The sequence below is a fragment of the Cajanus cajan genome, chromosome 10 (genome assembly GCF_000230855.2).
Source record: "Cajanus cajan strain Asha chromosome 10, NIPB_CcT2T_4, whole genome shotgun sequence".
Classification (NCBI taxonomy): domain Eukaryota; kingdom Viridiplantae; phylum Streptophyta; class Magnoliopsida; order Fabales; family Fabaceae; genus Cajanus; species Cajanus cajan.
In genome coordinates, this window is record NC_138526.1 from 20,288,105 (window position 1) to 20,360,193 (window position 72,089).

The 72,089-nt window shown below is 37.4% G+C and overlaps 2 protein-coding genes across 3 annotated transcripts in view; both read right to left on the reverse strand.

Moving 5' to 3' along the window:
- Positions 1 to 35,949: 35,949 nt before the first annotated feature.
- On the reverse strand, positions 35,950 to 41,039 carry LOC109807951 (cinnamoyl-CoA reductase CAD2). The gene is made up of 6 exons (XM_020370710.3): positions 40,846 to 41,039; positions 40,568 to 40,737; positions 39,950 to 40,141; positions 37,877 to 38,039; positions 37,137 to 37,323; positions 35,950 to 36,416 (listed from the first exon to the last, which is right to left on the reverse strand). The coding sequence occupies exons 1-6, from the start codon at positions 40,964 to 40,966 to the stop codon at positions 36,272 to 36,274; spliced, it is 978 nt and encodes a 325-aa protein (XP_020226299.1). The 5' UTR covers positions 40,967 to 41,039; the 3' UTR covers positions 35,950 to 36,271.
- Positions 41,040 to 71,021: 29,982 nt separating this feature from the next.
- Positions 71,022 to 72,089, reverse strand: part of LOC109809284 (Plasma-membrane choline transporter family protein) — a 3,206-nt gene continuing 2,138 nt past the window's right edge. The window contains exons 4-5 of one of the 2 annotated variants that reach the window (XM_020372540.3): positions 71,954 to 72,089; positions 71,022 to 71,516 (exon numbers count right to left, since the gene is read on the reverse strand). The exon at positions 71,954 to 72,089 is cut by the window's right edge and continues 98 nt beyond it. In XM_020372540.3, the coding sequence (XP_020228129.2) occupies positions 71,340 to 71,516; positions 71,954 to 72,089 (313 nt within the window). In that variant the 3' untranslated portion in view covers positions 71,022 to 71,339. Of the gene's footprint in view, positions 71,517 to 71,953 lie in introns of those variants that run through there. The other variant, XM_083065384.1, reaches the window with a different exon arrangement.

Below are 72,089 nucleotides of genomic sequence, written 5' to 3' on the forward strand. Positions count from 1 at the left end.
AGGAATGTTGTATGTTTAAAGAAACGCAATGTATGCTCAAACAATTTCACATAAACAATGCACAAACAATTCACTCATCCACGAACAGTCACGAGCGAATCACGAGGTAGGGGTCTCCTGCAGAAAAGTGCATATTCAAGGAGGATCTAACTGTTCTCACTTGGTCAAAGGCCCCCAAGGTGCCCCCATTATAGGGACCCAATTCCTCTCGTCGTAGGCCGATGGAAAGCTCCAACGCACCGTCGGACTCAAGTTCATGGTTATCACCTTGAGTGATGTTTTCCGACAACGGTCTCATAGGCTCCTATAAACCCATCAACCGGCCGTACTAACATCCACTCCCTATGGATTACCACTCATGCCCCCGGGTATAGAGGGAACTGTTGTGTGCAAAGGTTTGTGTGCAATTTGTATTTCAAACAATTGCGGAAATTAAACAAACAACAGTTATTTAAAGCCAAATATATAAAGCATGTTATCATACAAGCAAGGGGTAATGAAGTAATTTTTACTATTATTTGTTAAAAACAATCTGTCACTAAATGGGACTGACTCTCGAAGCTTCCCCAGTGGAGTCGCCATCTGTCGCCACCTGCCCGAAACGGGCTTTCGGCATTCGCGAAGGATGGTTGGACTCGTTTATTTGTTTAAAAATGTGGATTGCTAGAATGACTTATTCTCAAACTGAGACCTCGTCAAACGAGCAATTTTATTAAAATGTCTCACCAATCCATATTAATCCCAAGCGGGACCCTCCATGGATTAGTGGTTTTCGTAAAAGGAGGGTTCGTGGAGTCGCCACCAATGTTTTACTCAAAACATTGGAAAAAGGGATAAGGCAATTGATTTTATAAATCAACTTTGGCCATTACAACCAGAGTTGGGTAAGGGAGTCGGTTACGCGTGGGGAAGGTGTTAGCACCCCACAGCGCCCCTTTCGGGTTCCCTATGACAGATTATTTTATAAAATAACAGTGTAAAATTACTAAATTACCCCTATTTATTCTAAGCAATTATAAATTAACTATCTACATGATGACAGTTTAAATATGCACACAGAAAGCAGTAAGAGGAAGGATTTAAGAAGAAACCTCTTGAAGCGTGCTTTTATATATTGAGTAAAACTGGGAAGCTTTTTGGCGTTCCCTCGCTCTACAAGCTCGCTCGCTCCTTCCTAAAAACTTTTGACTATGGAAATCCGGAGGATTTCTCTTCGACTAGGTTCGAATCTCCAAGCTAAGTGCTCGGAATTCCAGAACTTCGTCGGATCGACTCCCAGAGAGATTTCTAGGGCAGAACACTGCTCAAAAACCCCAGAATACTCAAGGAGGGAGTCAAAACTGAGTGTGAAAGTGTGGAATGACGTCCAATTGACGTCATATTTATAGGGAATAGGCGCAATACGGCCTACAGGGGCAATACGGCCGTATTGAAATTTTTGAACTTCAATACGGTCGTATTGAAGTTCAATACGGTCGTATTGAAATTCAGAAATTTCAATACGCCCGTATTGAGTTCGCTGCGGTTGTATTGAAGTGTCAATACGGTCGTATTAACTTCAGTACGACCGTATTGAAGTGTCAATACGGTCGTATTGACTTCAGTACGGCCGTATTGAAGTTTCAGAAACTTCAATACGCCGTATTGAGTTTCGCTGCGGCCGTATTGAAGCTTCAATACGGCCGTATTAAGTTCAGTACGGCCGTATTGGGCTTTTTCCCTCCACTTCCTTATTTTTGAGCTATTCTAAGACCTCTAAACCTACAGAGAACCCTCCTAGGGCCTTCGAGGAGTCCTTCTGGCTGATTATCCTTCAGTCTTCGAGAGTCTTCAAGCTTTATTTCCGACCCGGACAATTTTAGGGGTCTACAATTGTGGGTGACAAGCTGGTGACTGTACAAGCTGAAGACGACATACTCATCAGCAAGCCATCCACCATACCTTATGTGGATGCAGTGGAGGAAGCTCTAGAAACCGCCTTCCAAGCATTGGAGATTGCCAATGTTGAAACGTTTCCCCGAGAAATGAAGAAGGTAGCTCATATGCTCACAAAGAACGGATACTTGCCAAGACAAGAATTAGGCAAGGACTCCCAAGGAATCCCGGAGCTACCCATTATCAAGGACAATCCGGGGAAACAAGGGTTAAGATACAACCCTAACAAAGATCAAAGGACGAAGAGGAACCAAGATCCTTCTCGACGTTCTTTAAGCCAGATCTTTAGGAAGGCCGGTTCACAATCGTCAAGGCCGGTTGTCGTCATCAAGTGTCCTTTTCCTTCTAATAGGGATGTGTAAATTCAGTGACTATTAGAGATCACTCCTCGGGGACAGCCCGACCCCCGAGCCTCGATAGGGCACATGTTTCCACTATGATTATAATAAAATCATTCTTCATTATTTCTTATTGCTTCTTTTCTTGCTCGCAATAAAATTCTAGACCACATTATTTTAACCCTGTTTGAATAAGCATAAATGAGGTTAAAATCATCTTGATAACAATAAACCCGCATCATTTTTATGTGGAAATGTGCATGACAGCTTGGAGCACCTTTTCTTGGCATCAATAAGTGCCATCATGGATAAAAGAAATCCTAAAGATAATAAGCTCGGCAGGAAACCCAAAAAGGGGACTGCACAAAAATAAAAAAAGACCCGCTAGGAATCCCACAAAAGGGTGACCTAGGCAAAAGTTAGGGTTACAAAATGAAGACAAAAACCCGCTAGGAATCCCATGAAAAGGGTGACCTAGGCAAAAGTTAGGGTTACAAAATGAATACAAAAGCCCGCTAAGACATCACAAAAGGGTGTTTTAGGCAAAAGTTAGGGCCGTCAAAAAAAAGAAAAAAACAAAATAAATCCATGATGGTACCATCAATTGAATTCAACAAGGGGCTCAAGAAAAGCTATCCAAGTTGTCAAAGCACAATCATTAATAACAAAGATGTGCTTAACCTCATAAGTGTTTAATCGAACAAACCTAAACATTTAAGCCTACCATTGGCCAGCCATTCTTACAAAATCCATTTTTCAAAAAATAAAATAATCCCCTCTAAAACACAAACTTTTGAAAAATATACCCTTTCCTTCTTTTCTCTCTTGTCCCAACGATTTTTGGATAATCTAGTGGAAACATGGAGATATAGTGGTCAATAGGAGGGTTGACACATCTTCTAAAGAAAGGGAAGGATCATTTGGTTGATGACACCAAATCTCAATATAATACGCATCATTCCTCGGTTATAGAAGTCGGCAGCACACAGTCCGTCTGGAGGAATGGCAAAAATCCAAATAGAAAAATGCATCGGTTAATTCTTTTGAAAAATGAATCAAATAGAATTAGGTGCATCATACTGCATACATGCATACAGATGATAGGTGTACTGGAAGATCACTTATTCTCTGTTTATTGAAAAAAAACAAAAAAAACAAAAAAAAACAAAAAAAAAAAAACAAAAAAAAAAAATATATATATATATATATATAAACTTCAGAAAAACAATACGCCCGTATCATGTTCAGTATGCCCGTACCAAAATTAGGGTTATGAACAAATTTTCAATTCAATACGGGCATACTGAAATGAATAACGGCCGTATTGGCAATAACAGAAATCCTCCCTCACATCAATGACAAAATTCCTCCAAGAAGAAGAGGATAGGGGGAGCCATTCATTTTTTCCAAAAATAAAATAATTAAACTTGCATTTTGTGCATCGCGCACATTAATTGCACATTCAAAGACCTCGTCATGAGGCAATTGCATAAAATAGAAAAAAAATAGAAAAAATTGCTTGTGTATGACAGCAGCAAACAAAATGCAAAGATTCAGAAAATCAACAGCGTCATACAGAATAACTGAGCCTGGAGAGGCTTGCCGAAAGAATACTCTCAGAATAACTGAGCCTAGAGAGGCTTGCCGAAAGAATACTCTCAGAATAACTGAGCCTGGAGAGGCTTGCCGAAAGAATACTCTCAGAATAACTGAGCCTGGAGAGGCTTGCCGAAACAATACTCTCTGTCGCCACCGGCCCAAACGGGCCTCGGCGGTCGCGAAGACGGTCGAGCTCGCTTTTATTTTAGTTTTGAAAGTGTATTGGATTATTAGAACGACTTGTTCTCAAACTGAGACCTTGTCGATCTTATCCAATTTATTTATTAAAATGTCTCACCAATCCATATTAATCCCAAGCGGGACCCTCCATGGATTAGTGGTTTTCGTAAAAGGAGGGTTCGTGGAGTCGCCACCAATGTTTTACTCAAAACATTGGAAAAAGGGATAAGGCAATTGATTTTATAAATCAACTTTGGCCATTACAACCAGAGTTGGGTAAGGGAGTCGGTTACGCGTGGGGAAGGTGTTAGCACCCCACAGCGCCCCTTTCGGGTTCCCTATGACAGATTATTTTCTAAAATAACAACGTAAAATTACTAAATTACCCCTATTTATTATAAGCGATTATAAATTAACTATCTACATGATGACAGTTTAAATATGCACACAGAAAGCAGTAAAAGGAAGGATTTAAGAAGAAACCTCTTGAAGCGTGCTTTTATATATTGAGTAAAACTGGGAAGCTTTTTGGCGTTCCCTCGCTCTACAAGCTCGCTTGCTCCTTCCTAAAACTTTTAACTATGGAAATCCGGAGGATTTCCCTTCGACTAGGTTCGATCCTCAAGCAAAATGGCTCGGGGCTCAAGAACTTTGTCGGATCAACTCTCCGAGTGATTTCTAGGGCAGAACACTGCTCAAAAACCCCAGAATACTCAAGGAGAGGGTTGAAACTATCTGAAAAAGTGTGGAATGACGTCCAATTGACGTCATATTTATAGGGAATAGGCGCAATACGGCCTACAGAAGCAATACGGCCGTATTGAATTTTTTGAACTTCAATACGGCCGTATTGAGTTCAATACGGCCGTATTGAAATTCAGAAATTTCAATACGGCCGTATTAAGTTCAATACGGCTGTATTGAAGCTTCAATACGGCCGTATTGATTTCAGTACGGCCGTATTGAAGTTTCAGAAACTTCAATACGCCGTATTGAGTTCACGGCGGCCGTATTGAAGCTTCAATACGGCCGTATTAAGTTCAGTACGGCCGTATTGGGCTTCATTCCCTCCACTTCCTTATTTTGAGCTATTCTAAGACCTCTAGACCTACAGAGAACCCTCCTAGGGCCTTCCAGGAGTCCTTCTGGCTGATCTTCCTTCAGTCTTCGAGAGTCTTCAAGCTTTATTTCCGACCCGGACAATTTTAGGGGTCTACAGCTGCCCCCCCTTTACTTAGTCGGACGGCCTTTTGGTGTACCGGCTGACAAGTAAAGGAGTTGACCCAATTGTCCGGGTGATGCGCCGACCTTCTGACTTGTAGCGTCTTTCGGTGGAAAATTGTCGAGTAGCCTCTCCAGGTTTTACTTTGCTTGCTGCCCAAGCTGGAAGCTGTGAGTACCGCCTCTCCAGGCTTAGCTTCACTCTTTGTTCGAGCCGGAAGTTAAGTACCCTTGTGACAACGGTAGCAGTGTGAGTTTCGCCTCTCCAGGCTTAGTCTCGCTCTTTGTTCGAGCCGGAAACTAAGCACCTTTGTGACGACGGTGAGCAGTGAGAGTTTCGCCTCTCCAGGCTTAGTCTTGCTCTTTGTTCGAGCCGGAAACTAAGCACCTTTGTGACGACGGTGAGCAGTGTGAGTTTCGCCTCTCCAGGCTTTGCTTTGCTTGCTGCCCAAGCTGGAAGCTGTGAGTACCGCCTCTCCAGGCTTAGCTTCACTCTTTGTTCGAGCCGGAAGCTAAGTACCCTTGTGACAACGGTAAGCAGTGAGTACCCCCTTTCCAGAGATAGCTTCGCTCATTGCTCGAGCCGGAAGCTGCATACCTCCGTGTTTGTGACGACGGGGGTAGCGTGAATATCTCCTTTCCAGGGATTTGTGATGATTTTGTCTCCACAGTCCACGATGCTGCTTCGACGGTTGTTTTTTGATTTTGTGCCACTGAGGGCTAGATAACGCAGGGATCCGTCTAGGGGATGTGCAGTCATTCACAGGTTCCTGTTCCCCAACTTGCATTGCATTGTTGGTACCCTTGGGGAATTTCTGACTCCTTGGGGTATAGACACAGATGCTCTTTCTCTCTGAGTTGAGCGATGCCTTATGTTTGGCTGACGTCCTTTTGACGTTGGTGGAGTATCCCGGTTATCCTTATTCGGGTAACTCTTTTTAACTCTTGGATTTTGTTGCCTCTGTGTAGGCTGTTATCCGCCAGGGGATTTTGTCATTGGTTGTGATTGGCCTCTTCTGTTAGGCAGATCATCTTGATATTCAATGATAGGCTGAGAGCCGGATTCCGCTTGGGGAATGATTATTGATCTTTTCGATTTTTTTCTCTTTTTTGAAAGAGTGCCTCTGAATAGGCGAATTATCTTGATGTTTGATGATTGGCTGAATGCCGAATTCCTCTTGGGGAATGGTTATTGATCTTTTTGATTTTTTCTCTTTTTGAAGGGGTGCCTCTTGAGTAGGCGACTGGGGATTTGAAGTTCAGTGTTCGGCTGAGTGCCAAATTCCGCTTGGGGAATGGTTATTGATGTTTTTTTGATTTTTCTCCTTTTGTAGGGATGCCTCTGAGTAGGCGACTGGGGAATGTGGGATCTTATGTATCCCAGAGTATTATTTAGGAAGCCTCTGCAGGCTTAGCCTCACTCAGCGCTTGAGTCAGAGAGCTATCTTCCACTGAGGAAGTTTTAAGTCCTTTGACTAGATATACTGCTTGGGTGATCGTGCTTCCATTGGGGATTGCGTCGGTTTTGCTTTGATAGCTCTTGTTGGGGATTCGTTCCATGAGCTTGAGTTGAGGTTTTCTCTGGGGAGTATTATTTCTGCGAGCCTCTCCAGGCTCATTTACTCTGTACAGTTGGGGGATGAGGAGTATTTTGGTAAGCCTCTCCAGGCACAGTTATTCTGTACAAATTGTTTGTTGGATTTTCTGTATCCTTGCCTTTTACTTGCTGCTGTCATACACAAGCAATTTTCTATTTTTCTATTTTATGTGGTTGCCTCATGATAAGGTCTTTGAATGTACAACTAATGTGTGTGTGATGCACAAATGCAATACAATTTTTATTTTTGTTCATTTATTTAGAAAAGTGAGTGGCTCTCTCTATCCTCTTCTTCTTGGAGGACTTTCTGTCATTGACGCGAGGGAGTATTTTTGTGAGCCTTTATGCAGGAGATTATGGATTTTACAGGAACCCCTCCAATTTTCTTTTATTGACCGATTATTAATGGAATTTCGTACAATTTTATGAAAAACCAATTCAGAGGCATAATCACATGGTCGAGAAAGAAAAGAAACAAATGGATATTTTATTGATATTCACAAGTTTTTTTTTTTTTTTTTACAGAAAGGTTTACAAAGGGAATTTCTGAAGAATGGCTGGCCGAGGTGGGCTATACATTTTTGGCTTAAACAATTATATCTGTGATTGCTGCTCTTCCCGTTTCCCTAGTTGTTTCGGGTGAGATGCCTGAGCCAGGAGTGTAGATGCTGCAAGACGCTTGCTTCTAGAAGATTATCACTTGAACCGCCTTTCGGTTTTCGGTTCAAGTGATCGTTGCTTGCTTTACTTTTTGCATCTTATTCTTTTGCCCCTAATTTTTGCCTAGGACATGTCCTAGCGGGGATAATTTTGCCTTTGTTTTGCCTAGTACCCTTGTACTGGCAGGCTTTTTGTTTTGCCCTAACTTTTGCCTAGGATGCCCTTTTTGGGTTTTCATCCTAACGGGCTGATGCAAGCAACGTCTTCAAGCATAATACTTCTTTACCACGTCAGCGTTGACTGGGTATCGAAGTTCTTCTCCGTCCATGTCTGTGAGAATCAATGCTCCCCCGGAGAAGGCTCGCTTTACCACGTATGGTCCTTCGTAATTTGGGGCCCACTTTCCGATTTTGTCCTTTTGAGCTGGTAGCAATTTCTTCATCACCAGCTCTCCCTCATGGTAGATTCGAGGATGGACTTTCTTGTCAAAAGCCTTTTTGATCTTCCTTTGGTAGGCTTGACCATGGCATATGGCGTTCAGTCGTTTTTCTTCGATAAGGTTCAATTGGTCGTGTCGACTTTGAACCCATTCTGCCTCGGAAAGTTTTGCTTCCATGATTACTCTCAGAGACGGTATCTCGACTTCAACCGGCAGAACTGCCTCCATTCCATAAACAAGGGAGAATGGAGTAGCTCCTGTGGATGTACGTACTGAAGTCCTATAACCATGGAGAGCGAAGGGTAGCATCTCATGCCAGTCTTTGAATGAGACAACCATCTTTTGTACTATCTTCTTGATATTCTTATTGGCTGCCTCGACCGCCCCATTCATCTTTGGTCGATATGGGGAAGAGTTATGGTGCTGAATTTTGAACTCTTTGCACAGTTCTTCCACCATCTTATTATTCAAATTGGATCCATTATCAGTGATGATTTTGTCGGGAATACCGTATCTGCATATGATATTATTTCTGATGAAGGATGTTACCACCTTTCGGGTCACATGAGCATACGATGCCGCTTCTACCCATTTGGTGAAATAGTCAATGGCCACAAGGATGAACCTATGTCCATTGGATGCCTTTGGCTCGATGGGTCCAATAACATCCATGCCCCACATTACGAATGGCCATGGTGAAGCCAACACATTGAGTGGCGTTGGTGGGACATGAATGTTGTCGGCGTATGCTTGACACTTGTGGCATTTCCGGACGTATTGGTAACAATCCTTTTCAATGGTCGACCAATAATATCCTGCTCTGAGGATTTTCTTAGCCATTGCAGGCCCGGGGATATGGGTACCGAAAACCCCCTCATGTATTTCTTTGATTACATTTTGAGCTTCGACTTGGTCTATGCACCTCAACAAGACCGAGTCATAATTCTTTTTGTAGAGGGTTTCTCCAATCAACAGAAATCCCATGGCCCTTCTTCGGATATGCTTTTTATCATTATCGCTAGCCATATCAGGATATTCCCCTTTTGACAGATATTGTTTGATGTCATGGAACCATGGATGATCGTCAACAGCTTCATCTATCAGTAGGCAGAACGCTTGCTTATCGTGCCGCCGGATATTGATGATGGGCATTTCATGCTCCTTATCCAAGGCGAACATCGATGATAGTGTAGCAAGGGCGTCAGCGAACTGATTTTCCTCCCTTGGGATATATTCAAAGACGACATTTTGAAAGAATTGTATCAGGTCTTTGATATGTTCAACATATGGTATCAGCTTAGGATTTCGGACTTCCCATTCACCTCGCAGTTGGTGGATGACTAAAGCCGAATCTCCGAATACTTTGAGCTTTAGGATACCATTGTTGATTGCTGCTTGGATTCCTAACGCGCAAGCCTCGTATTCGGCCATGTTATTTGTACAGTCGAAGTTGAGTCTTGCCGTTAAGGGGATATGCTTTCCTTGTGGGGAGATTAATACTATTCCAATCCCCTGTCCAAGCATGTTGGAGGCTCCATCAAAATACATGGTCCACGCATCATCTTTTGGTTCTTCATGTTGTATACTCATTATATGCTCATCGGGGAAATCATCCTGAAGGGATTGGTAATCATTGGTCGGCCCGTGTGCTAGGTAATCAGCTAGGGTACTACCCTTGATGGCTTTTTGTGTGACATGTATGATGTCGAATTCTGATAATTGTACTTGCCATCGGGCGATCTTCCCAGTGATTATTGGCTTGTCGAACACATACTTAATTGGATCCATTTTGGAAACCAACCAAGTAGTATGCCTTATCATATACTGCCTGAGCCTTTGTGTTGCCCACGCTAACGCACAGCAAGTCTTTTCTAATGGCGTGTAGCGGGTTTCATAATCTAGAAATTTCTTGCTCAAGTAGTAGATGGCTCGTTCTTTCTTTCCAGTTTCGTCCTGTTGCCCTAGCACGGCTCCCATGGACTCATCAAGCACTGTTAGATAGAGGATTAATGGCCTTCCTTCGACAGGTGGCACCAATACTGGTGGATTGGCCAAGCACTGTTTGACCTTGTCAAAAGCTCGTTGACAATTCTCATCCCAAGTTTCGGAATGATTCTTGCGCAATAGCTTAAATATCGGCTTGCACGTGTCAGTCAACTGTGCGATGAACCTTGCAATGTAGTTCACCCTGCCGAGGAATCCTCTAATTTCTTTCTCAGTTTTAGGAGGAGGCATTTCCATTATTGCCTTTACTTTATCGGGGTCCACCTCTATGCCTTTTTCACTGACGATGAACCCGAGAAGCTTACCTGACCGAACTCCGAAAGTACACTTAGCCGGGTTTAGCTTAAGCTGATACTTACGAAGCCGATTGAATAATTTTCTCAAATATTGGATGTGGTCCATCTCGTCTTTTGACTTCGCGATCATGTCATCCACGTATACTTCAATTTCTTTGTGGATCATATCGTGGAATAGCGTCACCATCGCTCGTTGGTAGGTGGCACCCGCATTTTTAAGTCCAAAAGGCATCACCCTGTAGCAGAAAGTTCCCCAGGGTGTAATGAAAGAAGTTTTCTCGCGGTCTTCTATATTCATCTTGATTTGATTATACCCCGAGTATCCATCCATAAAGGAATAGAGTGTGTTTGTGGCGGTGTGATCCACGAGTGTATCGATGTGGGGCAAGGGAAAATCGTCCTTTGGACTGGCACGATTCAAATCCCTATAATCAACACACACTCTAACCTTCCCATTCTTTTTGACGACTGGCACAATGTTAGCCAGCCATTCGGGATACTGGGATACAACCAAGAATCCCGCGTCCAATTGTTTTTCTACCTCCTCCTTAATCTTTAAGGACCATTCGGGCTTGATTCGTCGAAGCTTTTGCTTAATGGGTCGAAACCCCTCTTTTAAGGGCAACTTGTGTTCGACAATGTTGGAGTCCAAACCGGGCATATCATGGTACGACCCTGCAAATACGTCCTTGTATTCCCTCAATAATTGAATCAATTGTGTTTTTATTCCATCACTGATACGGGTTCCAATGTTGACCTCTTTCAATTCTCGATCCTGCCCCAAATTCACGGTCTCCAATTCTTCTTGATTCGGTTGGAGTAGACGAGCTTCTTGATCTAGCAGTCTTTGCAGATCCGGAGAGATGGTCTCCTCATCACTGTCCAACTCAACCCATTCACCCTCGGCTTTCGGATCCCGGTCAGAGCGAGCAATCACAGACATAATTATTTATTGGTTCTGTTTAGGTTTAGAGTTTATTAATATTAATGAGAGAGAGAGAATAGAACAAAATGAGAGAATAATGTGTGAAAAAAATGCCTCTTTATTGATATATGAGTGTAAAACTGTACAAAACCCTTTATTTACATGAAAAGGTCCTCATGATCTCGGGTACTGATCATGAGTCCCTAAAAGAAAAAATATGGAGGGGCCCTATCATGGCTTGCCCTTCTCTCTACTCCTGCTGCGGTAGAGGATTCTTGCTCACGTCGGGCGCCGTCGAATCGAAAGTGACCCACCCAGCATCGATAAGGTCTTGGACCTTATACTTGAGAGCTCTGCAGTTCTCCGTTGAATGTCCCGGTGCCCCCGAATGGTATAGACATTTGTCTTGTGGATTGTACCAATCGGGGTAAGGTGGATTCACTTTCTTTGGTGGAATGTAAGCTATAAGACGCGCCTCTACTAGCTTCGGCAGGAGATCGCTATAAGTGGTCGGAAGTTTGTCAAACTTCTTCACAGAGTTGTATTGCGATTTGCCTGACTTCGAAGTGGAAGAAGATGGAGAAATGGTTACAGCGTTGACTCCTCCTTCTTTCTTCTTCCCGAAGGCCTTCTTAGCTTCATATGGTTGGGAAGGCTTAGCCAGCTTCCCACTTTTAAGTCCTTGTTCCACCCTTTCTCCAATGGTGATGATGTCCGAGAAGAGTGTCGTTGTGTTCCCTATCATTTTATCGTAATAGGGACCAGTCAACGAGTTGATGAATAAGGACACCGTCTCCTTATCCGACAGCGGGGGCTCTATCTGTGCCGCCAACTCCCTCCAACGTTGGGCGTACGCCTTGAAGGATTCATCATTCTTTTTACTCAAGGCTTGAAGATCTGACCTATCGGGTGTTAGGTCGATGTTGTATTTATAGCGCTTGAGAAAGGCGTCGGCCAACTGCCTCCACGTATGTACTAGATTTCCATCTAGCTGCATATACCAGTTGAGTGCAGTTTCAGCTAAGCTCTCTTGAAAGTAGTGGATCAAGAGCTTTTCATTTGTGGCATATGCAGCCATCTTGCGACAGTACATGGTGAGATGACTTTTGGGGCAAGTCGATCCCACATACTTTGGGAAATCCGGCACTTTAAATTTAGGAGGGAATTGAATGTCCCTCACTAAGCACATGTCGGCGGCATCTTTGATGTCAAAATCATGCCCCTCCATAGCTCTTAGCCGATCCTCGAGGGCGTGGAATTGTTCCTTTGATACTTCGGGCTCTTTAATCATAATTCCAGCCCCAAGGTGTACGGCGTGTGGAGGATCTTTTTCATGCTCTTCCTCCTCTCCCTCATGATGGGACCCATGATCACTGTGATGAGATTCATGGATGTTGTGATGACGCATGAGTTCCATCATTTGCGCCATTTGGTCTTTAAGTTGTGAAAGCTCGGTTGTGAGCTTTTTGTTTTGCTCCTCCAATGCTTCCATTTTCTTGATCTTCTTTGCGCGTGTGAGGACAGAGAGATGACCAGCCACTTTCTAAAAATGAATATTTAATCTAATTAATTTATGGAATGAATACGCTCTTGACATGAGCTTGATAACCCTCCATTTTTAAGGCGCCGCCTTTTTAAAATAGAGTGTTACCACCCTCCTTGACTTATGATCTCTCCTCAACGGAGAATCTCGATAATTATGGGTCACTTTTACTCATGTCAAGAGGTATTGGTGAACCTAAAATGCATGGTTTATGAGGATGCATGATATCTTTATTGGTAATGATGCACATGCTCCTCATTTTTATTATATTTTTACACATGGTCTTTCCTCTCATGTCATGGTTTTTTCATGCATGGGGATTATTCTTCAGACCTTATCACGAGGTTATTTATTAATGCACAAACAATGTCACATAACGAATGCACAAACAATTCACTCATCCACGAACAGTCACGAGCGAATCACGAGGTAGGGGTATCCTGCAGAAAGGTGCATATTCAAGGTAGGTTCTAACTGTTCTCACCAGTCCAAGGCCCCCAAGGTGCCCCCATTATAGGGACCCAATTCCTCTCATCGTAGGTCGATGGAAAGCTCCAACGCACCGTCGGACTCAAGTTCATGGTTATCACCTTGAGTGATGTTTTCCGACAACGGTCTACGGGCACCTATAGACCCATTCGACAACCGGCCGTACTAACATCCACTCCCTATGGTTAATCACTCATGCCCCCGGGTATAGAGGGAACTGTTGTGTGCAAAGGTTTGTGTGCAGTTTTTATTTCAAACAATTGCGTAAATTTAAAAATACAACAGTTATTAAAGCCATATAGATAAACATGTTATCATACAAGTGAGGGGTAATAAAGTAATTTTTAACTATTATTTGTTAAAAATAATCTGTCACTAAATGGGACTGACTCTCGAAGCTTCCCCAGTGGAGTCGCCATCTGTCGCCACCGGCCCAAACGGGCCTCGGCGGTCGCGAAGACGGTCGAGCTCGCTTTTATTTTAGTTTTGAAAGTGTATTGGATTATTAGAACGACTTGTTCTCAAACTGAGACCTTGTCGATCTTATCCAATTTATTTATTAAAATGTCTCACCAATCCATATTAATCCCAAGCGGGACCCTCCATGGATTAGTGGTTTTCGTAAAAGGAGGGTTCGTGGAGTCGCCACCAATGTTTTACTCAAAACATTGGAAAAAGGGATAAGGCAATTGATTTTATAAATCAACTTTGGCCATTACAACCAGAGTTGGGTAAGGGAGTCGGTTACGCGTGGGGAAGGTGTTAGCACCCCACAGCGCCCCTTTCGGGTTCCCTATGACAGATTATTTTCTAAAATAACAACGTAAAATTACTAAATTACCCCTATTTATTATAAGCGATTATAAATTAACTATCTACATGATGACAGTTTAAATATGCACACAGAAAGCAGTAAAAGGAAGGATTTAAGAAGAAACCTCTTGAAGCGTGCTTTTATATATTGAGTAAAACTGGGAAGCTTTTTGGCGTTCCCTCGCTCTACAAGCTCGCTTGCTCCTTCCTAAAACTTTTAACTATGGAAATCCGGAGGATTTCCCTTCGACTAGGTTCGATCCTCAAGCAAAATGGCTCGGGGCTCAAGAACTTTGTCGGATCAACTCTCCGAGTGATTTCTAGGGCAGAACACTGCTCAAAAACCCCAGAATACTCAAGGAGAGGGTTGAAACTATCTGAAAAAGTGTGGAATGACGTCCAATTGACGTCATATTTATAGGGAATAGGCGCAATACGGCCTACAGAAGCAATACGGCCGTATTGAATTTTTTGAACTTCAATACGGCCGTATTGAGTTCAATACGGCCGTATTGAAATTCAGAAATTTCAATACGGCCGTATTAAGTTCAATACGGCTGTATTGAAGCTTCAATACGGCCGTATTGATTTCAGTACGGCCGTATTGAAGTTTCAGAAACTTCAATACGCCGTATTGAGTTCACGGCGGCCGTATTGAAGCTTCAATACGGCCGTATTAAGTTCAGTACGGCCGTATTGGGCTTCATTCCCTCCACTTCCTTATTTTGAGCTATTCTAAGACCTCTAGACCTACAGAGAACCCTCCTAGGGCCTTCCAGGAGTCCTTCTGGCTGATCTTCCTTCAGTCTTCGAGAGTCTTCAAGCTTTATTTCCGACCCGGACAATTTTAGGGGTCTACACTCTCTCAAAATAACTGAGCCTGGAGAGGCTCGCCGAAATAATACTCTCTCAGAATAATTGAGCCTGGAGAGGCTTGTCGAAATAATACTCCTACAAAATAACTGAGCCTGGAGAGGCTTGCCGAAACAATACTCCCACAGAATAATTGAGCCTGGAGAGGCTTGTCCAAATAATACTCCTTCAGAATAATTGAGCCTGGAGAGGCTTGCTGAAATAATACTCTTACAAAATAACTGAGCCTGGAGAGGCTTGCCGAAATAATACTCTCTCATAATGACTGAATTTAATTTCTTTAGCACTTTTAATTTCTGTACAGCAAAAGCCAAAAACATAAAAAAGGCAAAATACAGAAAAAGCCAAATCAGAAGAAAAGGCAAAATACAGAAAAAGACGAAAATGAAAAAAGGCAAGGATATAGAAAATCCAACAAACAGTTTGTACAGAATAACTAAGCCTGGAGAGGCTTACCAAAATAATACTCCACATCCTCCACAGTAGGCAGAATAACTGAGCCTGGAGAGGCTCGCAGAAATAATACTCCCCAGAGGGAACCTCAGCTCAAGCTCACGGAAAAATCCCCAGCGAGAGCTATCAAAGCAAAATCGACGCAATCCTCAATGGAAGTGCGATCATCCAAACAGTATATACAAGTCAAAGGACTTAACACTTCCTCAGTGGAAGATAGCTCTCCGACTCAAGGCGCTGAGCGAGGCTAAGCCTGTAGAGGCTTCCTAAATAATACTCTGGGATACATAAGATCCCTAAATCCCCAGTCGCCTACTCAAGAGGCACTCCTTCAAAAAGAGAAAAAATCAAAAAGATCAATAAGCATTCCCCAAGAGGAATTCGGCATTCAGCCAATCATCAAACATCAAGATAATTCGCCTATTCAGAGGCACTCTTTCAAAAAAGAGAAAAAATCGAAAAGATCAATAATCATTCCCCAAGCGGAATCCGGCTCTTAGCCAATCATTGAACGTCAAGCTGATACGCCTAACAGAAGAGGCTAATCAAAATCAACGACAGAATCCCCAGCGGATAACAGCCTACACAGAGGCGACAAAAATCAGAAAACCCAAAAGAGATACCCGAATAAAGATAACCGGGATACTCCACCAAAGGACGTCAGCCAAACATAAGGCATCGCTCAATTCAAGAAGAGCATCTGTGTCTACACCCCAAGGAAACAGAAATTCCTCAATGGGTACCAACAATGCAATGCAAGTTGGGGCACAGGAACCTATGAATGACTGCACATCCCCTAGACGGATCCCTGCGTTATCCAGCCCTCAGTGGCACAAAATCAGAAAAACCGTCGAAGCAGCATCGTGGACTGTGGAGACAAAATCATATCAAAGCCTAAAAGGCAATACCCAGCTACCCAGTTGTCGAGAGCACCGAGGTATGCACCAGCCTGGAGAGGCAATACTCAGCTGCCCAGTTGTCGAAAGCACCGAGGTATGCACCAGCCTGGAGAGGCAATACTCAGCTACCCAGTTGTCGAGAGCACCGAGGTATGCACCAGCCTGGAGAGGCAATACTCAGTTGCCCAGTTGTCGAGAGCACCGAGGTATGCACCAGCCTGGAGAGGCAATACTCAGCTGCCCAGTTGTCGAGAGCACCGAGGTATGCACCAGCCTGGAGAGGCAATACTCAGCTGCCCAGTTGTCGAGAGCATCGAGGTATGCACCAGCCTGGAGAGGCAATACTCAGCTACCCAATTGTCGAGAGCACCGAGGTATGCACCAGCCTGGAGAGGCAATACTCAGCTGCCCAGTTGTCGAGAGCACCGAGGTATGCACCAGCCTGGAGAGGCAATACTCAGCTGCCCAGTTGTCGAGAGCACCGAGGTATGCACAAGCCTGGAGAGGCAATACTCAGCTACCCAGTTTTCGAGAGCGCCGAGGTATGCACAAGCCTGAGAGGCAATACTCTGCTACCCAGTTGTCGAGAGCACCGAGGTATGCACAAGCCTGGAGAGGCAATACTCAGCTGCCCAGTTGTCGAGAGCACCGAGGTATGCACAGGCCTGGAGAGGCAGTACTCAGCTACCCAGTTGTCGAGAGCACCGAGGTATGCATGAGCCTGGAGAGGCGACGACTAATACTCAACCTGGAGAGGCTACTCAACAATTTTCCCACCTGAAGACATTACAAGTCGGAAGGATGGCTTATTCCCCGGACAATTGGGTCAACTCCTTTACTTGTCAGCCGGTACACCAAAAGACCGTTTGACTAAGTAAAGGGGGGGCAGCTGTAGACCCCTAAAATTGTCCGGGTCGGAAATAAAGCTTGAAGACTCTCGAAGACTGAAGGAAGATCAGCCAGAAGGACTCTTGGAAGGCCCTAGGAGGGTTCTCTGTAGGTCTAGAGGTCTTAGAATAGCTTAAAATAAGGAAGTGGAGGGAATGAAGCCCAATACGGCCGTACTAAACTTAATACGGCCGTATTGAAGCTTCAATATGGCCGCAGTGAACTCAATACGGCGTATTGAAGTTTCTGAACTTCAATACGGCCGTACTGAAATCAATACGGCCGTATTGAAGCTTCAATACAGCCGCAGTGAACTCAATACGGCCGTATTGAAATTTCTGAGCTTCAATACGGCCGTATTGAACTCAATACGGCCGTATTGAAGTTCAAAAATTTCAATACGGCCGTATTGATTCTGTAGCCCGTATTGGGCCTGTTCCCTATAAATATGACGTCAATTGGACGTCATTCCACACTTTTGAACATAGTTTCAACCCTCTCCTTGAGTATTCTGGGGTTTTTTAGCAGTGTTCTGCCCTAGAAATCACTCGGAGAGTTGATCCGACGAAGTTCTTGAGCCCCGAGCCATTTTGCTTGAGGATCGAACCTAGTCGAAGGGAAATCCTCCGGATTTCCATAGTCAAAATTTTATAGGAGGGAGCGAGCGGGCTTGTAGAGCGAGGGAACGCCAAAAAGCTTCCCAGTTTTACGAAATATATAAAAGCACGCTTCAAAGGTTTCTTCTTCAAAATCCTTCCTTTTACTGCTTTCTGATTGTTGCATCGTATATCTAATTTATTCGCCATGTAGATATCTTGTTCATAATCGTTCATAATAAATAGGGGTAATTTAGTAATTTTACATTGTTATTTATAAAATAATCTGTCATAGGGAACCCGAAAGGGGCGCTGTGGGGTGCTAACACCTTCCCCACGCGTAACCGACTCCCTTACCCGACTCTGGTTGTAATGGCCGAAGTCGATTTATAAAATCGATTGCCTTATCCCTTTTTCCAATGTTTTGAGTAAAACATTGGTGGCGACTCCACGAACCCTCCTTTTGCGAAAACCACTAATCCATGGAGGGTCCCGCTTGGGATTAACATGGATTGGTGAGACATTTAATAAATAAATTGGATAAGATCGACAAGGTCTCAGTTTGAGAACAAGTCGTTCTAATAATCCAATACATTTTCAAAACTAAAATAAAAGCGAGCTCGACCGTCTTCGCGACCGCCGAGGCCCGTTTGGGCCGGTGGCGACAGTTCCAAAACCGGAATGGCCGGTTCCCTTTTCTAGAAAATTTTATGTTGGGCAGCATTTTGGTTATGCTAATATCTTGCACTAAAGACCTAATTTTAATGATCCAACCATTGAAGTTAAAGATCAATGTATTGAGAAGATATTATCAAATTTTCATAATGATCTAACGATTAATGATTTCTCTAGAGGCCTCGCTTTGCAGCTGGAAAATAGGAGTCTTATAACAGACAACATTTTTTCTATGATAGTAACTTTCACTATAGACCTAACTTAAATGAACCACCATTAAAATTGAAGATCAATATATTTTGAGGATACCATAAAAGAACCAGCATGATCCGACAATTAATGAGTTCTCTAAAGATCCTACATGGTACCTAGAAAAAGATTGTATTTTTATAGGAAACCTTCTAACCAAGGGATTAGGAGACCTCAAGTTGCATAGCTTCCCCGCTCTCTATAAAATCTATTAGTGATAGTGAGACTTTCGTAGAGTGAAGAGCTGCCAAAACGCGTTTCGCACGCATTTGGAAAGATTCCTTTACAAAAGGCTTACTTCAGAGGTTCTAAATTCTTCTTTCATTTATTGTTTTTATTTATTATTTTGATTATTGTCAAATTTATTATTTCATTTATTGTTTTATTTATTATTTTATTTATTTATTTATTTATTATTTTATTTTATTTTATTTATAATTCTTATATGTTGTAAATAAATAATCATGTAGATAATAAATATTTTCGTCCTGTACATAATTAATAAAAGGGGTAAACATTTAAATTATTGTTTATCATTTTGCCAAATTCGTCATAGGGTACCAAATTAGGGTGTTGTAGGATTTCTAACACCTTCCCTACACATAACTGGCCTGTAAACACCTAATTTCGTCTAGGGCATACAAACAAGGAAATGGACATCTAGCGTGAAGAAAAGGAGCTCCTGAAGCACAGAAACAACATGATATGACAACAAAGGGGCCTAAAGCCCAACAAGCTTGGTTCAGTAGCCCAAAGTGGGTTATTCTAAAATCGAAATGGCCGTTCCCAAGCTAGAACGGGTCGTTCTCAATCTAGAACAGGCCGTTCCAAAATACTTAAAAGACTTAAAAAACCTAGCTGAGAACGGGCTAGAACAGGTCGTTCCAGCATAGGCTATTATAAGTTAAGTGCAAGTCTAGAACGGACCATTATAGAATCAGAATGGGTCGTTCCATATTTAAATTTAACACATAACGAACTGACTTAGAACGGGTCGTTCCAAAACCGGAATGGGTCGTTCTAGTTAGTTTTGACATTTATAAATAGTAGACCCAAGCACCGCTCCAAGGGCCAGAAACATTCGTCTAGAACTCCACATTGCTCGAAAATTCTCTCCGTCTATCTCTTTGTATTTCTTGAGATTTGTGACGTATTCTGTAGTGTGAAAAGTAGCCAAAAAGCACCTAATAGATCTCCTTATTTGAAGATCCAATAAAGCTCAACCATGAGCTACTTCAGTCAATACTCTTCTCTTTCCTCTACTCCCTTATTTTCATAAGTATTTTTCCAAATAAAAGAAACAACTATGTAGACATCCTAGGTTAATTTGAGTAATTTAAATTTCATACATGTAAATAATCATCAATAAAGGGGATATGATATTTAAACCATTAATTCTTATTATGCTAGCTTCATCATAGGGTACCAATTTAGGGCTCTGTAGGGGTGCTTAATCCCTTCACTACACGTAACTGACCCCTGAACCCAATTTTGGTTATCAAGGCCATTATGGGATTTTCAAAAACCTTTTCTTTTTCTAATGTTTTAAGTGAAACATTCGTGGCAACTCCTATGAACTCATTTTTAAAAACATCAATTAAGGATTAGTATGGTTTCAAGGCATTCCTTAATTAATGAGATTTTTCAAAAGGTAGTCCAAACCATTGGTCGTAAGATCGGAATTTTTTGGGTTACGATGTGGCCCTAAACCCAATTTTGGCTATGAAGGCCATTGTTGAATTTTGAAAACCTTTTCTTTTTCTAACATTTTAAGTAAAATGATGGTGGCGACTCCTTCAAACATTTTCAAAAACCATTGGTTAGGGATTAGTCTAGTCTTCAAGCATTCCCCAACCAATGAGATTTTTAAACGAAAGTCCAAATCATCTATGGGTAAGATCAGAATTTTTCAGGTTCCGACATTACTCACTTCGCAGCGAGCTAGAAAAGATCTTCACCTCACCATCACAGGGCAAGCAAAAGTAGTACAAAGCATCCATACGAAGACTAGAAGTTCAGATGGTACATTTTTCCATCCTTGTCCCACAACGAAGCATGTAACCCAACATTCAACGACTCCAAGGAACAAAGATACGGGCAAACCCATCTATCTGAAGGAGACCATGTGGAAGTACCTACATTATGAAGCAGAAAAGAAGACTCGGACGAAATGTCTACGTCTTTACTTGCCTTTGGAAAAGCAACACACAACTATCCAAAGGACAAGTAAAGAGGGGCATCTGTAGACACTTAATTTTGTCTAGGATATGCAAACAAGGAAATGGGCCTTTAGTACGAGACAAAAGAGTTCCCGAAGGCCTGAACATGACATCAAGAAGGACCAAAATTATATCAGAATGGCCCATTAACATTAGAATGCACTAAGATGACATCAGAAGGAACGAAAGCCCAAAAGTTTGAATTGAAGTTAGCGGAAAAACACATAGAAGGGGGGTTGAATATGTGTATGTGTGTGTGAACAAAGGAATTTTAGAAACTTTTCACAATAAGGTTCTCTTTCGTCTAGTAAAAATAATATTGGTTAATGCTGGACAGAAACTATCCAGGATTGGTTTAACAAGATCATTTTCAGTCTGGGGTTTCATCGTCTGTTTCAAGGAAAATGTTTCTTATAGAATAATTTAAATCTAAATCCTCGCATTTTTCATCTAAAGATAGTTGTATTGAAGAACAAGCAGTAGATGAAATTTTTAGATTTGCTAAACAAAGTTTGCATCTTTGTCTAAAAAATAGTTTTAATGACATATAAACTTTGGACGAAGTTTTCAATAATATTTAACAATTAAAAAGGGTTTGCGTCTGAGATATAAATAAGACAATGCAATCATTTTTATACTGGTTCGCTCAATTGAGCTACGTCCAGTCTCTTTCAACTGAAGGGTTCTACTAGATATCAAAATGAAGAACATTGAGTATTATCGTGCACTCCTGGACCTGAGTATTCTTGACCACTCCTGGCCCACCAGCTTCACTTACCAGCTCTAGTATTCTTAAACCACTTATGGTTCCCCAAGTATTCTCGACCACTCCTAGCCCATCGGCTTCACTCACCAACGCTAGTATTCTTAAACCACTTCTGGTTCCTTAAGTATTCTCGACCACTCCTGCCCATCGGCTTCACTCACCAATGTTAGTATTCTTAAACCACTTCTGGTTCCCCAAGTATTCTTGACCACTCCTGGCCCGTCGATTTCACTCACCAACGCTAGTATTCTTTGTTCAGCCACTTCTGGCTCTTAGTGAGTATTCTCGTCCTCTCCAAGACTTGAGTATTCTCGACCACTCCTGACCCATTGGCTTCACTCACCAATGCTAGTATTCTTTGTGTAGTCACTTCTGGCTCTCAGTGAGTATTCTTTGACAAGCCTCTCTAGGCTTTACAAGTATTCTTTCCCTAGCCTCTTCAGGGTTTACAAATATCAACTAGATGGATTGGTTTGAGTGTATGGGTTACTCTTTTAGAGAGGATACATAGGTTTCTATACTCACTAAGGCATGCGACCTTAGTCTTTGCAACTACTGAGTGTTTGATTTACTCTCATAAAGAGGATGTAGATGTTGGTACACTCACTAAGGTTCTGTTCCTAAGATACACATGTTTGGAACTCCTTAGTTTATAGAGATGAATACACTACAATACATTTGACTCTATAAGCTCTATCTTTGATTTTGTTGCATCATGGGCTGGATATCACTTTATGTTCAAGATGCGAAAGCCCATGGCAAAAAGCCAACCTCTTAAGGTTTGAGGTAATGATATATAGTCTTGTAGAATCTGCCCGTTGCAAGTGTCCGTTGGGGCAGATATATTCGTTCATGACTAGTATGATCTTTTCATTTAATGTTGCTTCTCGTTTATGGAAATTTCATGCATTTTTCTTTGCCTTGTTAGCAGTTGTATTTGATTTTAGCAAAGCCTAGGCACCTTTTTTTCCTTTTCTTGGTCATGCAGCTGTAGGGCGTTGTCCTTTTCTGAAAAAGTAATGCACTTTTTCTGACACATGCATGCTTTTACTTTAGCGTGCATTTTCTTCTTCTTCTTTTAGTCATGCTATCATGTTGAGAGTTCTTATGTGATTGTAGACGGTGTCTGAGTAGTCCTTTAAGACTTGATTCTTTAAGTATTGGCTTGGCAGTCTTCGTCTGCGTCTAGTAGTTCTATGCATCTTAACCTTGTTCTTCATCTCAGTGTTTGTTGTTGATGTTTTGACTTCTTCTATGGTCTGGTCAACATTGTTGATGGGAAATTTTGTTATTTGTCTCAAATATATTTTCGTTGGTGTTGTCCTTTACGTGTTGTTGACTCCATTCTTGACTTCCTTTTGTCTAACTTCTTATAGCACTTGAGTTTGTCTGATTTTCATGATATGCCTTGCCTTGATTGTTTATTCATCAATGTTGACCATCTGGCTTCACTTGATGTTCAACCGTGTTTGCCTTGTTCACGCTTTATTTTTGTTCTAGCTTATCATCTGATACTCCAAGGTTTCGTCTTGTAGTGAGCCTCATCTAGTATTTGTTGACCATTCTTCTATTTTGATCCGACCTAGTCTTGATGCTTGATCAATGATAAATCATAATTTTCGTGCATTTTCTTACCTTTGTAATCTCCTATTAAATATTGTTAGTGCCTAATTGTTTTATCTTGCCATATTTTATTTTTTTGAGGTTTATTGGGAGGTTTATTGGGCTATTAATATGGAACTTCATTTAATTGTATTTATTAGCCTAATTAATTTCATAATCATTTTGCAGAGGACTTGGAAGCACTTATTGGACTAGGAGCACTGCCACATGGACTTGCCACATGGACCAACTTCAGCATAGTTTTTATTTTAGTTTTTTTTTTATTTCGTATTTTGGTGTGTAATGGGCCAACTGGGTCAGCCCAATAGTTGGACCCGAATTCAAAAATTCGTAAGGAACCTAGGTCAATTTATTTAGGTCAGCCTAGGGGGACAAAAGAGAGAGAGCTGCCACCTCTGTTTTGGGTTAAAAAATGAGATAGTGAAAAACACCAATTTTGGACAGCATTTGTGCTTGCTTTTGATGTAGCTTATTTCTGTAGTTCTTCTTCTTATTTTTCGTTTTTCTTCTTCTTGGTATTCCTCCATGGAAGGATATATTGTAATAGTCTCTAACTCGGTTAAATGCATTCATTGAGGTTTATTCATTCCTGGTGTTCTTACGTTTTTAATCCTTATGAATCTGTTGTGTTGGTTTTGTTTCCATGCTTGATGGTTTCATTTTCACTTAACTGGTTCACCTTGATTTACTCATGTTTTGCTTAATCCTGTGAGTAGATATGCATGTTAATGCTTCATTGTATGTATGGGTTCAATGATGGTAATGACGCTTAGTGGTTACTCGGATTGAACAAAGTGTTAAATCAGTGAGAAAATATTTCGAACCAAGGATATGATGCTACAACTGAGTTGGAGAGTCACTGTTCCATTGCTTACTATTCATTATTTATTGTTTCATTCATTTGAATCTGAAATCTCCCCCATTCGTGTTTGCACTAAAAGGACCTTGGACTGGCTTGTTGCTCCTTGAGAGACGACCTAGGAGTCACTTCCTAGTACTACAAATTTCATATTAAATTTGATCGGGTACGGCACCGGTCAATCAACCATTTTTTGATTTTTTTAGTTTGTCTAGGCTTCGTAGATTTTGTATTTAATGCAGTTTATCTTGCATTAAATGTTTGCTCAGTGATTCTGGGTTACATGAGGTCTTTTCCCTAGTTTGTTTATTTCTATGTCTGACTTTAAATCATGACTTAGATGTGTCTGTACCTTTTCTGGCATTTTTGGCTGCGCGAGTGTTGTCTTTCTCTGAAGAGTGGTTGTACTTGCTCTGACACTCGCGACTTTAACTTATGAATTTGCGCTCTTGTATTTTTCTTCTTTCTTTTCATTTCTTTGATAACTCTGTGCGCTTTTCTTATGAATGGAGATGATGTGTGATCTTCTTCATTATGCCTAGTGAATTCTGGATGCTTTTCATTATGCTTCATTTGCGTTTGAAACTTGAATCTCTATTACTGAGCCATTTCTTTATCTCCTCCTTATTCAACGTATGATATTTGGTTTTTGACCTTTGAGCTACTTTTGCTTTTAATCAGACTTTCTCTTGTATCGTCTGAGGTTTGATCATTTTCCTTCTTATTCTAGACTTGATTTTGCTTGATCTCTTCATCTGATATCTTGTAGCTTCTCTTTTATTCTGATATCTTGTTAGAAATAACAATATGTATTATATTTGTCTCATTCAAAACCTTGCTGGGAGTTTCTTCGTCTGACTTAACATGAATTAGCAGCGGGCCATTCCAAACTCCTAAAATGGCCTAGAAATCCTAGGACAAAATGGGGCGTTTCTAATCCAAAACGAGTCATTTTGACCCAGGTTGTTATAAGTTAACTCCTAAAATGCCATTCTAGTTTTGAAAATTTCTCACAATAGACTAGTCTAGAATGCCCCATTCTGGTGACTAGAACGACCTATTTCGGTAAAGTCTGACATCTATATACATGAGCCTCATATAAGGTGCTCGGGGTCAGAAAAATTGCCTATTAGAGTCTCATATATTTTGAAATCTTTATATTCCCCCCTTTTTTGTATTTCTTGAGATTTGTTAGGTGAATTGTAGTGTGTAAGGCAGCCAAAAAAAGTGCCTCAAGTCAATCATATTGAAAGCATATCTTATAAAAGCTCGCTTTGGAGGTGTTTTTATCAATTCTTTCTCTTCTCTCTATTCATCTAAATTATTTTATTCATATATTATTTTCATGAATATCTAATCACCATGTAGACCATAATCTTTTCAAATGTTTGGGTTTTAAACCCCTATTTTTTTTTATATAAATAATAGTAATGTAAATAATGTTAAATAATAAAATGGGTAAACCTTCGAATTATTATTTATTATTATGCTAAAATCATCATAGGGTACCGAATTAGGGTGTTGTAGGGTACCTAATACTTTCCCTATGCGTAACCGACCCCCGAACCTAATTCTGGCTGTCAAGGCCATAATTAACTTTTGAAAACCTTTTCTTTTTTCGATGTTTTGAATAAAATATTGGTGGTGACTCCTAAGAACTTTTTTCAAAAAACCATTGATTAGGAATTAGTCTGGTTTTTGGGCATTCCATAACCGATGAGATTTTCAAATGGAAGTCCTAATCATTTGTGGGCAAGATCAGAATTTTTCAAGTTTTGACACTTCCAACTTTTGCTCAAACCCTTGAGCTAGAATGTGATGCATTCGATTTTGGCATAGGTGTCATGTTACTTCTAGGGGGTCACCCAATTGCCTACTTTAGTGAAAAACTTCATTGGGCCACCTTGAATTATCCCACCTATGACAAGGAGCTTTATGCCCTTATTAGAGCCCTCCAAGTTTAGGAGCATTACTTAGTGACTAGGGAATTCATCATACACACTGATCATGAGTCGCTAAAGTATATTAGAGGTCAAGGGAAGTTGAATAAAAGACATGTCAAGTGGGTTGAATATCTTGAGCAATTCCCTTATATTATCAAATACAAGAAGGGAAAGAATAATGTAGTGGCGGATGCTCTATCTAGAAGAAATTCATTACTTTTTTCCTTAGGGTCTCAAATTCTTGGATTGGATAATCTAAAGGAGTTGTTTGAGCTTGATCAAGATTGTCAATCCACCTCCACCAAATGCCTCCAAAGGCCTTTTGAAGGGTTCTATCTTCTTGAGGGGTACCTTTTTAAAATGGGAAAACTTTGTATACCCCAAGGATCCATTAGAAAGATTTTGGTTAAGGAAAGTCATGAGGGAGGTCTCATGGGCCATTTTGGGGTTAATAAAACCCTAAGTCTTTTAAAATTAATTTTTATTGGTCATACATGAGCGTGGATGTTCAAAGCCATTGCTCCAAGTGTACACTTATCTTCAAGCAAAATCAAGAGTGTTGCATCACGGACTCTACATCCTTCTCCCTATAGCTAGATCCCCTTGGGTTGACATTAGTATGTATTTTTTGCTTGGTCTGCCAATGACCCAAAGGGGATTTGATTCTATCTTTGTGGTTATCGATCGTTTTAGCAAAATGGCTCATTTTATACCATGCCACAAAGTAGATGATGCTAGCTATATTGCTAAACTTTTCTTCAAAAAGGTGGTCTGTTTGCATGGTTTACCCAAGACTAGTGTGTCCGATAGGGATGCTAAGTTCCTTACTCATTTTTGGAAAATTCTTTGGAAAAAAATAGGAATAAAGCTTGTCTATTCCACTTCTTGCCACCCCTAAATCGATGGGCAAATGAAGTAGTGAATAGGTCCCTCTCCACATTGGTACTGGTCATTTTAAAAGGGAACAAGAAAACTTGGGATGAATGCCTCCCCCACATAGAGTTTTCCTACAATAGGGTAGTCCACAAGACTACTAACTTATCTCCTTTTGATGTTGTATATGGCTTTAATCCTCTTACCCCTCTTGACTTGCTCCTACTCCCTAATACTACTCCAGAGTTTGTTGCGTCTTCACCCTTTTTTCTCCTCCATTTTCACGTTTAAATTCACTTAAGGAAGGTGCTAGGGACTTAGAGCAAGTTTTTGAAGGAATCATCCATCATTTCTTCAAGATTTGCCATCATTTTTGGTATTTAGAGCATTGGTTGCTTCCTTGTGGTTTAAGTGTCTCTTTCATCGTTTAAATTTGTGTAGATCTGTTCTTGATTGTCTTGATTGTGTTCTTGTTGAATGGATCTAAATCTTTGGCAAATTATTTGATAGATCCATGTATAGGTGATTGTTTGTTTAAATTTTGCAATCACATGTGTTTAGGATTCCTACCTCGTTCTATTTTTTATTTTGATTGAGACTTGATTCAATTTTAAATAATGTCATTGGAGCTCACTTGCATGTGATTTTGATTTTTAAATCCTACCAAGTTGTCTAGAAGTCATGTTTAGTCCTTATCATGTCAAAACTTCAAGATGTGCTTAGTTTAACCTAGTTTTACATTGATTTGATTTTTGCATTTTGATCTGACCGAATTGGTTCTATTTTGTTTTGGTGCTTTGGTTTTTGCATATTTGAGTTCATATCCATTATTAGGTCATTGGTGGATTCATAGAGTTCAATTTCTATTGTGTCTTTTAATGTTTCAAGTGTTTTTGCTTCTAAAAAATTCAAAAGAAAATTCAATCTAGCTCAATTTTTCAATTCAAATTTTGAAATCAATTTTAGTTCATGACCTGGACATCTTTGGATCTGGAAAAGCATTCAAAAATAGAGTTAAAAACAGGGGGAAAAGTTTCAAAGTGATTTGAATTGAAAAGGAATCAAATCTAGGTCACACCAAAAGCATGCACTAGAATTTGAATTTCAAATTGTTTGTTAAGTTCCTTAAAATCTGGAACCTACATGTGCTCTTAATGGCTGGAAAAATTTATGGGAAAAGGCATTGAAATTCTCATGTGAATCAAAAATAAAATTGAAGAAGAAATTAAAAGAGAAAAAACCAAGAAGGATAAACAACAAAAATTCCTTAAGTTTTTGGCCACTAAGTGTTTGGCTCTTTAAATTTTGTGATTAATTCTTCTTCTCAATTTCTTATTTTAGTTTTCTTCATATAATCTAGAACCATTCCAGACTATTCTCTTTGAGTGCCAACTTCATTTGATGTGCTTTAATTCTAGTACTTTTAGTCTTGTTGGAATTCTTTGAGTTTGTCTATATCTTAACTCTCTTTAAGTTTAGCTTTTCTAATTGATCCTTTTCTTGCTTTATTTCTTCATTTCTTCATCTCTAGACTAGAAGTGACACAAAACATTTGCAAAGGGATCAAACATTGGCTTACAAGGATTAGAAGAAAGAATGGAAATCTAAAACTAGGAAAATTGGACTTAAAATTAACCTAATAATTCCTAGACTTCTAAAACACCTTCATAAGAGTGAATCCTTCCTTTTTCTTTGTGAGAAGCCTCTATATGCCTTGATGTGTTTGTTTCATTGTGTAGGTCTCAAGAAAACCAAAAGGAAAGCATAGCAACGGATTTAGTGAGCAAAATACCCTTGCTAGAAAAATCTGTCACTAATTTGATTTCTAATTCCGTCACAAATTCGTCACTAATTTTCTATTTTATACTAGTTTACGTTTTTTTGCAATTTTCTTCATTTTGAATCATTTGAATTGCTTGGAGGGAGTATTAAGAAGCTGGTCAGGTATAACTAATCCTTGTAACACTTAATTTCACATTAGTGCTAGTGGAAGTGTCCTTAATTAGCTTCAAGTATTGATCAAGCTTTCACTTAGGGACCCAACTAGTTTGCTTAACATCTTATCTTGTTTATAAGATTTCAATTTGTATGTTTTAAATGTTCAAAACCATTTTATGCTTGTTGTTTGACGTCTAGGTAGCTTGTAATAATTTTTTCCTTTTCATGCCAATTGCTTGGAATAACTTTTGGAAATTCATAGGCATTAAATCATTTCATTGCAAAAATATTTTGGTTGAGTGGCTAGCATAAAGGGGTTTAGTAATTTCCACTTGAAAAGACTTGGTTAATAAGTGACTCTTTGTAGCTCACCTCCCTTGATAGTGCAATTTGTATACTTAGACCTCCAAATGTTTAATCTTCCACTATAAAAGAAAAACAATTCTTTACTCTACATTGCATACTTTCTTTTAGTTTAATCATGAGTAAACATTCCTCAAGTGGTAGTGACTCAAGCTCTCCAAAAAGTTTTTCACATCTTGTTCAAGAGTTCAAGGCACTAAAACTTTGGAAAAAGCAAGAGGTGCTAGCCAAATAAAAAGAAAGAATTGGAAGAAAAGCACAACTTGCTATTTTGAAGGAAGAAATTCGAATGGTTAAACTTAAAGAATAAAAACTTTTGGTAAAACTAAAAAAAAAAAAAAAAAAAAAAAAAAAAAAAAAAAGTAGCAAAGGAACCAATAATTCTACAAATTTTGAAGAAGTAGGAAGCATGCATATAAGTGAATACTATTAACCTACCCCTAGAAGAGTAATCAAAGAATACAAAGTTAAGGATTCAAGGGTTGATCTCCCTCACTTCTATAGGAAGGATGATGTAGATGCCTACTTGGATTGGGAAATGAAAGTAGAACAATTTTTTACTTGCCACCAAATTAGTAAGGAAAGAAAAGTTCCCTTAGCCACCTTAGCTTTCTAAAGACAAGCTATGTATTGGTGGACAGCTCTTGAAAGGGAAAGAAGGCTCCATAATGACCCACCTATACAATATTGTAATGAATTAAGGAGTAATATGAGAAGAAGACACATTCCTTATTATTATAGTAGGGAGCTTATGGATAAGCTCCAAAGATTCCAAAAAAAGAACATGAGTATTGAAGAGTATAGGAAAAAAATGGAGTTGTATCTAATGAGAGCTGGCATAAGGGAAGAAAGAATAACAATAGCAAAGTTCTTGGGTGGTCTTAACTTTGATATAAGAGATAAAGTTGAATTACTCCCTTATAGGGACCTTGATGATTTGGTCCAACTTTGTATAAGGGTAGAACAACAATTTCTTAGAAAATCCTCTAAAAATATCAACTCTAATTCTTATTTCAAGGAAGATCTCAAGAGAGAGGGAATTTCATCCAAGACTTATCTTATAGTAAATCCCTCTAAAAATCAAGAAAAAGATAAATATGTTGAAAAAAAGAAAGGTCGCCTCACATATTAGCTTTAGGACAAGTGAAAATAGTTTAAAAAGTCTATGTAGAGGCCATATTGCTTCTCAATGCCCCACTAAAAAGACTATGATAATAAGAGGTAAACACATTTATAGTGAAGAGTCTTCATCTTTATCTTCTAGTGACAGTGAAGAGGAAGCTAGTGATAATGAAGAAAAAATAGAGAAAATTTATCCTATTAATGGTGATCTGCTTATGGTCAAAAGGCTTCTTGGAAGCCAACCTTATTCCACTACCCTATCACAAAGAGAGAAAATATTTCATACAATATGTATAGTTTCCAAACGATTTTGTTCTCTCATTGTTGATAGTGGTTCATGTTCAAATTATTGTAGCACAAGGTTGGCTAACAAGTTAGCCTCACTACCATTCCTCATCCTTATAAACTTTATTGGCTCAATGAAGGTGAGGAATTGGATGTGAATCAACAAGCGAAGGTAGTGTTTTCTATAGGGGATTATAAGGATAAAGCATTACGTGATGTGATCCCTATGGAAGCTTGTCATATTTTGCTTGGTAGGCCATGACAATTTGATAAACAAACTTTACATGATGGCCATACTAACAAAATATAATTCACTCATAAAAACAAGAAAGTTGTCTTTGATCCTTTAACACCTTCACAAGTTTTTTAGGACCAAAAGCAAATGAAAAGAAAAAGGGGAAAGGAAAGAAAAAAAAAAGACATTTCTCTTAGGGAAGAGTAAAGAGGAAAGTGACTCCTCTAAAGGACTTATGACTAAAGAGAGTTACTTTATCACTAAAAATCATTTGAAAAATGCTCTCTTTATTCATAAATACCTTAAGTCATACCCTTATGCTACCATTTTTCATGAAGTAGAGATTCGGGAACAAAATATTTTTAAAGAAAAAGAATCTCAACTTCAAGATTTAGTGAAGAAGGAGTGGACTACACTTGGTCCTACTTCTTGTGCTACTTCCTTGGAGGTGCCCAAGGTAGATAGCCATCTTCTCTTTAAGACTCCTTCTACCTTAGTTGTTCTAATAAAGCACCCAATTTTTTGTTTATATTGTTTGATAGATACAACTTATAGTGTTCTATATTCTATGTTTGATCTTATGGGAAGTTCACATTTAATTGAACTTAACTTGACTACTTCCCTACAAAACAAATTTAGATTATATGAGTCTTCAAGTCTCCTTTTGACACCTTTTCATGAATATCTAAAAAATAATATATTTCAAAATTGTTTAGGAAATTTTTTGGTAGTCTTTTCTTTATTTTTTAGGAAATGCCTAGGTCACTATATAGGGTATCTTAGACAAGATATTTTAGTTGCTAGAACTACTTTAAATTGTTATAGTCTTAGTTTCACCACATTTTTGGGTTTTAGCTACACATATAGACTTTGCTTAGGTAAGGATCCTAACCCTAACCTTAGAGAGTCTAGCTTCATTACTGTAAATTTCTTTGATAGAATTTATAGAAAGATTCCCCTTAGGGTGTATCTTTCATACTTATCATTTGAACATGTCACCTCTCATGCATGGTATTTTATTATTGTAGGTGATGATGTCTATCATAGAGACCCACGTGATATGAGGACAAATCCTTTTCAAGAGGGAGGGGATGATGGAATCATGTCAAGGAGGTCAAGAGGTAACACATTGAAGGACCCAAGAGGAACGGGCTAAACATGAAGATTTTGACTAGTTTAGAACCCGATGGGCCCGTGGGCTTGGTGGGTCCAAGTTGCTCTTCACATGGGTCATACCTTATGATCTCTATTTTCCTTTATTTATATATATTATATTAGTATAAGTTTCATATATTTTGGTCTTGTATTTTGGACCACACAGATTAGAATTTTTAGGTCATAGACTTATTAGGCCTATTTTCGGGCTTAATGGAGCTTGGGTATTTTGGTACCCAATATTAGGCTCATTTTGCTTCTTTTATCATTTCTTAGTATTTGTGACATGTTGATCATTGTATTTAGGTCATTATCATAGGATTAAGGCTTAATTAGAGTAGTTAGTTAATTAAGTCAAATTTAGATTCATTTAGGTTGCATTTGGAGCACATGTGCATTAGCCAAGGGGACTGCACATGGCTACCACCAAATGAAACTCAAATGAACTCTAAATTATACCTAATTAATTAACAAATGTGGTTGCACACAGCTGGAGTGCATTTGGACAAAAATTGAATTCAAATTTGAAATTTGAATTCAATTTTTGGCGCCAAAGTGTTCCTTTGAATGACACCACTTCAAAACTCTATATAATCCTGATGGAATCATGCCTAGGAGGGCAAGAGGTGACATCTTGGAGGAGTCAAGAGGAATGGGCTAGACATGATGACTTGGGTCAGTCAAGGCCCAATTTGCTCTTCACATGGGCCATAACTTGAGATAGTCATTTTCTTCTATTTTGTATATATTATATTAGTATAGGTTTCATATATTTTGGTCTTGTATTTTGGACCACATAGAATAGCATTTTTGGGCCATAGGCTTAATGGGCCTAGTTTTGGGCTTCATGGGCCTTTGGGTTTTTGGTATCCAATATTGGGCTCATTTTCATTCTTGTAATTTTCCCTTTCCATTGTATTTGCTTGGCCATTGTATTTAGGCCATGGGAATAGGAATTTAAAAGGAATAAGTGTTAGGCATAAATCATAGAAGTCTAATTACATTTAGGAGTAATTAGAGTTGCATTTGAGTCACATGTTTTGTGCCAAAGGTGGCTGCACATGTGATCACTCAAATGCAACTCTAATTACTCCTAAATGTAATTAAGGTTTCTAGAAGGGGGGCTGCACATGGATGCCATGTGGGATGTCCAAAATTTGAATTCAAATTTGAATTTGAATTCAAATTTTGGCGCCACCTTGGAGCACATGGTGGTGGCGCCACTTTGCTTGATTCCATGCCTATAAGTGCTTGTTTCTTTCATCATGTAAACACTTTGAATCATTAATGAGATTTCTGAAAATTATTCAGCCAAGTCTCTCCTCAAAGTCACTCTCACCTAGCCTAGGTTCCTTTGAACTTTCTCTATGTTTAGCACCTTTGTGAGTAATCCATTACTCACCTTGCTTTGGTGCTCCCTTCTTCTTCATTCTTCCTTTTTCTTCACGTCACCAAGGTTCTTCCTAGCTGGAATTTTCGTCCAGCAACCTTCAAGGAGAAGATCAAGTGGTCGGAGCAAGCTTAAGGTGAAGAACATTCATCCTCCTCACCTAAGTTTGCCATCAAATCCTCTCTTCCACTCATTTATATTCACTTTTGAGATTAATATTTAGAGTATTTGCTTCAGCCAAATTCTCTCTTCTTGAATGTCCCAAAATAGCTTAGGAAATTCTAGAGTTCCTAGAACACTTCTAGGAATTAGCAGTTTTGTGAGCAATCCTTTGCTCCCTTGGCTTAGGTGCTTCCAAACTCCAAATTTTGTTGCGTCCTCACCTCTATTTCTCCTCCATTTTCACGTTCAAATTCACTCAAGGAAGGTCCAAGGGACTTGGAGCAAATTTTTGAAGGAATCATCCATCATTTCTTCAAGATTTTCCATTAATTATGTTCCTAAAATTATTGATTTTCTCTCTGATTATACTTTTTTTTAAAAGACAAAAATATAAATTTTGTTAATAAGCCTAAAATAAAGGTACAAGTAACACCATTTGGCCAAAACAAGCATAATAGAAAGGAAGTAGCAAAAAGCAAAAACATGTTAAGTATAAGTTGTTGCTAATTAATTAATAATGATATTCTCATATCTATTGTGTAACAACAATTCTAAGAACTCCTATGTTACAATATTTCTTCCTACTTTCTTTGTTTCCATTATATGTACTATTTGTAGATCAACTCATTATCCAATTTTTCTTCCTTACACTCTTTACATTTTATAGAGCAAATTAATAAAATAGTTCAATTTTTTTCATGGTTCTATTTTGATTCGATCATTTCTAAAAGGTGATTAGAAATAGTAATAAAATTTTATAGGATTAATTTAATTTTGAGGAGAAGTTATATCCACTCCCACCAATCATGTAAGTTATTTCTATTTCCTTCTATTATTTTGCTTTTCTCTTAGTAAATTTTTGTACTTTGCCTCTCATATGCACAATTTCTCACATAACTCTTAAAGCATCTAAGTATTAATGAGTAAGATGGATTATTGGACTCTTTTTAGATGTTCAATGGCTCCAGGAAGTTTTAAACGAAAAATAGAACAAAATTATTCTTCAATCCTTTTCTTTTTCACAATGATGTGTCTTATACTTTGTAGTTTTCTTTTGTTTTCCCACTATCTAAAGGTATTTCACTTAAAGTCTCTAAAAAGTTTATAATCTAACACATCTATAACAATAGATAAAAAAAGATATATCCCTTTCATCTCTATTTTTCTTTGGACATTTTTGCTCACCCATTTATATCATGACACCCTTCCAACAATATATTATTAGGTAAAGAATAAAACGAGAAGAAAAAAAAACATGTAAAAAAATGAAGAACATAATTGTACCACGCACTACACTTTGCAAAACATTCATGATCAAATTCTTTTCTCTCTCTCACATTTAAACTTTTAATATGTTAAGAGAAAGAATCAAATGACTCTAAGAATAGTTTTTACTTAAGTTATTTCACTTAATAACTCATGATATATGTTAAATTTTAACGATTCAATCCTTAAATTAAATTTTTTTAATACTTAGATCAAGCTTACAGCATTTTAAAACTTTTAAAAATTATTTGATATTTTGCTTTATTAATCCAGACTAACGGATAATTATAAAAGTATTTTATACGTTAATTTGAATCTATATAATAAAGTATCATATAATTTTCAAATTTTAAAAAAAAATTATAGATTTGATTTATACATTAAAATTCTTTTATTTAACGATTGAATAATTGAAAGTTAACATATATAATAAATTATTAAATGAAGTTACTCTTAGAGTCATTTAATCTCTCTTCATATAAATTTATAATATAATGAAAAGTATGTAACAAATATTGCATAAAAATTTATAAAGAGAATTATTTTGAGACTTCTTTTTTTTCTTCTTACTTGACACTTAGTATGAAATAAATTTAGTAGTACAATAAAGTTAATATACACGCTAATCTATACTAATCTATAAAGAAGATATTACTTCAATAACTACTTTTAATTTTTATTTTTACATAAATCATTTTATCTTTTGTTTATTTTTCATAATTCTCTAAGACTACCTTTTTTATGAATAACTTCTCATTCTTTTCTTTTTTTCTATTTTACTTTGAAACTACTATAATTATTTTTTTCTTTTAATACAATGTAGACACAGTACTTTTTTCCTGCTAGTGTACAATAAAGAGAAATTGTTTTGATATATCAAACTAAACGTAATAGAAATATGGACACTCTAACACGAGTTAGCACAATAAAAATGAAAACACAAAGACATGAGTTAATCTAATGGACAAATAATACCAAAACACGATGGTCTAATAGACGAATTAACATAATAGATTGGTTACTTTTTTATTTGAATAAGATAAATATAAAAACACGAATAACCTCAACTCCGCTAATATAATATAATAAGGATAGACTATAATGCAAATTATACCAGGACCTTATGCTTGAAACATAATTGTCACTAGTACAAACCAGAGCAATAATGGCTTATTTGAGTACTTCTACCAGTTTTGATTTAAGTCTTATATTTAAAGTTTGTTTGGATAAAAGTTAGAAACTCTTTTGAGAACTTCGCTATTGAAATATAAGACTTTTTTCAATAAAAAAGCTTTCAAAAGCGTTTCTAAACTTGTATCAAAACAGATTTCTAGGAAGTTTATTCATAAGCACAAGCATCAAAATCACAACACCAACTAAACAAGTTTCCCTATCACAAATTAAAAGTTGGTTAACTTCTTTTCTTTAAGGCTTTCCACAGTCTCCTTGAGGCTTACTTCCAAAGGAATAAATTCAATCCCCAAACTCTTTGCCTTTTCTTTGGAAATCTGATATGTTGGCACATGTGGCTTATCATCTGCGCACCTGATAATATCATTGACAGAGTGAAAATGGTATTAGAAAAATTAAAACAAGAACAAATTTAATGATTTATTTATATTATATAAATGCATACACCAAATTAGACCGAATGATGAATCATGTAGTGCCCATATTATACTGACCATTATCCTAATGATTTTTTCATACGAAATGACATTTGTAGGACCTATACATGCAAAGTTGTTATACTTGCCTTATTTCAGGAACATATATGTTAGGATAACTACAAATTTATACCGAGACAAAAATAGTGGGAGGTGCTAATCATTAGATTAGCATAACTAAGGTGAAACGATGTGTCACAGTAAGTGTCAAGGCCTGAATATATATTACGTACACAAAAGAATACATGCTACAATTCACGAGGCCTAGTCAACATATGGTATACATCAAAAGCTCATCAAGTCTGAGCAGGTCATTAGATATCCAATCAAGTTGGAGTAACTGTCCAAGATTAGTGGTATACTAATTTATTGTAACTGTTGCAAATTACGATACATTGATATTGTAAATTAGGACAAATTCGTACTTACCATATATTTAGTCTTACTTTGGGAAGGTTATTATGTTGTTTAAGCCAATAAAACAATGGTTTTGTACAGTTACAGATCATCAAATAATATATTCTGGCACAATGAGGAAGTGTTCATGTATTTTTATGAATTGTATGCAATCTTGAAATTATCAAAATAATAAACTCACTTCTCTGGTAGTTGCAATGCCGGGTACAAATCCCGTAAAATTTTCACAATTTCTGAGTGATGTGCCACTTTTTCACACAAACAATATCTTCCATTAGCTGAAGCACTCTCATATGCTTGAATATGAGCATTTGCAACATCTTTCACATTGACCCATCCAAAAGTTGCGTTTGGAAATGTTTGTGCACCTGTTTCAAGGCATTGGAATAGTATCTTCAATTATCTAAGAATAGTACATTGGAAAATTATATCAAAAGAATGTAGAAACTACTAATATTCATTAAAATAACAGCTGAAGAACTCTAAATCAGAAAAAGATAGTTGATTATGATTGTTATAATTATGAAATGTAGTATGTTTCATTGTTCTAAGATTACTTTCCAATGTGGCCTGTCAAGATGGGCAATAGATGTCATCAGGCATTCCCAGCTTGCAGACAATAGAATCAAAGTTTGACTTCAACAATAATAATCCTATGACTAAGACCAAGAATACTTTTGACTTCAGATAAGCTAGGAAAAGGATCATGTGCATATCTTCCTATATCTCAAATATACAGTTGTACTTTCAGATTGTTCTTATTGTAGCGCTCCGTTTCATAATCTATTTTAATTATCCTTTCATAATCTATTAGCCTTTTCATTTTGTTTATAAAAATATAGTGAGTTGAAAAATATCATCTAGTCCAGATGCAGTCATAGCATTTAGTAGAAATTATGTATAACATAACATATAAATTACCATTAATTAATTTCAAAATTGCAGCAGCACTTGTGTTAAGGACTGGTTGCAAAAGAGGTCCTATCACCATTGTTGGGTTAATAGTAACCATGTCAATGTTGTTTTCTTTTGCGAATTTCCAGGCAGCTTCTTCAGCCAAAGTCTTTGAAAGTGGATACCACATCTGAAAGATAAATAGGAAATGCCAAGAAAATTGAAGAGCATGGTAACATAGTATGCATGGCAAACTATGACACTTTGCTGACACTGGAATAAATACATTAGCATTATAGCCAAAAAGCAACTGTCTAATGCATATAAAATTGAAACTAAACTATTAAGCTGTTGTCACATAATAATAATATTAGCAAAATGAGAGAATGAGTTTAAAATGTTTAGTGGAGCATCTACGCATCACAATAGCAGCTCTAGAGAATCAAAATTACAACAAACACAATTTAATCATATGAAGCAATATCTAGTCTTCACATGGGATGAAGTTGAAATGATACTTTGCCTGCTTAGAAAATTAAGTAGTGCACCCAAAATACGAGGACATCTACATTGCTTTATTTAACTTTTCTCCAAATGAAGTTCATGGTTTCTTTGAAGGATTTGACTGGCATATGAGTAGATATAAGGAGCAATGTTCATTCATGATCTTTATTAAGACATTTGTCTGCTTGTTTGTTTGCAAAGAACAGCTAACCTAGTATACTTTCCCTCCCTCTCAATTGTCTTCTGTCAAAAGAAAATCAATGGAAAGATATAACCATCGAACTTTGTGAAATTCACTTTGTCCTTGGAATATTAAGAGCAAGAAATTTACTTTTACGCTCTTAAAAGGTGTAGCCATTCCATAGTGATAAATTAAGCCTTAGTGTTAAGCTTACTGGCAACAATGGGAGCTTACTGGTATATACCAATGCTAGACACAACACAAATACTTCAACATAGGATAACCCCCACCCGCCCCCCCCCCCCCCCCCCCCTTTCCTCCCTCCCAACACATTAGAGAGAGAGACTCAAATGAAAATGAAATTAATTATAAACAACACAACAAAGGATCTAAATTGATTATCAAGATTTGCATCCTCACCTTCTTAAAACAATGAGTCAGGCAAAAAAAATATCAAGAGACATCATTTTTACAATACAAGTAAATTGTCTCTTCTTTTATTAAAAAAAGAAAATAAAAAGAATAAATAAATAACAAGACGAATCTTTCAAAAAGATATATACACTTTCTGAAAAACAATTTGTTATGCTTTATATTTGTCTATGATAATGTGCCTCAGTGCCTCACAAAAAAACAGACAGGCATTACTTCCCTAAGACCTTTTGTCATACAATTTACAGTCTACCATCATTTAATAGAGCAGAAGCATCCCCTGGGCATGGAGTCCACTTGTCTCACATTCATGATTAAGTCAACAAAAACACACCGTTTACGTTTTCCATGCTAACAGTGACAATGAAAGTTACATAACTGACCATTCACAAAGGAAACATATTATACCAATTCCCCACTCTGAACAAATGAACAGAAGACAGTAAAACAAACTTTTCTGGGGAAGAGAAAGGAAAATAAGATATTTACATCAATTTTAACACACCCACAGCATTACTACTCTTAGCTTAGGTGCTTAGAAAAGCAAGGAAGAGAAAGAAGAGTCTTTCAGTTGAGAGTGAATTCATGGTAATGGCTTCTTACAAGGACATGGCTAGCTTATTTTTAGTCTCTGAGCAAAGAATAACTTTTCAGAGAAAATAGATTTTACACTTTCCAATGAACAGATGTAAATGCAATGAGTCATGGATAAAGTGAGTTTAGTTCATCAGATTTGATAATCCAAACGCACACTTAGTTCTTGACTTTAGAAATCGTGATTTCCCTTTGTACATTTCCAAACGAATGATGCTTTCTAAAATCACTTATTGAAATAACAAGCAAACATAATATCATAGACTAAATTACAGCCACATTTGTCCACAATTTTTCATGATACCAGGAATCACCATTCGCCACAAAACCACAACCACAATTAAAACCTTAGAGCAAGGCAAAAGTTCATCAGAGAAAATGGCACACACCTGTGATTCCCTACAGAAATCCGGGTTGGAAAACCAAGTCTCGTCAACGACTACATCGGGAGTTCGAGGCTTTCCATTGTATGAAACTGCAGCAATAGAAGAAGTTAAAACAACGCGTTTCAGCGTCGGTGACTTCACACACGACTTCAGAACATTGAGAGTTCCCTTCACAGCTGGGTCTAACAATTCAGCCTGAAATTAAAAATAAAAAGTAAATAAATAACTAGCTACACCATATGAAAAAAGATAAAATAAATAAAAAAGCATAAATAGAATTTTAAGTGAAATGCAGAGAAAAAACACCCACTCTACCATTTTGAATGACACTGTCATATTCGTCCTAAACCCTAAACCTAATCACTATCCTTAAAACTAACAAACTATCAAATAAATTACTAGAATCTCAAATAAGTTCTAAATTTAATTACTTGTTGCCATTTTGATTCAAGAATCCATGATATAATTTTTTGAATCAAAGATTAATATGATTCTAACTTTGTAATTTCATAGATTTACTTAATTTTTTTTATATATATATTTCAGGTACTTTCCAAATTAAGAAGAAGAAAAAAGGTGAGAATTTGAGAGTGTTTGCTCGAAATGCAAAGGGGAACCAACCTGGGGGTCCTTGACATCATGATAAAAGGGGGAAGCAGTGTGAAAGACGGCATGACAACCTTGAACGACAGAGTCGAAGGAGCCTTCTTCTAGAAGATTCGCAGTGCAGAGGTGGAGTCTCTCCTTAGCACCTTCGAGGCTAACCAAGTGGTGTGTCTTTTGGGGATCATCTGCACACCAAACAGTGTTCGATCTTTTGATTATTGGAACAATGCACGAGAGGAAGCATAACGGCCCCGAAGACAAAAGTTACAAAAGAAAAAATGACGGTCACAAACTTAAGTTGCGAACAGTGGCCTTAACGGTGTAACCGCCACGGAGGAGAAACTTGACGATCCATGAAGCGATGTAACCGGAAGCACCGGTCACGCAAACCACCTGTCCAGCGCCTCCGCTCATTCTCGATGACCTGCTTCTTCTTGCTCCTGTTCTGTGGTGTGGCTACGGGGGATTGCGCGTCTTTCGTGGACTCGGTTTTACTACTTATAATAACGTTTGACCCACTTTTTTTTCTTCTTCTGAAATAACTCTAGCGTAGACCTACTCGCTGCATCAGCAAACTTAATTAATACTAGTAAAAAAAATAAAAATTGCTGCAAAATATGTGAAAATTAAAATAAGGAGAATGTACCATAATTTATTCTTATTTTTATGCTTAAATTTTAATTTGATTAGAAATGGTTAAAATAATTATATTAAGTAAAAAGAATATGTGTTGCATTGTATATCAAATTTGTTGCCAAAATAAAATTATTTCGCTTAAAAACATTTTGATCTCTTAAGTGTCGTAATTTATAGATATTTTCATTTTCAACCAGTAACAAATACAAAGAACATGAGCATTAAGCTCAACCTAGTCGATGATGCAAGAATCAACAAAGAGACATACAAAAAGAGAAATGCTCACCATTACAACTCTAAACTAAAACCTAGATCTTTCCACCTAGGTGCCCTTGTCTTAAAAGCCACACTTGAAACATGACAAAACAAACAAGCACGCAAACTCGTCCCAACTAGGATGACCCTTTTTACATCACCAAAAATTTAAGCAATGGTGCATACCAACTCAAAGAACTAAAAGGCAAACCAATCCCTAGGACATGGAACATAACCCATTTAAAGCACTGCTTCGACTAGATTTATATAGCCAAGTTATGTACTATTTTTCCTATCTTGGTCTTTTTTCCATAAGAAAAGGTTCTTGGCTAAGAAGGTTTTAATAAGTCACCCCAAAGGCATGTAAAGAATCTCAAACAATCCATAAAATAAATCTTTCCATTCTTTTATAGTAATTTCTATACAATAATCCTCACGTCGCCCTCAACACAAACATAAATTTTGGAGTTCGTACTCGATTATTGGTTTCCAAGCTCTCGCACCTTAGCAAATTAACACAAAATTTTGAGTTTGTAGGCAATCTTGAGCTTCCAAGCTCTCACACCTTAGCAAATAAACGCAAACTTCCAAGTTCATACACGATTCTAAGCTTCGATGCTCTCGCATCTTAACAAATGAACACAAACTTTCGGGTTCGTATGCAATTTTGAGCTTCCAAGCTCTTGCACCATAGCAAATTAACATGGACTTCTAAGTTCTTATATAATTCCGAGCTTTTGAGTTTTTGCATCTTAGCAAATGAACACAAACTTCAGAGTTCATACGCTAATCTTAGCTTTCAAGCTCTCACACCTTAGTGAATTAACACAAACTTTTGAGTTTGTACGCAATTTTGAGCTTGCAAGCTCTCGCTCCTTATCAAATGAGTAGGAACTTTCAAGTTTGATGATTTTAAGCTTCCAAGCTCTTGTGCCTTATAAAATTAACATGAACTTTTGACTTCATACAAGATTTTGAGCTTTTAAGGTCTCGCATCTTAGCAAATGAATATGAACTTTTGAATTTATATGCAATTTTGAGTTTCCAAGCTCTTGCACCTTAGGAAATGAATACAAACATTTGAGTTCATACGTGATTCTGAGCTTCCAAGTTCTTGAGCCTTAACAAATTAACACAAACAATCCATGCTTAACTACAAAACCAAACATCATCCAAATGCAAAATGATAAAAAAAATGAAATACATTGTATACCCCTAATTTCCTCGAGTCCCCCTAATAGCAACATCACCATAATCTTTGACCTCTTCAAAAGCCTGGTTCACAACAACAAGATTTCCCTCAGTAGCAACCAAAGCCTCGATAGCTTTTACAATTGGCTTACCAACACTCCAACACCCTCAAAGGCCATAAACACATTTTCCCATTCATCATACATTCTTTTATATCATCCTCGTCAGGAAGGTCAGCCTCATTCATAAGCTTCTCATCAATATGTCAAAATTGACAGTTAACATACTACACAGAAAATCTAAAGCATGAAACACCACTTGCTAAACAACCTCTAAAAACTGCAAGCGTGGGCCTTAGACATGGCCTTTTCTGATGTTGTCACAAGAACCTAGTAATCGCTACTCTATGCCAAAAAAAGTGCCTACTCAAATGACAAATTACCCTTATCCTTAACAAACTTATTGCACTTTTGCAATAGTGCCATTCTCAATAGTAAGCTTTATTACCTGGGCGACAAGGGCATCTCCCCTCCATCTTAAAGATCACCTCTCATTAATTAACCTCTCCTTTTCACTATCGAGACATGTGCACGTGACAATTGGCATAGCCCTCCTCGGCCGATTAAAATCCAACTTGGAATGCAACATTCTAATTTTTGTAGTTAGAATCCTTATCTCCTTAAGCAAAACTATTACTACTCAGCCCAACAATTGACTCCTAACCACCGTCTTCAACTTTAGACTACGACTCACCTTGCTTCCACATATCATTTCTCCAACCAACCTACACAAAGAACATGTTATGTCATAAAAATCCCAAGACACAAATACGCATGACAATCCTCGAGCCAACAACGGCCCGTACACACAACAAGAACCTTTGCTGAAAGGATCCATTAGCAAAATCAATCCAAGCAAACAAAAAAAAGAAACAAAAAATGACAAAGAATTCCACACCTCATTCTCTTTTTACAAAAACAAATAGAGGAAAGGAAGAATACATATTGTTCTTACCGGAATTTGTCGTAGGGACGATCTTCCAAGTAAGATTGGTGGGGTTGTGAGAAAAGATTTGAAGCTTTGGAAAGCCTTTTTGCACTGATCTATCCACAGGAAACCCTTTGGTTTTTTTAACAGGGTGAAGATTGGTCCTGCCTTCTCCGCGAGTTTGGGGATGAATCGGGACAGTGATACTAACCGTCCGGCTAGGCGTTGGACCTCTTTCACCGTTTGTGGGCTCTGCATCTGGATGATGGCTTTACATTTCTCGGGGTTAACCTCGATCCCTCTGCTCGTAATCATGAAGCCGAGGAACTTACCTCCTTGGACACCGAAGACGCACTTCTCCGGATTGAGGCGCATGTTATGCTTCCTGACCTGGGCGAATACTTCGGCGATGTCGGTAGCGTGGTCTATTGCCGAGGTGGTTTTGACTACCATGTCGTCGACATAAACTTCCATATTTCTCCCGATCTGTTGATGGAAAACCTTATCCATCAGTCGCTGGTAGGTTGCCCCTGCGTTTTTGAGGCCGAAAGGCATCACTCGGTAGTAGTAGTTGGCGTGGTCGGTGATGAAGGATGTATGTACTTTATCAGGTGGGTACATCATTATCTGGTTGTAACCCGAGTAGGCGTCGAGGAAACTGAGGAGGGTGTGCCCGGAGGCTCCGTCGACTAACCTGTCAATGCTCGGCAAGGGGTATGAGTCCTTGGGGCATGCTTTGTTTAGGTCGGTATAGTCGACACACATACGCCACTTCCCCGAATTCTTCTTTACCAGGACCACGTTTGCCAGCCACGTGGTGTACCTGACTTCACGGATGAAGCCGGCGTTGAGTAGTTTCTGTGTTTCGGCGACAATGGCTTCCCGTCTTTCGCCGCCGACCTTCCTCTTCCTCTGGCGACTGCTTTTGCCTCCTTGTGTATCGCTAGCCTGTGGCAGATGAAATCTGCGTCTATGCCTGGCATGTCAGCGCTGGACCAGGCGAAGAGGTCGGCGTTTTTGAGGATTTCTGTTTCGAGTTGTTGCCGCAGCTTTGGGGTCAACTGTTTGTTGATCTTCGTGGTTTGCCCGGGGAGTTTCCCGATCTGGAGGTCATCGAGCTCGTCAACGGGGCTGGGCCGTTCGTCGTGAGCATCGGATCTCGGATCAAGGTCGGAGACTTCTTCGTGGCTGGTGTGAGCCGCAGTGGTGGTGTTGCTCTTGCATTGTTCACCGAGTGGGGCAACTTTCAGGCTTTCAGTATAACATTGTTGTGCCACCTTTTGGTTTGCTTTGACGGAGATAATCTTCCCATCATGTCCTGGGAACTTCATGGTGAGGTGCGGGGTAGACACCACCGCTCCAAGCTGATTCAAGGTTGGCCTGCCGATGATGATGTTATAGGAGGTGTCGGCTTCCACGAGGAGGTACCGAACCATGACCCGCCTTGAATCTGGAGGTGCTCCGAAAGTGGTTAGTAAGTCCACGTATCCCCGGGTGTGAACGCTCCTTCCTACAAAACCGACTAGGGGTTCTGTGTGAGGTTGTATGAGAGAGTGGGGAATGTCTAACCTGAGGAACGTTGGCCAATATAGGATGTCGGCCGAGCTCCCTTGGTCGACCAGGGTCTTGTGAACCTCCCAATTAGCTAACGCCACGGCTATAACCATGGGGTCATCCTGGTTGGGGTTGACCCCGGCATAGTCGTTGTCGGTGAAAGTGATCGTCGGCGAGCTCTGATGTGAAGTAGAGGTAGTGAAGTGTACGCAGTTGACGTTGCGCAGGTGTTTTTTTCGGGCCGAGCTGTTGGCGCCCCCTCCTGCGAAACCTCCTGCGATTGTACTGACTACTCCCGCAGGGGAGTTGATTTTGCTTCCTGGTTTACCTCGCCTCGCATTGCTCCACCGGGGTTGAGTTGAGAGCCGGAGGGGTGATCAGAGTGTTGCTGCTGGGGTTAAGCGCGAACCCTCTTGTTTTTCGTGCGCAGAGCCGCTAGGTCAACTTCGTTAGTGGTTCGTATTGCGGCCAGGTCGGCTTCGTGCTTGGCACGCATGTTGCGCAGGTCAATGTCATGTTGCTCAGGTCAATGTCATGTTGCTGGCGCATCTGTTCGACTTGGTCGATCAGCCTTCTCAAGGTTGCAGCGTCGCCGTCCATGGTGACTGAGTGTTCAGCGTCCTTTGTTGAACGTCTGTTGTGGCTTCTGGTGAATACCATACGGGTGGCCGATAAGAGCTGTCTCGATCGGCCCCACGGTGGGCGCCAAATGTTCTTACCGGAATTTGTCGTAGGGACGATCTTCCAAGTAAGATTGGTGGGGTTGTGAGAAAAGATTTGAAGCTTTGGAAAGCCTTACCGCGGCAACCCGCCCAACAGCCCGAGCCGGCACCTCGCCGGGTTGAACGACTGGCTCAACAGCCGGCGCCACCTCTTCGGCAGCCACACGATTGACCCCCTCCGACCGCGGACTCCCTGCAAGGTCCACCACCCCAGCTTCTACAACCTGGGAAGCAACCTCCCCTGTCTCATGAGGGGCAGAGGTCCCCCCGATCTCTCCCCCACCCCTCTTTTGCTTTCGGTTGACTTTCAAAGGGGAAACCTCCTCCTCTAGAGGCTCGGAAATCCCGAGCTCAGTCACGTCGAAGCTGGGCTTCAGCTTGAGCCACAAGTCTTTTCCTATAAGGCCTACAGACAGAAAATAAGGCACGTTAGCAAAGAAAGCATAATGAAAGGCAACGAAAAGCTGAAGAAACAATACTCACCACCTCGGCAACTCGAGCAACTTGCTCAGCCGCCCGTACTCCTACCTCAGTGACGGCCACCCCGGCCTACAAGAAAACCCATATCACCACAATAAACCAAGCAAAGTCTAACATAGAAGAAAAGTATAAGGAAGTACGACACTCACATCGGCGACCTGCGTGGTAGGCTCAGCAGCTTGGGCCGCCTCCCCAGCCCCCACTGGGGGAGCCTCTTTAGACGATGGACTCTCAGTGAGATCCACCGCATCAGCATCAACGGCCTTGGATGTCACCTCCTCGGCACCTGGAGGGGCGGAGGTTCCCCCGACCTCTTTTCCCCCCCTCTTTCTCTTCCAGTTGACCTTGAGGGGGGCAACTTCCTCCTCCGGAGGCTCGGGAACCTCGAGCTCAGTAACGTTGTAGCGGTGCTTAAGCTCGCGCCACAAGTTCTTCCCCATAATGCCTGCAGACAAAAACGGAAACACATCAACAAAAGGAAATTACACGAGCCCTAGCAAACCACCAAAACACGAAATACTCACTCTCTAGGCCCCTCTCCCTGTAGAGCGAATTCGCAAGCGACAGAACGAGCTTGCAATCGAACGGGCGAGGGAGCGCAGCAAGGTTTTCAATGGTGGCTGCCTCCGAGGCCGTCACCTTCAGGTTACCCAAACCGTGAAACCTATACGGTTTGAGACACCAGTAAAAAGGAAATTTCGACAAGCCGCCGAAGTGGAACACCTCGTCCTCCAGGGGGTCAATACCCACAAGGGCAACCCAGAAGAACTCCTGTTTGAAGTTTTTATATGATTGGGAGTAGAGAGTAAACAAATCCCCATCCCTACTCCCATTCAAGGACAAAATACCATAAGGCGGAGCGCCCGCCTTTAGTTGATAAAAATGAAGAAAGACGCGAAGGGACACCTCTATCCCCAGAACCGCACACAGGACCTGAAAAGCCCTCAAAAAACCCCAACTGTTGGGATGCAACTGGCAAGGAGCCGCGTTGATAAAATTCAAAAAATCGCACTCGAACTGAGTAAAGGGAAGACAGACACCTAAATCCCTAAAAAAGCTTTGGTACATATAGAAATGGGGAGAGTCTGTAGGCTTCCCCATATGCACGCCCTCATCGGCCTGACAAGGCTCAAGCCGAATCATATGGGAGATAGAAGGGTCGCAAACCCTACACGACCTGGAGATCCTATTGACCTCTAGAAAAGTCCGAAACACGGTGGTGGCCTTCCCGGTAGCCACTGCCTTGCCACGCGCCTTGCCCCGAGAAGGCGCAGAAGGGCGGCACCACTTCCCCCAGCCATTGAAAAGACAAGAAAAACCGGGAAGAAAAGAAAAGAAGACAGTAAAAAGGAAGTACATGGTACTCCTCTTCAGAAAATAACCCTAACAACGAAGGGGTTACCGAAAACGGTGACTGAAACGGAGAAAACGGAGACGGAGGGTGGACGAAAACAAGAGAAGCGGCGTACGCAGGAAGTTGAAAGAAGAGTAAAATGAAGAAGGCAAAGAGGCGCGGGTGAGAGAAAAGAAAGTCTTCTCCCAACAATTCAAAACGGCCACGCCACGTGTCAACTCAAGGGCATGCCTGACAGCACAATTAATTGCAAATTCATCATTGCATAACCGTCATTTCCAGTGGCACGTCACTTGCGCGTTCCTGGGGAATGAACGGCCGCGACACATGTGAAAAGCCACTTCCCCCAACGAGCTCGGTCTTAACTCCTTGACCTACAGTCTTTGGAGCTCGGGGGGCTAGTGTACTGACCATACCGCGAAGCCAAGCTCCAAGCTCGGCATCACAGTGCAAGATGATCTCGGGCACGCGTCATACGACGTCAGCTCGACATCCAGGTGAATCACAACTGATTCCCGAGGATCTCACCCATACGAGATCCATTATCCAATCACTGATCACCGAAGATCTCGCCCCAGACGAGATCCGCTATCATATCTTATCTCAGGCCCAGAGCCCAAAGCAAACCTAATTCACTCCAAGGTACGTGCATTACATATACGAGACTATTACTCATACAAACCCTAACTTTAGCATCGGAGTCTCTTTTGCAGGTACCACCCCCATCTTGGAGCATCAAGCGTACCAGCAAAGGAGGCTCACCGATCTTACCTGGCGGATCAGCTCTACAGCAGATTTCCGGTAAGAACACATATAATCTTGCAAGTCTTGAATAGAAAATGGAAAGAAAACACAAGAAGAATACAAGAAGAACAAATAAATGGTGCAAAACATCAATCACCAAGATGTCACCTTCATTAATAGACACTCGAATAATCATCCCTTCCACACTACAAATCAATGGACAAACACTCACCATCAATCCCTAGTCAACGACCCATATTTCATGACATACCAAAGCATTAATGGGTCATTAATGCGCAGGGGAAACCATCAACAAAAGAGTGCCCAATCAAAACAAAACAAACATATAACTCCTTTGCCCTTACGAGCTCGGAGCTCAAGAGGCTTATGGACTGCTTGGCTTAACCAAACCAAACTGACCTCATTCCTAACTCAAACATGTCCATTAGCTTGGAATGACCTCACTTATAACTCCTTTGCCTTTACGAGCTCGGAGCTTGAAGGCTTATGTAACGCCCAACTCAACCGTGCCAAGCTAGCTTTCTCCTACTCACTCATACCAAACTTCCAGCCCATCATCATAAAGTGAAACCCTAGGCAATTAGCTCCTATCGACTAGTGAGATAACTTGGTATGAATATCTCCTAGAATATCATAATCAAACACATTATATTCACCTAATGGAATATTTTCACTTATGAGGAATAATATCTCCATACAATCACCAGAATATATATATATATATATATATAAAAGATACCATATAACATTATCTCTAAAAATAAGAGATAAGTGGGACATCATGTATCATTCTATTCTAATCTCATTCTTAACCTAAACTCCCTTCTAACTTGAGTGTTAGAATGTCTCTGTAGGTGTCCTACTGCCTTCAATATTGAAGAACCAAGAACATGATCCCAACCATAGTTGCACTTGGAGATTTCGGTAAGAATAAATTCTTTTAATTATAATATTAACAAGTATATATTTAATGAATGTTATGTTAATATATCATTTTAAAAATAAAATTATATTTTCAATTAATTAAAAATATTAAATATAATTCTAAAATAACTATAATAAAAGTATAGTTAGATAATAATATAAAAAAAAACATTTACGTCACTGATGTATTTTTGTTAAATTCATATTAACTATATTCAGTAAAATAATATTTGAAAAATAGTTATTAATAGAATAAAACTAAAATACAGTATATCACCTCTAAATAATTTTTATTTTATTTTTGATAAATAAAAGCTTAGATTAAAGTAAAATACAATCTCATGTAAGATTGAAGTCAATCATCAATTTTTTTTTAAGATTTTCGGTGAGATTAGAGATTGTCTATCCTATTTTCAACATAAGACTATATAAAAGTATATAAAAGGATATAAAACATAAAAAAATTAAATTTGATCACATAATGAAACGATTTAACCTCTGGTCAAATTTATTTTATTTTTAATAAAATTTAAAAATGTTTTTAATATTGTATAATAACTATTTAGAGGTCAAGGTGTTAAAAAGAACAATAAAAATATTTAATTCATACGTTAAATAAAATTAACATTTTTTTTTTGGGGGAAGTGGCGCAAGTCAAGTGTCCGAATCTGAAATGGCAATAAATAATAAAAATTAGGAAGACGTGTTTGGTTTGAACTTGTGCAGCCGAAGAGTGAAAACACAAAACTGGACATCCACCGAAAGGCTGGGAGTAACCATTTTTATTTATTTTTATTTTTTATTTTTTAAAATATTTATTTTATCTTTTAATTCATAGGTCAATTTAATCTTTTTAATTTTTTTTATTTAATTTAAAACTTAAAATCCATCTTATTATAATATGAAAATTATTTGATACAATTAAAATTCAAACTAAAAATATTATATACATGATAATTATAAAACATTTTAAAAAAATTTAATTTCGTATTAATTTTTAATTGTTCATTAAATATATTTTTTCACGCAATTTTTATTATTTTTATAACATTTTTAGATTTAAACATCAATTATATTTCATAATTTTCTAGTAAGTCAACTTAATAGTACAAGTTTTATGTATTAAATCAAAAATTAATTTAAAATTTTGTTGTAAAATAAAAAATTATTATTATTTTTGAAAAGATTAAATTAATCTAAATATAAAAAAGAACTAAATAAAATTTTTAATAGATAAAAGATTAAAATAAATTAAAAAAATAAAAAGACTATTTATATTATACAAAAAGATTGAACTAGGAAAAATATATGTCTATCTCCAACTGTTGTTATACAGACAAGTGTCTTTTTAGTTTTTAAGGACAATTTGGTCTATTTATGGAATTACAAGTGTCCAGCTTTTTAGTGCGCTTGTTTTGTTTTCCCACTGAAATAATTCCTGTAGCTATCCTCACATTTTTTTTTTTAAAATAATTTTTTGTTTATCTCTTTTCAATTACTTTTTCTACTATTTATTTTCATCTTTTCAGTTATGAATTTTGAATTTCGAGCTTGCTATTCTTTTTCCTTCACTGTACAAAACCAACTTTGTTTCATCTCTTTGTATTCATCTACACCTTGCATTCTTCTTTATGCATCTTTATTTTTTTTCTTTTCAACTACATATATTCGTTGATTTCTTAATTCTAATATATATATATATATATATATATATTATTTTGACAGATTAATCCTCACTTGTACCTCTACAAAAAAAAAAAAAAAAAACAAGAGACCATCAACCATCAATAGGGTTGGCAATAGGACATGAGAGGACATGTAATAAGATATTTGTACTTGTCTCGTCAGATAAAAATATTTTATGTACTTGTCCCACACTCATGCCGGTATCTTGTTTAGTGGGTATCTATAAATTTTATAAGGAAAATGATCCATGTTCTGAAAAAAGACGCTGAAATTTCTTTCAAATTATTAAAAAAATCATTTAAATAATAAAATATTAAATTAAATAATTATTTTATAATATATTTATTAAAATATAATAATATTTTAATAATTCGACCTATGATTCGAAATATTATTTAGCCTGTATAGCAGTGCTCATTTTATAAATACATGCAGGTATCCATGAATATTTATAAATATTTGTAAATTATTTTAAAAACAAAAAAGTATTATAAATAACTTTAAGTTTATATTTGATATTAAGTATATTGAAATATTAAAGATAAATAATTGATATTAATTTTTGAACTTGTAATTAATGATATTTTTTTTGAAATATTAAAATATAAAAATGTAAGATAAAATATGAATATTAAAGTAATATTATTTAGCGGATACTTGCGAGTATGGATATTATTGTATTTGCCCTCGCCTCTTTTATAAACAAGTAAAAAAATACCTATATCCATTACGTGCAGATATCCATTTAGGTTACAAATTTATTATTTGTGACGGATTTTATCTACGGATACCCGTAGTACAGGTATTTTTGTCATCCAAAACCATGAAAAGTCATCGCCAAGTTGTAGTGGGATTGGAATAAAAAAAACTATCGACCATTGTTGATAAGCTCAATAAAAATGTAATGAAAAAAGATTTTTCATGTATTTTCTTTTATTTATTTCTTTATTTTTTCTAAAGTTTTTTATTTCAACTCCCATTATTTAACTATGACATCCTTCTACTCTAAAATATAATAAGGATTTAAAAAAAAACACACAAATAAATTAAAATTATTATCAAAACATATTTGAACTTAATTCATGTAATCACAAAAATTTAATTAAAATTCTTAAAACTTTAATTAAAATTCTTAAAATCAATACATGGGTAACTTTAACCAAATTCAAAATAAGACACAAAATATCTAACTATATAAATTGAACATAAACATAAAGCGCCATCGAACAAATTTCACTATAACTATAAATGAAAAAACAAAAAATATGATCCTCAATATCACACTATCATAACAAGACTCAAGAAAACTAGAGAAGCTCTAAGCTTTGCCTTAATCAAACTCCTTTTCCCATACTTGATCTAGTCTTGCAAGTGAGGATTAGTCCAAACTCAACAAATACAACCATAGAGAGTGATTGTTAGGTCAAAAGACGAATTTAGATGCTTCAGGCTTTAAGTTTATAATAACAAACATAGACGCTTTTCTAAACATAAACCCACCCCTAATAGTGTAGGAGACATTAGGAGCTTCCGTGGTTTATCAAGCTATTATAGGAGGTTTGTTAAAGATTTTCCCACTCTTGCATCTCCTCTTAATAAGTTGGTTAAAAAGGATTGCCTTTTTATGGGGGGTGAGAAATAAAAATAATGTTTTCAAAAACTAAAAGACCAACCCACCAATGCACCGATTCTAGCTCTTCCAAAATTTTCTCAAACTTTTGAGTTAGAATGTGATGCATCTAGTATTGGCATAAGTGTTGTGTTTGATGGAAGACCATCAAAGGAGAGTTCACACATGAAGATTATTGGGCCTTTAACTAGGTCTATGGTTAAGAGGCTAGAGGAAGATTCTACAAAGGAGGTACTTCTTAGACCTATGCTCTACATGAGAATTGAGTATGATTCCTCTTATTAGTCTCTTAGTCTCCATTGTATAGTACTGGTACATAGTAGATACTTGTATAGGTATATTTTTGCCTTTGTATTTGTATGACACCTTTTTCTTTCTTTATAGGTCATACCCTTAGGATTTTAGGGCATGTTACTTGGAGACTTTTGCTCCATTTGATCTTGTATTAATGGTCATTAATTTTCTTACTTTTAATATTAGAAGTGGGGTGACAAATAGTAAGTATGTAGGTGAAGCTAGTAATTGGGCCTTTGGTGGGCCTAGGCCAAATTTTACATATTAGGCTTGTTTTCCTCCATTTAATCCAAGGAATTAATTTATCTAGGTCTCATAATCATTTGGTGAACCTAACTAAACCAATTCCATGATTTTTGGATTGGATTAGATGAAGGAAACTCACCATGGCCGCCTATCCATCCTTTGGCCAAGTTACTCCAAAGTTTTTTCCTACATACGTTGTTCTTGTTAGCTAAGGAGACAAGGTGACACTTGGAACCTCTTGATTTGCTCTTCTAGATCTAGGTATCTCCTTCTTGTCTCCTCTAAGAGACAAGGTGACACTTGGCAAGCTAGGATTGACCAATCTAGATCTAAGTGTTCCTACCTTGTCTAACTTGCTCTCCAAGCTACTCCACCTCTATATATAGGTTTCTTCCTTTGTAAAAATCACTTTGGATGTTATTAGTGAGAATTTCTGAGTTTATCTTCAAAATTCTCTCTCCCTAAAGTCCCAAACTCTATTTGATTTTGATCCAATTCTCTTATCCTCCTTGACCAAATTGCTTCTTAAACCTTGGTGCCGTAGGAAGCTTGTGCAACAAGCTTCTAACTTAGCTTGCTTCCCAAGCAAGCTAAGATAGAAGCTTGCTTCACAAGCCTCCTAAACTAGAGTGGACGATCAAGCTAAGCTAACCATGGTTCATTTGAACCATGGTTAAGCTTAGCTTCCTCCACGAGCTACCTACTTCTATATAAGTCTAAACCTCACACTTGTACTCACTTTTGGATGTTATGAATCAAAATTTTCTCTCAAAATTCTCTCTTCCAAGAGCCTAGAAACCGTGGAGAAACTCTCTCCCTTAGGAACCTTCACAAAGGACTTTCTCCTTTGTGCCTTGGTTTCTCATTTCTTCTTCTTCTTTAAGAAGAATCGAACCACAAGTGTGGCTTCTAAAAAAGCTTTGAAGCTTGTCTTGCTTTCACGTTTTTACCATTGAAGAACCTCTAAGAGCTAGATTGGAAACATGGATGGAGCTTGAGGAAGAACAACAATCACTTCACCAAGTCTATTCCATCACAAGATTAAAAGTGTTTACAAAATAAACTTTCTAAAATTTCAAGAAGTGCAAAGAAAGGACATGAATTCTTAAAAGAATAAATTCAAGAACTGGACTCAAGAGTGAAAGATCAACATCTTCACCAAACTAGGTGATATTACTCTGATCTTTGAATATGTATTTTCGTTTTTACTATTGTACCTCTTGAGATAGGGTATCTCAACAAGAGGTGGTGAAATCTTGAGAAGGGTTTCTCAAGCAATTTCAGTGGGATACAGAAATTCTGATTGTATTCAATCTTAGGGTGTCAAGTTGATGATTGTTTGATATTCTTGTAATATTGTGTGTACAAGGTGTTTGTATACAATATTATAGTGAATGATCTTTGATTTGGTGGGGTACTAAATCAAGGAAAACTAGATGTAGGCTAAGTGGGTGGCTGAACCAGTATAAATTTTTGTGTTCTTCATCTTCTAACCCTTATCTTTAAAGAATCTTGTTGAATTCTTGTGTTAAAGATTTGGAAAAAACAAAATTTCAATTACTGTATCAACTTTGATCTTTATTCTTGCAATTGAATATGATTAAAAGGAAGGTAATATAAAATCAACCTTAATTACAAGTGATTGATTCCCTGCTCATACCTTGATACTCTGCTACGTCAGTAATAAACCTTGTAATCTATTATTGTTTATTACTCGAACAACATAAAGGTTGGATTTTAGTTTTCTTGATTGGTGATTTTTCAAGAATTGTGTAAAAGAGATCAATCTTATGATAAAATCTATTCAACCCCCCTTCTAGATTCTAGTACACTGGGACCAACACCTTTTCCCCTCTTGTACAGGTTTTGAGGGCCCAACAACCTTTTCTGCTCTTGTACTGGTTTTGAGGGTCCAATAACCTTTTCCTCTTTTGTACTGGTTTTGAGGGTCCAACAACCTTTTCCCACTCTTGTACTGGTTTTGAGGGTCCAACAACCTTTTCTGCTCTTGTACTAGTTTTGAGGGTCCAACAACCATTTCCGCTTTTGTAATAGTTTTGAGGGTCCAACAACCTTTTCCACTCTTGTACTGGTTTTGAGGGTCCAACAACCTTTTCGCTCTTGGTGTTGAGTATTTCTACACAGCCTCTCCAAGCCTACAAAGGTGAGTATTTTTGCGTGGCCTCTCTAGGCCTACTAGGGTAAGTATTTCTGCACGGCCTCTCCAGGCCTACAAAGGTGAGTATTTCTGCGCGACCACTCCAGGCTTACAATGGTGTGTTGACTTGAGGAACTCGGTGGTATCCTCCCATTGATGTTGTGGAATGTCGCTCAGGTTGGCAGGCAGGGAAATGCTTGAAATGCCCATGTTTTGGTCTAAGACTAGCAGGATGTTGGTGATGCCTTGCTAGGTGAGTATTATGATGCCTCTCCAGGTGTCTTCTGAGGATTGATTGCATAATGATTGGTTGGCGGTGTTATGATAACATCTCTCGTTACAAAACTAATTTGGATGACCCAACCATTGAAATTGAAGATCAATGTAATGTGAGGATACCATAAAAAAACAAGCACGATCCGACGGTTAACGAGTTCTCTAGAGGTCCCACATGGTGCCTAGGAAAAGATGGTATTTTTATAAAATTTAATCCCATATTGAATAACTCTCTTATGCTTTTATCTCCTATTTGGCTATATAAGAAACCCTTTGGCCAAGGGATTTGGAGAAGGAGCTCCATAGATTTCCCCCCTCTCTAAATAAACCTTTGAGTGATAGTGAAGTTTTTGTAGAGCAAAAAGTTGCTAAAACGCACCCCGCATGCATTTGGGAAGATTCCCTTATAAAAGGCTTGCTTTTGAGGTTCTAAATTATTCTACTTTATTTATTCTTTTTACTTATTTTATTTATTTATTTTTATTTATTATTATTTCATTTATTACTTTATTTCTTTATTTATCATATTTATTTATTTATTTATTTATAATTCTTATATACCAATAAATAATCATGTAGATAATAGGTATTTTTCATCATGTAAATAGTATTAAATAATAAAAGGGGATAAGATATTTAAAATGTTATTTATTATTATGCTAATTTCATCACAGGGTACCAATTTAGGGCGTTGTAGGGGTGCTTAATACCTTCCCTACATGCAACCGACCCCTGAACCTAATTTTGGCTATGAAGACCTCTATTTTAATTTCAAAATCTTTTCTTTTTTCAATGTTTTGAATAAAACATTGGTGGCGACTCCATGAACTCAGTTTTCAAAATCATTATTTGAGGATTAGTCTGGTATCCAAGCATTCCTTAATTAATGAGATTTTTCAAAAAGGTAGTCCAAACCATTAGTCGTTAGATTCATATTTTTTTTGGTTATGACAGATGGCGAGTTCACTGGGGATGCTTAAAGAAGGTCAAGCCCAAATAAATGATGAAATTAGCAAATAAGAATAATAGTTCAACTATTTTTTCCCCTTTCATCTTGTTTGTAAATATTTATCTTTATCTTGTTTATCTTCATTTTTATCTTTTATCTTTTTATATTTATCTTTTATCTTTACCTTTTATCTTTATCTTTCTCTTGTTTATCTTTTTCTTTATTTTTATCTATTTTAGAGTGGCTTTAATATCTATTGTTTGTTTGAATTCTCGCACTTGTTTGAAATAAATAATTGTACACAAACCCTTGCACACAATAGTTCCCTATATACCCGAGGAGCATGAGAGCGCAAACATAGGGAGTGGTTGACATACGACCCGTCCAAGAACGGCCTTAGAGCCTGCAAGCCTTGTCGAAAATCACACTCAAGGTGATAACTGGTTACTCTAGCCTGAAATACTATGACAGACCTTAGAATTTGCCAAGTGACGGCGACAGAGGTACTGGGTCCCTATAATAGGGGCACCTTGGGAGCCTTTAAAGACTAGTGAGGAAAATTAGAATATTCCTATACAAAGCACTTTCTTTGACAGGGACCTCAGACCATGGATTTGAACTTGATCGTTCGTGGTTGTACGTTTATTGAGCATGTGTGTGTGCATTTATTTGTATTATTTTGTTTCAATAAAAGTGGATTGGAATTTTAAAACAAACAAACATATAATAAAAATAAATAAAAAAATAAAGAAATTTATATCCTCTTGTATATTCTTAGGTCATCATTCCATTAACATCATATAGGTAGTTTCTTATTTTAAAGGAAATAAATAAAAATCTCTATCTTCACCATGCATCATCTTCTCTTAGATAATAGAAATATAATAAAGTTTAGGCAAAAAAAAAAAGAAAATGACATGTATTTTAGACTAGATCATTAATTTTCATTCATATTATTTTATTATTTAAGGAAGGATTAGGTAGCAACATGTATAAAAAGTTACGAAAAGTGAATGCTCTAATATACAACCATATCTACGCTCTATAGAAATGCCCAAATCGATTTTAAAAATATTATACTTGGGCTCTTATTTTGCTATGTCTATTGAAATAAGCCTTCTTAGAATCTAATATGTACCTTTTGTATAAAAAAAAACAAGAAGAAGAAAAGAAGAAAAGAAAAGTAAAAATTTAGGCATTAATGAGGCATGTTTCACACAGACATCAGCCATCTTAAAATCTCTTTGGAATCCTTTGCAATATTGCCGAATTACACAAACCTGAGTTTCAAGAAGCAACACTTGGAATAAATTCGACACGTCTAAAGGCTAACAATCTACGATAATAATTAATCCACATAGATTAATTTCTTGAAAGTAAAATCATTATGCATTTAAGCATTAGCACAAAGGCATCATTGCATAGCATGGATAGGGCACAAGTGTGCACAAAAGGGTATAAGTTCACTTTCAATAATTTTTTTTTTAAAAAATCCAATCCATTCCTGCTTTGCATTTTCTTTTGCATTCTTGCATTCTTTGTTTGTGTCTACCTTCTACTTGTTAGAGGGAATCATCAGGTCGAAGCACTCGTAAAAAGCTCAACAGCCAGACAAGGCCTTAACGGCTAAAATCATGTCAAAAAGTCTTGCCCCAACAGCTGCACTTCCTACAAGTGGTTTCGTATAGCCACCAAGCAAAGCAAGATATGCCAATAACAAGATGCAGTAGAACCGGACAAGGAAGAATAATCGAGCCTACAAGCACGAAGAAGCCACCAAGCTTTTTTTTGTCTTCGACCGTGCTATACTCTTCAACTAAATCAAGGATGATTTAAGAGAATGTCGAGATCAAGAATGACTTCCTCACCAAAGTCAGGAGTGGTTTTTCAAATAATACTTATCAATAAAGATTCAGCAAATAACATCATCATGGGAAGGGATCCTTCCACCAATGATGTCAACAAAAGACAAAATAGAAAAAGGGAAAGCTTCAAAAAAAATGGCAAGCTTCAAGCATGAAAAAGCCGAAGCTATAAAACAAAAATAATATAGCGTTAGGAAATCCTCAATCCAGGGATTAGCCTACAGGCAAGGTCCCTTCACAATAATGATCAGATCAGACAGCTTGACAAGGTCAAGCAAATCCACGCCGACATCACAATGATCGATCATCGACAAAAGAAGAAGCCGCAACATCCAAGCAAAAGACACATGGAGAGGCATCACAATCCTCACACGGTAGGAAAAACACCATAATCCCTGCCACCCATCTCATTCCCTAACGAAGACACCTGGAGAGGCATTACAATACTCACATAGCAAGGCATCACACATCCCGTTAGCCCTAACCTAGAACAGGGGGCATCTTAGGCATTCCCCTACTTGTCAATCCGAGGGGCATCCCATAAGACTTGTGAAAGGAAACCGTCAAGTTCCTCAAGTATCAGAGCAGTAAGGGTTGCTAGATCCCCAAAACTAGTATAAGAGTAGTAAGGGTTTCCAGATCCCCAAAACTAGTACAAGAGTAGTAAGGGTTGCTAGATCCCCAAAACTAGTACAAGAGCAGTAAAGGTTGCTAGGTCCTCAAAACTAGTACAAGATCAGTAAAGGTTACTAGGTCCTCAAAACTAGTGCAAGATCAGTAAAGGTTGCTAGAGCCTCAAAACTAGTACAAGAGCAGTAAAGGTTGCTAGGTCCTCAAAACTAGTACAAGATCAGTAAAGAATGCTAGAGCCTCAAAACCAGTACAAGAGTAGTAAAGGTTGCTAGATCCTCAAAACTAGTATAAGAGCAGTAAAGGTTGCTAGATCCTCAAAACTAGTACAAGGGCAGTAAAGGTTGCTAGATCCTCAAAACTAGTATAAGAGCAGTAAAGGTTGCTAGATCCTCAAAACTAGTACAAGAGTAGTAAGGGTTGTTAGACCCCGAAAACTAACAATTGGCCGGCTGAAATCTCAAACTTCAGCCCAGCTTGGAGAAGTTAAGCTTAAAACATACTCCCTCGACATTGAGCTGCAAATAAAGATCACACTGCCATGGGGTAAGAGGAAGCAACAAGAAGCGTCTACACCAAGCTAGAGGCTTAGATGGCACAGTTTACCACCCTTTACACCTGACGAGGCACTCACCAACACTTAATCGCTCTAGGGGGCAAGGGTATAGGTAAACACTATCTATCTAAAGGAAGCAATGTGGAGCACCTGGAAAAGAAGAAAAGAGAAGACCTGGACGAAATGCTTACGTCTTTACTTGCTTTTGGAAAAGCAACATTTAGCCATCCAAAGGACAAGTAAAGAGAAGCAGTTGTAGACACCCAATTTCGTCCAGGATACCCAAACCAAGGATAAAGGTCTACTAGAGCGAGAGAAACAACCCTCGATGGGACCAACACATTGGGCAACAGTTTTGTTATGATAACATCTCTCGTTACAAAACTAATTTTGACAGTCCAACTGTTGAAATTGAAGATTAGTGTATTGTGAGGATACCATAAAAAAACCAGCACGATTCGAAGGTTAACGAGTTCTCTAGAGGTCCTTCATGGTGCCTAGGAAAAGATGATATTTTTATAAAATTTAGTCCCACATCGGATAGCTCTCTTATGCTTTTATCTCCTAGTTGGATATATAAGAAACCCTTTTGCCAAAGGATTTGGAGGAAGGAGCTGCATAACTTTCCCCTCTCTCTAAATAAACCTTTGAGTGATAGTGAGGTTTTTGTAGAGCGAAGGGTTGCCAAAACACGCCCCGCATGCATTTGGGAAGATTCCCTTATAAAAGGCTTGCTTTTGAGGTTCTAAATTCTTACTTTATTTATTCTTTTTACTTATTTTATTTATTATTATTTCATTTATTATTTATTTCTTTATTTATCATTTTTATTTATTTATTTATAATTCTTATATACCAATAAATAATCATGTAGATAATAGGTATTTTTCGTCATGCAAATAATATTAAATAATAAAAGGGGATAAGATATTTAAAATGTTATTTATTATTATGCTAATTTCATCATAGGGTACCAATTTAGGGCGTTGTAGGGGTGCCTAATACCTTTCTTACACGTAACCGCACCCGAACCCAACTTTGGCTATGAACACCTCTATTTTAATTTCAAAATCTTTTCTTTTTCCAATGTTTTGAGTAAAACATTGGTGGTGACTCCGTGAACTCATTTTTTAAAACCATTATTTGAGGATTAGTCTAGTATCCGGACATTCCTTAATTAATGAGATTTTTCAAAAAGGTAGTCCAAATCATTGGTCGTAAGATTTAGAATTTTTTGGGTTACGACAAGAACAGGTCGTTCCTAGTCCAGAACAGACCATTCTGACATAGGTTGTTATGAGTAAAATTCAAATTCAGAACGGGTCGTTCTAATTCTAGAACAGGCTCTTCCAAATTCAAATTTTACTCTTAATAGATTGGTCTTGAACGGGTCGTTCCGAAATCAGAACAAACCGTTCTGGTCATATTTGACGTCAGGCACTACTCCCGGGGAAGGTAGTCAAAAATTCTCGCTCTCTCTCTCTATCTCTTTGTATTTCTTGAGATTTGTGAGACATTTTGTAGTGTGAAAGGTAGTCAAAAATTGCCTAACAGATCTCCTCATTTGAAGGTCCAATAAAGCTCAACTAAGAGGTATTCCTATCAATATCATTTTTCCTCCTTTATTTCCTTATTTTAATAAATACACTTCTGAATAAAAATAATCATGTAGACATTGTAGGATAAATCATGTAATTTAAATTTCAAGTATGTAAATAATTATCTATAAAGGGGAATTAATATTTAAAATATTATTTATTATTATGCTAACTTCGTCATAGGGTATCGGCTTAGGGCGTGGTGGAGTGCTTAATACCTTCCTTACACGTAATCGACTCCAAACCCAATCTTGGTTATTAAGGCCAATAATGGATTTTCAAAAATATTTTCTTTTTCTAATGTTTTGAGTAAAACATTGGTGGCGACTCCATGAACCTATTTTCAAAACCATTATTTGAGGATTAGTCTGGTGTCTGGACATTCCTTAATTAATGAGATTTTTCAAAAAGGGTAGTCCAAACCATTGGTTGTAAGATCGTAATTTTTTGGGTTACGACAAACAAAAATCTGGTTTTACTCCTACAGAGGCAAGTATTATGATACCTCTCCAAGCATCTTGCTTATGGTGATTTCTTTGATTGTGGGTTATTGATTTTTGTTTGCTGGCGGCATGTGGTGCTACCTTTGCTAGTGCTTATCATGGTGATGTATTAAGCATAGGGATATTGATATGGACGACTTGGATGTTTTATTGTTGTTGTTGGAGTGTTAGGGAGTGTTTTATATGTGGGGTAGGAAAGCTCTTATTGATCTTGATATGGTGTTGGCTGATGTGGCTTGAGGGTTTTATGGTAGATTCGTTGGCTCCACAAATCTTTGCTTCATTTGAGAAGTCTAACTTGCATGTACTGATGAGATTGGTGTTGCGGGGGTCCCTATCCTTGCTTGTGGGGAATGTATGATGGGTAGTGCCCCTATGTTCGTGGGTAGCGAATTATCTTTCTTGTGTTGGGGATGATGATGATGGTGTTTGTGATAAGTATTATTTTGAAAGTCACTCTTGACTTTGGTGATAACCATTCTTGGTCTTGTCATTCTCTTGGATCATATTTCCTTCAGAGTAAGGCGCGATGGCCTTTCATGCTTGTAGGCTTGCTTATTTGGTCCATTCCACATAGAATAACTTGGGATTTCTTTTGATACTGCTTCGCCTCTTGAAGTCTTGCTTAGCTATAGGTGCTTTGCCTTGATGACTCCCTTTGACCCATAATAAGTAGAATGCATGGATGCAATGAAAGTTCTAGATAGGAATGGATTCCCTTTATTGTTATTTTTTTATTAAAAAAAAATTTGTTTAACACCCTTCCATATGCCCCTCCAGCATATGCATGCAATGTAGTTTATGCTCATGTTTTATTCATAAAAGAATGCAAAATGTCGGGAAATTAAGTTGCATGTGTTATGGTTAATGTTGACGATTCTTTTCTTGTTTGTGCCCTTTTTATTATTATTGGGATACATTTCTTTGAATCCGAGGTTTTAGTTGCTCCTTAATCATTGATCAATGTGTAGTCAAACGTCTCTAAACTCCGTTCAGGGACATCTTAGCCTCCCCTCCATAAGTGTTCACTGTGCATTTTCCGTGTATCTTTTCGGTACCATTCTAATGCCATAAGGGTCAAGAGATAGGAAAGAATGGGATATTTGTATACTCATTTTCAAAATGGTTGTTAAAAGGGATTTTTTTTTCAAAAAAAGTTTTTAAAAGAATGGCTGGCCGAGGTAGGCTTTAGTGCCTTAGGTTATTAAAAAAAATGTATTTACTACATGGCAGTTATCGTTGTGTTTTAGCCTTTTTTGGAAAGTGGAGTGATGACTTGGGGTCGCGCTTTGGTTAAATGATCCCTCTAAGTCACCTTTCAATTTTTGACTCAGGTTGCTGCTTTAACATCCTAACTTTTTCCTAAGTTACTTAGAATGTGTTCCTTAGCAAACATTTTTCTTTTGATCCTTATTTTTGCCTAAGTTACCCCTTTTGCTTGTGGGTATCCTAGTGGGTCTTGTCCTAATTTTTGCACAGCCTTCTTAGTGGGTTTCCTTTCAAGCTTTCATTTTTGCAGCATTTGTTTGAGGTGTGGGATGCCTTATTTTATTAAACCTTATTCATGTTTGGATTCATGTGATTATTCCTTTGTTACTCTTTCGATGCTATTGTCCAAATAACATTTCTACCGCAAATACGCTTTGTTTATTAGGGGTTAATGGATGAGGCCTATAGTGAATATTTAAAGAGAGAAGAGAAATAAAAATAGAAAGAGTGTTATGACATTAAAAATGGTACTTTCAATTTACACGTGCCCCTTTAACATAGCTCGAAGGTCGGGGCATGCCCCGAGTTCGTGACTCATTCATAGAGAGATAGGCAAAGGTTACCCCCTAAAGAAGTACGGTTGGTCTGACTACTTTAGAAATGTCCCTCCACTCACTTGAATGTCGACGTTTTGGAAGATTTCGTATAATGGCAAACTGCTTGAGTTTTTCCTTAAGGAATTTTGATGAGGTGTGGAGGGTATGATCTTAGTCTTGAAGTTCGGAGTAAAACCTTCATGGAGTCTTGCTTCTTAGAGGGAATACTCGAGAAACCTTTTGATTTTCAACTTGAGTAGGCATTGTTTGTTTTTTTTTCATATACATATATCCCTAGCTTTGCATAGGACGTATCCTATCGAGATCTTTTATTCTTTCTCTTTACCCTAGTTTTTTTTAGAACGTCCTTTACGGGTTTTCATCCTAGTGGGTTCTTAACATGCAATGCATTTCTTCTTCAATTGGGATTTTTTTTGTAATTCCTTATGAGATTCCTTCATTTATGAAGCTTTCTTGCCTTTTAGATTCTCAACCTGGATAGAAACTAGTGCCTACATTAGCTAGCACTTCTTGCTTTTTCTAAAGTTTTAGTGCCTTAAGCTCTCGAGCAAGATGTGAAAAACTTTTTGGAGAGCTTGAGTCACTACCACTTGAGGAATGTTTACTCATGATTAAACAAAAATAATTTTCAAAGAAATTATGCAATGAAAAGGAAAATTTGTTTTTCTTTCACGGAATAAGACTAAACACATAGAGGTCTAAGTATACAAATTGCACTATCAAGGGAGGTGAGCTAAAAAGAGCCACTAACCAAGACTTTTCAAGTGCAAATTACTAAACCCCTTTATGTTAGCCTCACAACGAAAATATATTTTTTGAAATGAAATGATTTAATGTTTATGAATATTTCAAAAGTGATTCCTAATTAACGTGAAAAAGGAAAGAAACACAATCTACACTAGACGTCAAAATTCAATCATACAATGATTTTGAAAATTTAAGACATGCAAATTTGAAACTAAAAGCAAGAACAAGTATTAAGCAACTAGTTGGATTTCTTATGTGGAAGCTGGAAGAACATATGAAATTTTCAAGCCACTTCCACAAGTACTAACGTGAATGAAACGCTATCAAGGTTTAGACATACCTGACTAGCTTCTTAATACTCCCTCCAAGCAATTACAATTGGATTTAATCAAAGAAAATTGCAAGAAATTGAAACTATCCTAAAATAGATTTTAGTGACAGATTTTGTGACGAAATTAGAGTCGGATTTTGTGACAGATTTTTCTAGCAACCAGTTTTGGTCTCTAAATCCGTCTCTAAACTTGAGCTTTTCTTTTTCTTGTGACCTGCAAAATTGAACAAACAAATCAAAGCATACATTGGCTTCTAACAATGATTAAGGAAGGATTTTCTCTCGTGAAGGTGATTTAGAAGTCTAGGAATGGTTAGGTTAATCTTAAGTCCAATTTTCCTAGTTTTTAGAGTTCCTTTCTTTCTTCTAGTCCTTGTAAGCCAATGTTTGCTCCTTTTGCAATGGTTTAATTTCACTTCCAGTCTAGAGGTGAAGAAATAAAGTAAGAAAAGTTCAAATAGAAAAGCTAAACCAAAAGGATTAGTAACATAGACAAACTCAAAGAATTCCAATCAAGACTAAAAGTACTAAAAATTAAGACTCATCAAATGAAGTTGGTACTCAAGAGGAATAACCTGGAATGGTTCTAGAATAGATGAAAAAAAAACTAAAATAAATAAATAAGAAGAAAAATTAAGCATCCAAGTTGAAGGAACCAAGCATGTAGTGACCAAATTCAAACTAGTTTCAATGATTTTTCCTTCTCAACTTTTGCTTATATATATATTTTTATTTTTCTTTTTCACTTTTCTTTTGTTTCAAATGAGAATTTCTATGTCTTTTTCTAGCAAATTTTCCAGCCACTAAATGCACATGGATGGTTCCAGATTTGTAGGAGAAAGTTTGAAATTCAAATTCTAGTGCATGCTTTTGGTGTGACCTAGATTTGATTCCTTTTCAATTCAAATCACTTCAAACTTATTTCTCTTAGATTTAACTCTGTTTTTAAGGCATTTTTCCATAATCAAAGAGTTATAGGTCATGCACCAAAATTTGAATTCAAAAATTTTAATGAACTTGATTTTTTTAAAAAAATTTCGGAAGCAAATTTTGTCTTGAAACTTTTAAAGAAACACACTGGAAACCTAAATCTAAGAATCCATCAATGAACTAATAATGGACTTGAACTCAAATTTGAAAAAACAAAAGCACCAAAGCTTAGAAGTTCTCGGCCAAATTCAAACTTCAACAACAAAATCACACCAAATTAGGTAAACTAAGCACATCTTGAATTTTTGACATGATAAGGACTATACATGGCTTCTAGACAACAAGTAAAGATTCAAAAATAAAAAATCACATGCAATAAACTCAAATGACCGAAATTAAAATTGAATCAAGACTCAATTAAAATAAAAAATAGCACAAGGTAGAAATTCTAAACACATGTGATTGTGGAATTCAAACAAACAATCACCTACACATGGATCTATCAAATAATTTGCCAAAGACTTAGATCCAATCAACAAGACTCAAAAAAGACAAGTAAGAACAAAATTACACAAAAACAATCAGTGAAAAGAAGCACTTAACCTCAAGGAAATAACCAAAGCTCTAGATATAAAAAATGACAGCAAAACTAGGTGAAGTGAATGATGAACTTCCCTTGGCTTTGCTCCAACATCTTGATCTTCTCCTTGAGGTGATTTTGGACTTTTGAATCCAGAAATGGATGAGGAAACACAAGAGAGAATAGAAGGAGGCACCTAAGCCTAAAGGAGCAAAAGATTGCTCACAAGGTTTAGCCTATAAGCTTTCAAGGTTCTCCTAATTCTAAGCATTACTTTGGGGGCTTTATGAGAGATTTTGGCTGAGAAAATGTGCTGAAAATATCATATATTCAAAAGTGAAAAGAATGAAGAGAGAAGAACTCAATTTATAGTCCAAGTGAGAGTGGAATTGGCGCCAATTTACAAGGTAGGATTCTAGGCACCCAAAAATTTGAAATTCAAATGGAAGGTGCTTAGAGTTGATTTGAAGGTGCTTAGGAGCTGATCATGTGCAAGCAACCTTAGGTTAACACATGTGTTCCAAATGCATCTCAAATTAAACATAAATGTGATCTAAATTTTCTAACTTTGCCTAATTAAGTATTTCTCTTCAAATCCTATTCTAATGTCCTAAATATAATGTCCAACTTGTCACAAACACTAAGAAATAATAAAAGAAGAAAAATGAGTCCAATAATGGGTACCAAAATACCCAAGGCCCATTAAGCCCGAAAACATACTCAATAAGCCTATGACCCAAAAACCGTAATCTATATGGTCCAAAATACAAGACCAAAATATATGAATGCTATATTAATATAATATATGCAAGTAGGGTATCTCAGTGTGTGACCCAAGTGAAGAGCAACTTGGGCCCATCAAGCCCACTAGGCCTATCAAGCTCTGAAATAGCCAAATCTTCATATCTAGCCCATTCCTCTTGGGTCTTTCAATGTGTCACCTCTTGGCCTCCTTGGAATGATTCCATCAAAATCACTAAGTCTCCTTATACTTTTCTCATAAAACAATTTTGCACAAGAACCAAGTGTGTGTGCACAAACCCCTAGTAGGCAAATTGAAGCCTTTTAACCGAAAAGAAAGAATATAAGGCAATTATACTATCAAAATAAAAATTGAATAGAATACCTTATAGATAAAGTGCATACCTTATAGATAAAGTGCATAACCATGGGAGCTTGAAGTGACCATGGTGGTATTCATAACATACAAGAAACGAAGATACCACTTTGTGAAAATTTTCTAAAGTGCATACCTTATAGATAAAGTTTGTCTTGTACAGTTTGTTTGTGCTTAATTTTCATAGCATCACGTCTAGGAGAGACGAAACTATCCTTGTAACTCTTTTCAAATTTCTATTTGTAAGGATTGAGCCTAAAGAGGCTTGTAGTTAAGAGAATACTTGGTTATTAAGCTTGGAGAGGCTTATTTGTTAAAGAATACTTGGGGTTGTTTGTTGGGAAAGGCAAGTTAAAAGACTACTTGGGGTTGAGCTAGAAGTGACTTGTTGAAAGAATACTTATATCTTATGAAAGATAGTGGAACTCAATCTGGTTGGATTGAGAATTGGATGTAGTCTCTGTTTCAGATGAACCAATATAACACTTCATTTGTCAAGCTTTTACTACTTCACTGTTTTCAAAAGTTTGAGCTTTTGATATACATTATTCAATCCCCCTTCTAGTGTGTATCTTTTCTCCAACAGTTATAAAATGATTGGTTATCTTGACATTAAGTCTCACAAGCGAAGTACTTCATCTGTATGATAATATGCTTTGTATTTATATCATTCGTGATGTTTGATAACATAATCATATTTGTCTACATGATTCCTTAACATATCAAATGGAAAAAGCTTCTTCGGTACTCACAAATCACTAAAAGAACTAAATATATGTCTTGCATCTAAAAAAGAACTAGCATATCCCTTGAAGCACAAAAATCTTCAAAAAAAAAAAAAAGTTGCTTTGGATAGACACACGTGTGGTTCCTTTTGTTTGGCACCTAAAAGGTGATAAGTAGCTCCATTAATCCTATAAGAACTAAAAATTTGGGGAAATATATTTATTGCAAGAATTTAATGCACCAACGATAATTTCTCTCTACATTTAATGAAGATGAAGACAAATGAAGTAAGTCTATGAGAGATGTTAAGGATTTGCGTTGGTTATCTTCATAAAACACCAATATTGAGAAGCTTAAAGATTTAGATAGAAAAAAGTAGAGATACATTCATTATAAAAATATATTCTTTCTTTTTGTAATAAACCTTGTACTTAATTGGTTGTATCATATCTTGATAGTAATACGAAACAACATAGTCATTTTACCAAGATTTAACTTTATGTTATTGCTTTAATCTTGAAGAGGCTTGTTTATAAAAGAATATTTGATTGTTATAGCATATAGAGGTTTGTCTGTAAAAAAATATTTGATTGTTAGAGCTTAGAGAGACTTGTTTGTAAAAAAATACTTGATTGTTAGAGCCTGGAGAGACTTATTTATAAAAGAATACTTGGTTGTTAAAACTTGGAGAGACTTTGTGTTGAAGGAATACATGGATAGATGCTTGAAAAGGCAAGTCAAAGAATACTTAGGTTGAGCCAAAAGTAGCTTGTGAAAGAATACTTGTATCTTTGTGAAAGATGGTAGAACTTTATCAAGTTGATCAATAAATGGACGTAGTCTTAGTAGTTGAGACAAACCAATATAAAAACATTATGTGTTCTTCTTAAGGCCTTGATACTACTTCGTTGTTTCAAAATGTATTGAGTTGTTGATTGATACCATTTTAGCCCTCTTCTAGTGTCTTTCTTTTCTCCACATATGCTTTGTACATTCACTTTTACTTACTAACTTGCTAAACTAACATGGGTTGAAAAATTTTAAACAAAATTTTTTTAACATATAATTCAATCCCTTCTTATGTGTTATTTTTAATAGTTTCTTACTCTATACGCTTTGAAAATATTATGTTTTAGTTGAATTTTTTTAAATATAAGCATTTATTCTTAAATAACTGTCATTATGCTTCAATTAAAAAAAGTTGTACTCTTATAGACACACATTATGAAGTCATTTAACACTACATATATTCTATCTTTTAGGTTTTGTACTTAAATGAAGGTAATTATCTTGTGTTTCATACGAATTTGATTATAATTAAAAATATTATAATTTATATTACGAATTAGATATAAATATTAATTATACATTAAATTCTATTTATTAAAAAATGTATCTTTTGAATAGTCATATTATCGATATGAAATCTCTTATCTAAACTATTATTATTTTTTATTTATTTACAAGATTCAGATTCAATATTTAAAGACTGTACTCGATAGGTCCAAAAAATCTTTGACCAAGTACTAATTAATCTTAAATAGGAGTAGGTCGTTTCTAACAAAAAATATCTCAACCTTATTCATTGTCATCTTAAGAATGGCTACATAACTATAAAAGTCACACCTAATCATTACTTATCATTAATATAGATAATTAAATTTCTTTATTATATTTCTAGGAATAGTAACATTTCTTCATGGTATAAATATTCCCTTTCCCTTGTCTAAGAGGTAACTTTCAAATTTAGACAATGAGTAATCATTTTCTTAAGAGACATTTCTAACTTAAGCATTAAAGTGTCTTTGACAAATTTTGCCACCATCCAAAAACAAGAGCATACTTGGAGTCGTTGCAAGAAGGATTGAGTGCTTACTTCTTTTGTAAGAACAGAGACCAAATCCAATTTCAATCACACCAAAAACTTATTAAAAAAAAAAAACAAAAGTTCAAATTACCCAACCTTTAGTAAATTTAAATAAGGAGATTTCTAAGCTTGTACATATTGTGTCACGATTACAAAGATATCTATACTACTAATAATAAAAATTTATATATATTTTGTTGATTATTTTGTCTTGACTTCCAAAGCAATCTTTTTGTCCCGTACTATTTTTAAGTTTTGATTCTCTTTTCTCTCTACTTTTTTGTAAATTTATATTTTAAATTTCTGACATCCTTTAAATAACTCTTTAAAATGTTTAAACTCTTTAATTATTAACTACCCACATATATTTAATTTCAATATTTTTATCATTTATTTAAAAAAAAAATACACGGAAATTTAAACTTATCAAGATTTCACATTATTGTTTCAATATAAAAATAACTTTTTTTGCACGCGGCATGGAACAGCACGCAACGCTTCAAGTTTATATTTGTCGTTAAACGCTTGCAAGTAGGGATGGCAAATATACCTGTACCCGCGGGTGATACCCGAACCCGTCCCGACTTTGACGGGGAATACCCGATTTGACCGGGTACGGGTAAAACCCGATATATTAAATCGGGTACGGGTACGGGTACGGGTATGTACTTACCCGCCCCGTACCCGTACCCGTACCCGTCCCCGTTTCCATTTTTAATTTAATACTCACTTTTAATTTAATTATATTAAAAAAAATTTAATATTTTTTATGTGTGATTATTTATTATAATATGAGATAGAAAAATAACTTAATTATAATTATAATATAATAAAAAAAATAATTTAAAATATTATTTTTTTACAAAAAATAAAAAATAAAAAAATTGACGGGTACGGGTATACCCGATACTCGACGGGGATGGGGATGGGGATGAAAACCACATACCCGACGGGTACGGGGACGGAGATGGGGATGAATTTGACTCGCGGGGACGGGGACGGGTATCATAAAACCCGTACCCGCCCCGTTGCCATCCCTACTTGCAAGGATAATTAAACAAAAAGTTAGTGGCTTCTACGCACATCTTATAATAAAATAATGATGGGACTTCACCTTATGGAATATCCTAAAAGTATACATGCAAAAAAATATACACAACACTACAAGGAGGGGACCACAAGTCCTTTTCTTTAGTGGACTAGTTGATTACCTTTTGCATTTGCTCCACGTTTCTTCGATTCCCACAATGGCTCAACCCCTTAAAGCCAGATCATTCTCAACTACGCCACCTCCTCAGCCAGCCACCATCAATTGACATTTGACTTCAATTTCAAAGCTTTTGGTCTCACGGTCACATAAACCATGTCCTAAAATCAATCAAAATAAAGAAGCAAACTATGCACTTAGGTCCTTGTATATCTCCTAATTCCCCTAGGCGTAGGAACCACATCACGGCCAGTTTTTAACAAGGCCTGACGATCCTTAATTGTTCTATCAAACAATCTATTATCTGGATCCTCAGCATAGCACACATAGTAACAGCTCACACAGGCATGCGGCACTGCCATGGCAATCCTAGTCTGCAAAGTCAAAATGTTTATCATATGTTAATCAAGACTACTAGTTCACATGCTAATTATTCGATTGCGAATAATCATAAGGTTTAATTACCTTTTTAGTCTCAATAGTTTCATAAACTTTATCTTTTAGTCTCTATAACTAAAAGGTTTTCATTTTAGTCTCTTCACATACCATTTTATTCCCTTTTAGTCACTCTAGTCTCATAAAATTATCCTTTTAATAATCTCAATATTGCATTTTTTTTTTAATCTATATAAAAATAGACAACAACAGGAATTAAAAAGACAACAAAAATGGTATGTGTGTAGAAACTAAAATGGAATGTTTTTAATTAGAGACTAAAAAATAAAGTTTATGAAATTATACAGGTAATTAAATCTAATAAAATTAATAATAATAACAATAATAATAAAGTGGTCAAATAAGGGGTACCAACCAAAAGGTATCCAATGAAGAATGTGAGGAGGGACAGGGTGGCTGTGAAACTTTGGTGTACTTTATGGGTCCAAGCAGCCACAACAATGACACAAATAGAGCCACTGCAAACTCCAGTGAGGAAGCAAATTGAGCTG

Excerpts from the sequence above, each read along its gene's own strand:
- LOC109807951 (XM_020370710.3), bottom strand. The coding sequence starts at position 40,966 with ATGAGCGGAGGCGCTGGACAGGTGGTTTGCGTGACCGGTGCTTCCGGT. Across the intron at positions 40,142-40,567 it reads ATGATGTCAAGGACCCCCAG|GCTGAATTGTTAGACCCAGC; the intron begins GTTGGTTCCCCT and ends TTTTAATTTCAG. Across the intron at positions 38,040-39,949 it reads ATTTCTGTAGGGAATCACAG|ATGTGGTATCCACTTTCAAA; the intron begins GTGTGTGCCATT and ends TTTATCTTTCAG.